General features: G+C 37.6%; 1 protein-coding gene across 1 annotated transcript; it reads right to left on the minus strand.

Annotated features, from left to right (window-relative positions):
- Window positions 1-21,665: 21,665 nt before the first annotated feature.
- LOC128640393 (pulmonary surfactant-associated protein D-like) lies at window positions 21,666-52,764 on the minus strand. The gene is made up of 5 exons (XM_053692884.1): window positions 52,722-52,764; window positions 32,874-32,996; window positions 27,366-27,473; window positions 25,912-25,995; window positions 21,666-22,048 (listed from the first exon to the last, which is right to left on the minus strand). Exons 1-5 carry the CDS (start codon window positions 52,762-52,764, stop codon window positions 21,666-21,668), a joined length of 741 nt encoding a protein of 246 aa, XP_053548859.1.
- Between the last annotated feature and the right edge of the window lie 19,325 nt (window positions 52,765-72,089).

The raw sequence follows: 72,089 nt of genomic DNA on the forward strand, positions 1-72,089 counted from the left end.
CCGTCCCTACAAATGTGGTTACAAGAAATCCAGAAAAACCTTATACTTGAAAGATATTACTATTTAATAACTAACACTCTAAACACTAATTCTGATATGCTGTTCATTTAGGAGTTCTGCCCTAACCACCTGATGACCATATTATCTTAATCATAGCTAAACGCCCATTCATCTATTACATTTAATTTGATATTTCTCACCTCAGATACTCTTCTTACACTTTAACAAACTTTATATTATTGTGACTTCCAGTTAATATGTGTTAATTATTTTGGTTTTCTCAAGATTTATTGTTCTTCATACTAATTTTTACTGGTAGACTTATATTGTATATGTTCACTTTGGTGGTTAAACCCACCTTGTAACTATGAGATGGATTACTTCAGGCCTAGTCTTTCAGATTACACTTGTTCAACCACCACAATGAAATATACCATCTTATCTAGCTAGGCCTAAATGGACTTGATTGAATTTAGCAATAGACTCTTTGTACTTGAGTTGAACTATTTGCCATAACAGGCTTCGGCATATATCTTATTTTGTATGTTCTGATGATATCTCTTGTAATAGATTTGTTAGTTATGATGCAAACTGTAATAAAAAGCATTAATTTAAAAAAAAAATTATAGTTAAAAATTAAAATCTTGAAAAATAAAATGATTAAAGAAAGATATTTGTGTAGAAATACATATGGATTGTTTAATAATATACTAACAGAATAAAAACACTGTTCATTTAATAGAATGCTTCTTACAATAACCAAAAATGCATAGCATAAATGTAATTATATTTTTCCTGAGGACTAAAATTACAGCTGCTATAACTACAGAAACTTATAATGAAATGATAATATGATTAGCATCTTATTATAAATTGAATGCAAATGTGGAGTGAAATAAATGATACCCCAAGAATATTGTTTTCAGGTTACACCCGCTACTACTTGCCTGTACAGGGAAAATCGACACTCTGATCAGGGGTTCCAAACTTGGTCCTTCAGAGGTTTTGGAACTACATTTCCCATGATGCTCAGCCAGCATTTTATCTAGCTGAGCATCATGGGAAATGTAGTTCCAAAACCTCTGGAGAGCCGAGTTTGGAAACCCCTGCGAGTCTATGTGTTCCATTCTTCAGCCTGATGTGAGGTTTCTGTCACTGCTTAATGCTCTGAACACCATATTAACATCAAATACATCACTTCCAGACTCAACTGTGGGTTTATATCCAGCTGTTTATCAGCAGCTCATTTGCTTGTACAGACTATGAATCCAGAGACCCCAAAAACAATTTGTTAACTTGTGGTCCCTCTGGAACATAGAGTACAGAGGTCACCAATGTAACGGTATGGCAAAAATAGGAAAGTAGCTCCAACATTTGGTTAAAATAACTTTATTTCATCAATCAAAACAACAATCTAAGTTTAAAATCAAGTAGCAGATGATTGAAAGGAGATATAGCTCCATAATAAATGTGTAATAAGTTTTAGCATTCATACCTCAATAACAGATTAATTCCACTGCCTCATTTTATAATATTTACTTAAAATGTGCCTGTTTAATTAACCTCTTGTATCACACTAAAAATGAACAAAAATCCTTCACTAACGTTTACGTTTAAATAAAAAAATAAAAAAAAAAATCACAAATTTAGAAATGACACTATTACTCCTGCTTATTTTTTGTCATTTCTACTGTATACATAAAGATCTTTTTACAAGTCTTATATTATTAGGTTTGAGAGTGTCTCTGATTCATAGACAGTTCAGTGATAATTTACCTTTAGATAACCCTTGGAAGAGAGACATCTCTTTATGGGTTTCTTTATTTTCTTTATACTAACTACTAATATGGGTAATGCAGCCGTTCATAAGTTTAAAATATTGATGGAAAAACCTCTATGAAACATCATATAAAGCTACTCCTTTGGTTCAGGTCCAGGGTATTGAATGAGCCAGATATCTTGTAAGCAGTGGTGACAGATACAAAACATTTTTTTGGTATTTTTGAGCTAGGAATAAGACAAACATACTGCATTCTTTAAATATAAAATGCTTTCCCTTTGTTTTACTTATATGTTTTTAATGGATATATATATATAGTTATATACATATGTGTGTGTGTGTGTATATGCGTGCATGTGTGCACATGTATATTAGGCACAATCAGCACTCCCTTAATATTTATTAGGTGATGTTTCCTTTTAAACAAATTACTCAAACATTCAACGCTATCTTTGTTTGTGAAGTGATCATTCTCACCATAATCTTTATTAAGGACTTTTTCTTTTTAATGTGCCATCATATATGAAGAGAATCAGAAACTATTTGCAACATTGGCAGATTCTTCTGTGATGTCATGAAACATTGTTTCCATTGTCACTAACCAATGAGGTAATAGTAAGAAACCCTATATATAGACAGCCCTCCTTATCTGTTTTTAGTCTTGAGAAAGGCCTCAGGCCGAAATGCGCTGGAACATAACAGTATTATAGGGTAAGCCTCTATCATAGGAGTCAGTATTTATTTTCATATACAGTATTGCACTATTTGTTTGTTTTGCTACAGGTTCATGTGGTTTACAATTTGAATTGCTTTTGAGTCTAATGACTTCCAGAGCTTCTTATTTTTATACATATATATATATTATTTTTTTCTATTACTTTTTTTTTTTCTATTTTTGAATTTTCTATATCTTCTAAAATTTTTCTTATTTTTCTATATTTTTCATTTATTTTTTATTTTTTAATCTTTTTCACCTTGGTCATTTTTTCTACACTTCACCATCGGATTCCACAACTCAACACTTTGACTAGAATCTTTTGCCTTTGGATCTGATCATCCCTATACTGGGACTATACTTCTTTACCTATGAACTTTACCCTGTACACTTAACTTGCATAATACCCCTCTTATTGAGGGTTAACACACCACATGCTACTACAATGTTATGAATTAATATCAGTTCTATTTGATGTCATTATATTTGTTTAGATTGTTTATATTATTGCACCTATAGGTTCTTTATTGTTAAGTTTTACTGTAATAAATGTTGAATTTTAATTTTAAGGTTTAAGACTACTTAACCACGTCTTTTTTTCTAGGTGCTCCTTGCTCTTTCCATTGTCTTTGTATTTTATATTTTCCTAGTGTTTAGGAGCTACGTGGCCAAATCTCTGAGCGCTGAGTCTTTGCGTTTCTTTGTTTTACTTATATGTTTTTCATGGATATATATATATATATTTATATACACGTGTGTGTGTGTGTACATGTATATTAGGCACAATCAGCACTCCCTTAATATTTATTAGGTGATGTTTCAACGCTATCTTGAAGTGATCATTCTCGCCATAATCTTTATCAAGGACTTTTTTTTTAATGTGCCATCATATATGAAGAGAACATTGCCAGTTCTTCTGTGATGTCACAAAACATTGTTTCCATTGTCATCCATAAATATCAGATTGTTCAGAGAATATCTTAAAGGGACATAAAACCCCAAAAATATATTTCATGATTTAGGTAGAGAATTACATTTTAAACGACTTTCCAATTTACTTCTATAATCCAATTTTCTTTGTTTTTTGTTATCCTTTGTTAAAAAGTAGAGATGTAAGCGGAGTGTGCAAGTGTCTGCAACACTATATGGAAGCAGTTTGGCAGAAATGTTATACATTAGGAAGAGCACTAGAGGGCAGCACTATTTCCTGTCAGGTAGTTCTCCAGACATGCGCACGCTACCTATCTAGGTATCTCTTCAACAAAGAATAACATGGGAATGAAGTAAAGATTATAATAGAAGTAAATTGGAAACTTTCTTTAAATTGTATTCTCTATCTGAATAATGAAAGAAAAAATTAGAATTTTATGTCCCTTTAAGGAAAGATTTGTATAAAGACAATTTGGATTAAGCAAGTTTCACCTTGGAGATTATAATAGCTTCTACAACCCGCAAGTAGTGTTTATTAAGGTATATTTCTACAAGTTCCATTAAAGGAACATTATACACTCGTTTTTTCTTTACATAAATGTTTTGTAGATTATCTATTTATATAGCCCATAAAGTTGTGTTTTTTTTTAATTATACTTTTGCTTATTTTTAAATAACATTGCTCTGATTTTGAGACTCCTAACCAAGCCCCAAAATTTTAGGAGAATACCGACGTATACCTACTCTAGCTTGCTCCTGTTTGTGTAAAGGGTCTTTTCATATCCAAAGGAAGGGGGAGTGGGGAGTGTCTGATATTTCCTACTTGCAGTGGGTGTTCCAGTAACCTTTTAAACAGAGCTACACTGTGAGCTTCTAAGTAAGTTTTTAAACGGTTTTATGCTGGATTTTTAGATCAGTATCTGTGCATATTATTCTTTATAGTAGTGTTTATTAGATACAGTTATATGAAAATTGGTGTATATTGTCCCTTTAAACATGTTGCCAAGAATCACAAAATAAACTGTTTATGGTTAATGGTCTGTTGTAATTCATTAATAGATAGAAATAGTCTTGTGGCACACTCGAGGGAATTCCTTAAAGGGACACTGAACCCAAATTTTTTCTTTCATGATTCAGATAGAGGGGTCAATTTATTAAAGTGGGGGGGCGGAGCCAGCCTAGGAACTGAATGGTCGCTTTTCATTTTAGTTCCGCTGACATAGCTTCTAATCTTATCTAAATGACCGTTCAGCCTAGCTTAGATTAATCTTTCAAGCATCCCTAACTCCTTAGATGGGGCCAGGAATCACTGGGATATCGAATTGCAGCTGCAATGAGTAGATAATAACTTTTTTTTTACTTGTGGGCCGACCGCAGATTGGAATCCCCAGACACAGCCATCTTTATTACCGCGTGGAAGCCCTTCTTTGCTGAAACGGATCTGGCAATTGTGTTTTTATAAAGATTGGGGACATTCACGCTGGTTGGAGGAGACGTGACTGAAGTTTGAATCAAGTTGAGGATTTGGCTGTGGGCTGGATTGAAAGCGTTCAGCACCTCTTACGTAGCCATTTTCAGAAACTAGAGGAGGATTTGGCCTTGGCTTTTTCTTTTACGAGCGGTGGTGTGCTTGAGAGATCTCAGAAATCTCTGCAGCTGCGCAAGGTTTTGCAAACTTTAACCGACAACTCGCTATCTGTTACACGCAAGTCGGATCTCCCAGCAGGAACCTATGGGGCTTACAGATGGCTTGATACGGCTCATCAGAGCAACAATATCATTCAAAGTCACATGCAAGCCGTTCCAACACACCATTTAGCGGAGGAAAGTAGAGCTGAGCAAGTGTGGTCTTGGTGTGTTTCCACTAAGAGAATTGTTGCATTTTTACCAAATCCTCAATGTCAGCAAAGAGACAACGGTAGATCGGCCTAGAAAGCCTGCCATATTGATCTTGGATGACATAGTCGGTGTACCGGGTCGATCTCTATTTGCTAAGTTGGGGGATGTAGTGGGGGAGATGCTAATCAAGAGAGAAATCCCTGCAAAGCGGAGCCTGTACAACATGGTAACGGCTTTTCTCCCACTGCATCTCAGACTATATGAGCCAGAAAATACCAGCCGACTCTTGCAAGCTAACTATTGTGAAAAATGGATAGGATGCCTCTCATCGAACATTAATTATTATGAGATGGGTTAAACATGGACGACACTGTGATTATATCTATATTAACTGACCCATAAGGTCCCATCACAGTTATGACGTGGGAAATATTGAGTTTGATAGTTATATGTTTGCAAATTGCCATTGCTATATTAAGTTATGTTGGGCGCCCCTTTTTGCTTATCTTTCATGCCCCAAAGCTAGCTATCTAAACACTGTGTTCTATAGATGAAGAGGGATAAGTATCTTTACATTGACGCCATTTTACTCAAGATCACAATTTGCAGTATATGTGCCATTCTATGTATTTTGTAGATACCATAAATTGCCACAAAACAGGTTATCCATTGAGGAAGCTGGGCTTCTTGTTATACTAGTCCAGTTAGGGGCTTCTGATCTACTTATATTCTTAAGAATTGAATTACATAAATCTATAGTTGCAACCCACTATAAGCGGATTACATTGTACTATTGATGTTTAGTGAGCTATAAGAATGTTAGCTATTTGCTATCTATTCGAAGTAACTACTTTCATATGAAACTTTTCTGTGTCCATAAGTTATCCCTGAGTCTGAGCTAGCATACCCTTTAAATTAAGTGATAGAGGCCCATACTATTCTGTTATTTGTGTTGGTCAGATGTCTTTTGTTATCTGTCATAATTTTAATCTATAGAGACCGTAACCTCTTTGTTCTACTAAATTAAATTTCAGTCATAACCTGTCAAATATGTGGAGAGTACCTCCTATAGTACAAATAACTATATAATGGTAGATATTAAACATTCATGAAGTGTTATCCCAAATAGATAATGTAATATATGACTGTATATATACCACAGTGTGTTTTAAAGCAAAAGCACATATCATTCTTCTACTTTATCCCCAACGGTTTTCCTGTTATAAGTGAGGTTTAGAAAGAATGCACTTTATTGTTCACTTTTTATGGACTTCCATATTTCAATTTTATCTACATCCCCTGTATTTTGTTACCCATTTTCATTTCATAACTATACTGCTGTTTCTGCTTATATGTTAATATGGCGATGACAGAAATGTTTACATTGCATGCACTGATTATGTTTCTCTAATATTAGGGTAATACTGATAACAGAAATGCATAGGAGCTTGAGATGAGGTCTGTCACACGGCCGCATTTGCGGCCGCTGTGCTGCAACTGTGACTGTATTCATTTCACTGCCCTTAGGGTGTATATATAGTAGCCGCTTGTGTCATAACGGTTTGTGTGTTTTATTCTCCTTAAGCCTTATAATGTGTGCTGTATGTTTTTCTTCACTAGTCGTTGGTTTACTACTGTGTTATGTACTGGGTATAGGGCCCATACCTAGCCAACTGGATTTAGCTATGATAGTAAGAGAACTTCGACACCTTTATTGCAGGCAGAAGACATACATAATTAGCTTCACTGCAGCACAGATCATATTATGACACCCCTATTATAGAGGTACCTGGTGATACGGCAACTACTGATACAGGGTGATGCGTAGCAGTGCAGTGCAGCGTAATATTTGTTCTGTTACTAAGTTGGGCTGGACCCATACAGTCATTCTCATCTTTGGTTTCCCTACCTCGTGCACTTGATGTTTATCTGGTTATTATATCCCCCTGAGCAGCTTTTAAACAAATAAGTAAACCTAAAAGATATTAAATGTTCACTTAAGGAATGGGTGATCTGATACACATGATATCCCAATTGTACTGTTGGAACCTTCCTACCTGACTCCAATCTATTAGTCTTGATATTTATCTACAGCGGGTGATGTGCCTCTATATTTCTATAAACCTTGATAGGCTTAAAATGGGTTGTGAATATGCCATCTTCAACCATGTTGTATAGCTCCACTAAGTCAGTAGCTACTAGCTACAGTTATTAATTCTCTATCCTATTTATGTTATTAAGAGTTTTGAGAAGGTTTGCAGTCTATGTACAATCCTTGCTTTCAATTGGTTTTCCCATAGTACTCAGTAAAATTTTAGATACCAAAATATGCAATATGCTTGTCACATCTATTAGCATTACACATATAGTTCACTGGTTATTATACTATATTTTTATGTTTGAGGTTTGCCTATCTACATATTGTTGTTGCCCTATACTTTAAAAGCCTCCCACATTATATATTTTATTAATCGTATTCAACCTACCACCCCCCCCCCCATAATAAGTCTCTTAGATCTAGGAGAACTAAATAAGAGGTTTTTCTTGCCTATACCGCACTTTCCATTACTCCCTTAGTATTTTTTTATTATTATTTCACATAACACCATAATATGGAATCCATCTATTTTACTCAGACCAGCAGGTCTGCTCAAATAGTAGTTTGATAGCTCTATTGCGGATTCTATTTATTACTAGGGGAGATTACATTATATTATATAGAATATATTGCATCCTACATATTATATTATACTTTGTATTTTTTTCTTTTAGATTTATGGATGGTTAATCTATTTCCTAGAGTTACAAAAAACTGAGGTTGATTTCACGTTACCCTGTTATATGTGCTCTATTACAGTCAGAATATCTTACAATGTTATATACCACAATGACCTTTCGTAATGTTACAATTTGTTTTACTCTGGCTGCATATGCAGCAATTGTGTTATGTTTTCATTTTATCTTCCTCAAATAAAAAAAAAAATAATATTTTTTTTTTATTAAAGTGTGGACGAACGTGATACTATGTAGCGTATCATGTCCACCGCACATCGATAAATGCTGACCGCATACGCTGTCGGCATTTATCATTGCACCAGCAGTTCTTGTGAACTGCTGGTGCAATGCCACCCCCTGCAGATTCGTATCCAATTGCCTGCTAGGAGGGGGTCTTGATTTCTGTCCACCGCCTCAGAGCAGGTGGACAGGTTATGGACAGCGGTATTTCTTCTAAATTGACTCCAGAGCATGCAATTTTAAGCAACTTTCTAATTTACTCCTATTGTCAATTTTTCTTCATTCTCTTGCTATCTTTATTTGAAAAGCAAGAATGTAAGTTTAGAAGCCGGACGATTTTTGGTTCACAACCTGGTTGTCCTTGCTGATTGGACAGCACCAATAAACAAGTGCTCTCCAGGGTCCTGAACCAAAAAATGTCTGGCTCCTTAGCTTGGATGCCTTCTTTTTCAAATAAAGATAGCAAGAGAACAAAGAAAAATTGATAATAGGAGTAAATTAGAAAGCTGCTTAAAATGTAATGCTCTATCTGAATCATGAAAGAAATTTGTTTGGGTTTAGTGACCCTTTAAGTTGGTGCAATAAACTAGAAGATTCATAAAGAGAGAGGCTTGTGTGGCTTGGCTTTCACCATTGAATGTAAATTGTGTTCAATATACCAGGCACAACTTGTAGCAAAAAGCCTTCTGCTGAAAAGTATTTTCTGGGGGCTAGTATGTTTCCAAAATGTTTAAAATAGTAGATAGTATCAGGCAGATAGTACTCACAATAAAATAGTACATAGTATCAGGCAGATAGTACTCACAATAAAATAGTACATAGTATCAGTCTGATAGTACTCACAATAAAATAGTACATAGTATCAGGCCGATAGTACTCACAATAAAATAATACATAGTATCAGGCAGATAGTATTCACAATAAAATAGTACATAGTATCAGGCAGATAGTACTCACAATAAAATAGTACATAGTATCAGGCAGATAGTACTCACAATAAAATAGTACATAGTATCAGGCAGATAGTACTCACAATAAAATAGTACATAGTATCAGGCAGCTAGTACTCACAATAAAATAGTACATAGTATCAGGCAGATAGTACTCACAATAAAATAGTACATAGTATCAGGCAGATAGTACTCACAATAAAATAGTACATAGTATCAGGCAGATAGTACTCACAATAAAATAGTACATAGTATCAGTCTGATAGTACTCACAATAAAATAGTACATAGTATCAGGCCGATAGTACTCACAATAAAATAATACATAGTATCAGGCAGATAGTACTCACAATAAAATAGTACATAGTATCAGGCAGCTAGTACTCACAATAAAATAGTACATAGTATCAGGCAGATAGTACTCACAATAAAATAGTAGATAGTATCAGGCAGATAGTACTCACAATAAAATAGTACATAGTATCAGGCAGATAGTACTCACAATAAAATAGTACATAGTATCAGTCTGATAGTACTCACAATAAAATAGTACATAGTATCAGGCAGATAGTACTCACAATAAAATAGTACATAGTATCAGGCAGCTAGTACTCACAATAAAATAGTACATAGTATCAGGCAGATAGTACTCACAATAAAATAGTAGATAGTATCAGGCAGATAGTACTCACAATAAAATAGTACATAGTATCAGGCAGATAGTACTCACAATAAAATAGTACATAGTATCAGGCAGCTAGTACTCACAATAAAATAGTACATAGTATCAGGCAGATAGTACTCACAATAAAATAGTACATAGTATCAGGCAGATAGTACTAACAATAAAATAGTACATAGTATCAGGCAGATTGTCCTAACAATAAAATAGTACATAGTATCAGGCAGATAGTACTAACAATAAAATAGTACATAGTATCAGGCAGATAGTACTAACAATAAAATAGTACATAGTATCAGGCAGATAGTACTCACAGTAAAATAGTACATAGTATCAGGCAGATAGTACTCACAATAAAATAGTACATAGTATCAGGCAGCTAGTACTCACAATAAAATAGTACATAGTATCAGGCAGATAGTACTCACAATAAAATAGTAGATAGTATCAGGCAGATAGTACTCACAATAAAATAGTACATAGTATCAGGCAGATAGTACTCACAATAAAATAGTACATAGTATCAGTCTGATAGTACTCACAATAAAATAGTACATAGTATCAGGCCGATAGTACTCACAATAAAATAATACATAGTATCAGGCAGATAGTATTCACAATAAAATAGTACATAGTATCAGGCAGATAGTACTCACAATAAAATAGTACATAGTATCAGGCAGATAGTACTCACAATAAAATAGTACATAGTATCAGGCAGATAGTACTCACAATAAAATAGTACATAGTATCAGGCAGCTAGTACTCACAATAAAATAGTACATAGTATCAGGCAGATAGTACTCACAATAAAATAGTACATAGTATCAGGCAGATAGTACTAACAATAAAATAGTACATAGTATCAGGCAGATTGTCCTAACAATAAAATAGTACATAGTATCAGGCAGATAGTACTAACAATAAAATAGTACATAGTATCAGGCAGATAGTACTAACAATAAAATAGTACATAGTATCAGGCAGATAGTACTCACAGTAAAATAGTACATAGTATCAGGCAGATAGTACTCACAATAAAATAGTACATAGTATCAGGCAGATAGTACTCACAATAAAATAGTACATAGTATCAGGCAGATAGTACTCACAATAAAATAGTACATAGTATCAGGCAGATTGTCCTAACAATAAAATAGTACATAGTATCAGGCAGATAGTACTCACAATAAAATAGTACATAGTATCAGGCAGATTGTCCTAACAATAAAATAGTACATAGTATCAGGCAGATAGTACTCACAATAAAATAGTACATAGTATCAGGCAGATTGTCCTAACAATAAAATAGTACATAGTATCAGGCAGATAGTACTCACAATAAAATAGTACATAGTATCAGGCAGATAGTACTCACAATAAAATAGTACATAGTATCAGGCAGATTGTCCTAACAATAAAATAGTACATTGTATCAGGCAGATAGTACTAATAATAAAATAGTACATAGTATCAGGCAGATAGTACTAACAATAAAATAGTACATAGTATCAGGCAGATAGTACTAACAATAAAATAGTACATAGTATCAGGCAGATAGTACTCACAATAAAATAGTACATAGTATTGGGCAGATAGTACTCACAATAAAATAGATGCAGTTTTTAGGATGTTCAGCATGTTCTCTACTTGTTTTAAAGAGGACCTGATACAATTGCTCTGCACATTGTAAAGAGTTATCCTTATTTGTGTTGCAATTAGACTATTGAATAGTATTAGTTGTCAAGTACAATTATCATATCACCTATATGTGCTATAAATTCGTACTTAACTAGTGATGTCGCGAATAGTTCATCGGCGAATAGTTCACGGCGAACATAGCATGTTCGCGTTCGCAGCAGCGGGCGAACATATGCGATGTTTGATCCGCCCACCTATTCGTCATTATTGAGTAAACTTTGACCCTGTATCTCACAGTCTGCAGACACATTACAGCCAATCAGAAGCAGACCCTCCCTCCCAGACCCTCCCAGCTCCTGGACAGCAGCCATTTTAGATTCATTCGGAAGCTGCATTGTTAGTGAAAGGAGGGACAGTGTAGCTGCTGGTGATTTAATAGGGAAATTTATAGCTAGGCTAGTGTATTCAGTGTCCACTACAGTCCTGAAGGACTCATCTGATCTCTGCTGTAAGGACAGCACCCCAAAAAGCCCTTTTTAGGGCTAGAACATCATTTTTTATTTTTTTTATTTTTTCCTGTGTAATCTAATATTGCAGTTGCCTGCCTGCCAAGCCACTTGCCCAGTGCCACCACTCATATCTGGTGTAACAGTAGTGTAAATTTAAAAAAAAAAACTTTTGACTGTGAAACATCAGTCTGCTAGTGTAATCTAATTGCAGTTGCCTGCCTGCCAGCGTGTGTGCCAGGCTCACAGCATATACTGTGCCCACCAGGGCTGCCATCAGGGGGTGACAGGGGTGACTCCTGTCAGGGGCCCAATGGGGCCCCATGAGGCAAGAACTAAAAAAAATTTTGGCAGCTACCAGTGGGTATTACAGCAGAGTGCTAAATGAGCATGGGAAATGTTATTACAAGTAGTAAAGTATTAGTATTTGAGAGGATTTTTGAGTGTGCACTAAACCACTATGTACAGTGTGAGACAGACTAGGCACTTTGTTTGTACAGTGTGTGCCTGAGTCAGTCAGCAGATCACTTTCATTTGCAGAGGAGGTATGACTTACTTAGCAAATGTTTTTTATTTCTTTGTGCAATTTCGGATTGTAACTTCAATGTGGTAGTAGTTGTATGGTGGGGCCAGGGGTCCATAAAAAACATTTTTTAACAATATGTAGCAGTGTATTTATGATTATTTCACAATGCTGTAGAAATTCTATATTTAAAGCCATGTAGAAATGTTTCCTCCTCAATACACAAATGGTAGGTGACCTTTTGGCAGATATTAGTTTTTTTTATTACTATATATATTTTCATTACATTCCCGTTTACTGCCCCTTTATGCAAGGACTTTCCAGATGCAAGGAGGCATTTTATCTAAGATTTTTACATCTGCATAAAATGTTACTCTCAGACTAAGATTGCTCAGTGTTTGAAATGAGACAGGTTAACTTAACACTGTTCAGTTTACACTACAGCTGACTTAATTTTGAAATACATACCAACAAGCCTAAATCCTGCATTTAACCAGATCTAATGGTATGAGTACCACAGCTTATGGTTCCACCAAGACCATATAGAGTACAGCATTTTCAAAATACATAAGTTCAGCTGAGAGATGGGAACATTTGTACACTATATTTGAAGTGGTGCTCTTGGTTTGGGAAAATGGGGTAAAAACAAACAAACATATGTCAACCTTTTTAAAGTACTTTTATTCATCTAGCCATCTACCCAGATCATTAATGTACAATTTTCAATTCACAGAATTATTTTTGTTTACACATTTACAAATATGATTCTTTAAAAAGTGTTATCTTAATTTCTGCAATTTTTTTATCATGCATGTCACACACTGTTGATTTAGGGGATGCAAGGTGCATAAATGTTTCCTCCAATGAGTGTTTCTGTGGGTGTATGTGTTTATGTCTTTGTGCTTTGGTTTGTGTCTATGAGTGTGTATGTATTTTTTTTTCTGTGGGTCTCTTTGTGCGGGTGGGTGTGTATGTCTTTGTGCATTTTCTGTGGATGTCTGTAAGGGTGTGTGCATATGCCTTTGAGCTTTTTCTATAGGTGTCTCTGCGAGTGTGTCTGTATGTTTGCCTTTGTGTGTTTTCTCTGGATGCCTCTGTGAGGGTGGGTGTGTATGTCTGTGTTTTCTGCGGATGTCTCTGTGAGGGTGTGTGTTTTCTGTGGGTGTCTCTGTGAGGGTGTGTGTATGTTTTTGTGTGTTTTCTGTGGATGTCTCAGTGAGAGTGTGTGTATGTATGTCTTTCTGTGTTTTATGTGGTTGTCTCTCTCTGTGTGTATGTCTTTGTGTGTTTTCTGTGTGTGTCTCTGTGTGTGTCTGTGTATGTCTTTATGTGTTTTCTGAGGCTGTCTCTGTCGGTGTTTCCTTGGGTGTATGTGCAAGTTTGAGTGTGTGTGTGTCTATTGTCTGTTCCTTTTTAGGACATTTTGACCTTAAGTTACTACTGATTATTCACATCTTTCTACAGACTTTGAGACTAATGAGACCTTTACAGAAGTCACCAATCCAAAATTTAACCTTTAAATTATTGTTTAGGCAGTTCAGGGCCCTTCATTCAGCCACTGCATGCTGTTGTCATCATTTAGTTGGCATCTTCCTTTACAAAAAGATAATCAGAACTCCATATTATGTTTTCTAAATCTCATTTTTTTACAAAACTGTAGTCTACCTCATTACTTGTCAGGTCAATGTAATCAAGTGCTGAGTGTCTGTTTGGGTGTCTGTGTCTGAGTGTGTTTGTGTGTTTCTTTACGTGTCTGCTAGAATGTCTATATCTGAATCCTTATGTGTGAGTGTGTGTGTGTGTTTCAGTGTATTAGTGTGTCTGTGTGTTTGTATGTTACTACCTTTACAACATTTCCAAGTTTAAATAGACACTTAAGAATAAAGTGCATATACGTTTTAGTCACCTGGTCAAAAATTGCAAATGTCAAAATGGGGGCCCTGATCAATGGTTAAGTCAGGGGCCCCAAAATTTCTAGTGGCGGCCCTGGTGCCCAATTGCCCAGTGCCACCACTCATATCTGGTGTAACAGTAGTGTAAATTTAAAAAAAAAAACTTTTTTTGACTGTGAAACATCAGTCTGCTAATGTAATCTAATTGCAGTTGCCTGCCAGCGTGTGTGCCAGGCTCACAGCGTATACTGTGCCCACTTGCCCAGTGCCACCACTCATATCTGGTGTAACAGTAGTGTAAATTTAAAAAAAAAAAACTTTTTTGACTGTGAAACATCAGTCTGCTAGTGTAATCTAATTGCAGTTGCCTGCCTGCCAGCATGTGTGCCAGGCCCACTTGCTCAGTGCCACCACTCATATCTGGTGTAACAGTAGTGTAAATTTAAAAAAAAAAAAACTTTTTTGACTGTGAAACATCAGTCTGCTAGTGTAATCTAATTGCAGTTGTCTGCCTGCCAGCGTGTGTGCCAGGATAACAGCGTATACTGTGCCCACTTGCCCAGTGCCGCCACTCATATCTGGTGTAACAGTAGTGTAAATTTAAAAAAAAAACCTTTTTTGACTGTGAAACATCAGTCTGCTAGTGTAATCTAATTGCAGTTGCCTGTCTGCCTGCCAGCGTGTGTGCCAGGCTCACAGCGTATACTGTGCCCACTTGCCCAGTGCCACCACTCATATCTGGTGTAACAGTAGTGTAAATTTAAAAAAAATAAACTTTTTTGACTGTGAAACATCAGTCTGCTAGTGTAATCTAATTAGTTGCCTGCCTGCCAGCATGTGTGCCAGGCTCACAGCGTATACTGTGCCCACTTGCCCAGTGCCACCACTCATATCTGGTGTAACAGAAGTGTAAATTTAAAAAAAAAAAACTTTTTTGACTGTGAAACATCAGTCTGCTAGTGTAATCTAATTGCAGTTGCCTGCCTGCCAGCGTGTGTGCCAGGCCCACTTGCCCAGTGCCACCACTCATATCTGGTGTAACAGTAGTGTAAATTTAAAAAAAAAACTTTTTTGACTGTGAAACATCAGTCTGCTAGTGTAATCTAATTGCAGTTGCCTGCCTGCCAGCGTGTGTGTCAGGCTCACAGCGTATACTGTGCCCAAAACAAAAAAGAACAAACAATGGCACTACTATGGTTGTTGCCCGTTTGAATATTAATACGTCACTCACAGAGGCTGGAAATATTCAAATAAATATCCAATGGGGCGGGTGCTGTACACTTAACAGGACTAATACATAAGAAAAGGTATCAGTCATGACTGAAAAGGTGTGTACATATATAGCACTCAACAACCGTTGGGGCTAAATTGTAGTAGATAGTACTAGCCAGAACTAATTGAAAATATTGTGTATGATTTCAATGTGTAAAACTTAACCTCTATTTCTATTAATTTAAAAAACACAATAACACAAACAAATCCTAAATATTAAAAACACAGTCACGGTTTGACGGGTATGTGGGCAAACAGCACAGGTGTAGTGACTGCCCCTAATGAATTGGAGCACCAATCACGATATTATCACGAGAACAAATAGGGACGACCTAAATAATTACTAGGAGGTGGTCTAGTCACCTGTGTAATGTGACAATAATGAGCAATATAGTCAGGGAAATGACTACAGTGTTCACCTCTACTATATAATACCAGCGCTATAAGGGGATATGAAAAGTTAGAATAATATATCATATATCCCTGATTCTAGTTTATCAGTAATGGGGTATTACTCTAGGTCAAATAGGTTTGAGCAGCTGAGATTTAACGTAATAGTAGTTCAACAATAAAAGATTATATAGGTGATCCAAGTGTATCACTATCCATAGTATGGACCCTAACACAATTAGTAACTTATATGGGTATCTTTATTGGTTTGGGCATTGGACTCTGTATTGAAAAGAAGATCAATACTTCACATGTGTATTAATAGTGTTTATTTTGGCACAGTATTGACCGTTGGTACACCATCAGTTGATTTATGAAGGTTTATTGTAATACTGAAATATATATGCCATACATGTACTGTAGAAATAGTCAATAGTTTCACCTATGTCACATCAGGTTAAGTTAGTCAATGTTGTTTATTTATTGGATTAGGTATTAAACCGGTGAATAGTCATTCCTATTATTGACTATTATGTCTAAATCTCCATGTAGATGTATATTGACTATTAACACTAGTTTCAACACCAGTTTATTTATTATAGAAATAGTCTTTATGATATTACTCTGGACCTAGTCTAATAGGTAATTTGTATAGGTATCTTTGTGGGTTTTAACATTAGACTCTATATTTCCCGGATAAGGTACTTGAAATGAAGATTAATAAGCTTCACATGTGTATTACTAGAGTATTTCTTTTGACACAATATTGACCATTAGTACACAATTAGTTGGCTTATAACGATTCCTTTATTTATTATAGTGATGGAATATATATGCCACTAATGTGGTATAGAGATAGTCAATAGTTTCACCTATATCACATCAGGTAAAGTTACTCAATGTTGTTTATTTATTGAATTAAGTATTAAACCAATGAATAGTTATTTTCTATTATTGACTAGGATAATCAAATATCCATGTAGCTATAAATTCACTTATTAACACTAGTTTCAACACGTTTTTGGTATAAACCTAGTCTTTAGGCTATTACTTTAAGGCAGAACTGATTTGAGTAGCAGAGATCCTAGAATAATTGTGCTACTGTGGTGCAGGATTGTCTGACTTATCTTGATATAATGCTATCTATATCAACCACCATAAGTACCTACTCAATAAGTTTGTATGGGTACCTTTATATGATTTAGATACTAAAATCTGTACACCATAATAATTGTATAGCAATTATCAATGTTTCACCTATATAGCCTAGAGTGAAGTTGGTCAGGGTTGTCACTCTGTAGATAAGATGTTAAAGTGATAATATGTAGTTATCTATCACTCGTTATAGAATGTAAAACCCCATGTTGCTTTATAGTTTTTCTATTGGAATATGTTCCTAAATAAAGTGCTATATAGCAGTGAATAATTTTATGGCAGTCTAAAAAACTCCATCCACAATATTACTTAGGGTAACTGTGTAGTTATTCTAGGTATAATATACCAGCATTATCCCTTTTGCCAAATTAAATTATTATGGTGGAAAAAACTCTTCACCTTGTATTTAGTACAATACGATATCCCTATTTGTTGAAATATATTGTTACTGGTATTAGATCGATTACTGTTCTGTGGAGCAGATGTAAAATAATTAAACACTCTGTGCTGAATAAGTTACTGAATTAATGGTGCTCATTCGGTAACCATATCAAGATGGGAAAGACATGATTGCCATCAATATATCTCGCCATCTCCCATCAAGCTTAATAAAGCATAATTTTCTTCTAAAGAGCCATTAAGTTACACTAAGTAAATTAGCCCAACAACCGTAACTGCAATTTAAAAACACTGTTTAGCACAACCGGAGCGAGACGCTAAGTCCCCGCTCCCCCTAACATGTTTCGCGGGAGGCTTTTTCAAAGGTGGGGTGGCCGGCTAAAATCGAGACTTTTATTGGTCAAAAAAGAATAACGTCACATGAATTTCACGTTAGTGATAGGTCAAAAAACAGGCGCTGTCTATTGGACCAAGTAGGGGGCGTGGCTGACCATACACTATCCCGTGTGAGTGACACTCTCCAGGGTTTCCATGACAACCCCTCGCTTTATGTTTACTATCTGTATTGGCGATTTCAGGTAAACGGCAGTCGTGTTTGAATGCAAAGGAGCAGTAATTAATATCAATGGCATACTGTAATATCAATCGTCGTAATCTTGGGTATGTCAGTATATAGATTTTGACATAGATATGTCCCGATTACATGTTTTCCGCAATAAGTATTAAAAAAAAAAACAACTAACCACCCACAATAAGTATTTTTTTAAAAAAAAACTAACCCGCCTGGAAGAAGACCTTCTCCGTCGGACTTCAGAACCCAGTGAGTACCTATTTGGGGCTTTAGTGTTAGTTTTTTATTTTTATTTTATTTTTTTGTTTTTATTAATTAGGGTTTTTTTGGGCAGTAAAAAAGAGCTGAATGTCCTTTTAAGGGCAATGTCCATACAAATGAACCTTTAGGGGCAATGGGCAGTTTAGGTTTATCAGTGTTAGTTTTTTTTTATTTTGAGGGGTTTGGTGGATGGGGGGTTTTAATGTTAGAGGGGGGATTAGTAATTTGTTAGGTAAAAGAGCTGTTTAACTTAGGGCAATGCCCTACAAAAGGCCCTTTTAAGGGCTATTGGTAGTTTAGATTAGATTAGGGTTTATTTTGGGGTGGCTTTTAAAAAAAAGAAAAAAAAAAAGGTTATTAGATTAGGAATATTTTGGCGAGATTACGAGTTTTTGTCAGTAAGGCTTGCGGGACTAATGAGCCTTTTGTTCCCACCGGGTTTATTTTATAGGTAAGTATTTAGTTTTAAATAGGATTAATTTATTTAATTATGTTAAATTAATTTTGTTTAATTTATATTATATTTAAATTAGGGGGTGGGTTAGATTTAGGGTTAATACATTTATTATAGTAGCGGTGACGTTGGGGTCGGAAGATTAGGGGTTAATAAATGTCGGTAGGTGTCGGCGACATTGAGGGGACAGATTAGGGGTTAATAAAATGTAACTAGTGTTTGCGAGGAGGGAGTGCAGTGGTTTAGGGGTAAATACATTTATTAAAGTGGCAGCGATGTCCGGTCGGCATATTGGGGGTTAATAATTGTAGGTAGGTGGCGGTGACGCTGGGGGCGGCAGATTAGGGGTTAATAAATATAATGTAGGTGTCGGCGATGTTAGGGGCAGCAGATTAGGGGTTCATAGGTATAATGTAGGTGGCGGAGATGTCCGGTCGGCAGATTAGGGGTTAAAAACTTTTATTTTAGTGTTTGCGATGTGGGGGGGGGGCTCGGTTTAGGGGTTTATAGGTAGTTTATGGGTGTTAGTGTACTTTGTAGCACTTTAGTTAAGAGTTTTATGTTCCAGTGTTAGCCCATAAAACTCTTAACTACTGACTTTTTTAAATGCGGTAGGAGTCTTGACAGGAGAGGGTCTACCGCTCACTTCTTCCAAGACTCGTAATACCAGCATTAAGCAAATCCCATTAAAAAGATAGGATACGCAATTGACGTAAGGGGATTTGCGGTAGCCTCGAGTTGCGGAAGAAAAGTGAGCGGTGAGCCTGTACCTGTCAGACTCATAATACCAGCGTTAGGAAAAAAGCAGCGTTTGGACCTCTCAACGCTGCTTTTTAAGGCTAACGCCAAACTCGTAATCTAGGCGTTTATTTTTTATTTTGGATAATGAAGTTTGTTTTTTCATTAATCTTATCTTTTTTTATTTTTTGTAATTTTAGTTATTGGAAAGGGGGAAATGGACAGGGGGATAAGGGAAAAGAAGGATAGGGACAGGTGGACAGGGGGATACGGGGAAAGGGACAGGGGGATGGATACAAGGGGAAAGGGACAGGGGGATAGGGACAGAGGGATTGAGACAGGGACAGATGAATATGGGGATAGATGAATAGAGGGATAGTAATGGATAGGTATATTTCTTTCATTACATTTTGGCCTGTTTACACAGGCTTTACCACTATGCACTATAAGTGCGAAGGAAGTTATGGAAGAGATGCACTTGTCCAACCTTAAATGTCATGCCTGACCAATTCTGTGTTTATGTGCATGATGTGTTTATGCTGCTGAGAGCCTGTGACCCCTTGGAGAAAGAGGACAGGAGTGGTCTGGGTCTAAAAGTGACTGGCTCAGTCAGTAAAATGTCACCCCTTGTCAAGTGCTGCCTGGGTCCTTTGGACCTACTTGGCCCCAAGGTTGAGCCAGCCCTGATTAGAGATGTGCATTTGTTTTGTTATGAATGTACATTCGTAATATAAAAACGGATATTCTATTATTCTATCATGTATGTGAAAGAGCAGCAGTTAAATGGTCATGACTCCCAAGATTTTTCTTTAAGTTACTTCATTTGTTTAATATCCTTTGTTGAAGGGGCAGCAATGCACTACTGGGAGCTAGCTAATCACATCAACTCAGCCAATGATAAAAGGCATATATGTACAGCGACCAACCATCAGCTTGCTCCCAGTAGTGTATTGTTGCACCTGAGCATACCTCTGTATGTTTTTCAGAAAAAGGATGCAAAGAGAATAAAGATAATAGATAATAAATTGGAAAGTTACTCTGAATCATGAAAAAATCATTTTGACTTTACTGTCCCTCTAAATATGTTTCCATATTATTTATTTATTTATTGCATGAAGAAAGTTCAGTAAAAGCTGTTTACATTTTAAACAAAACAAGAAGGAAACACAACTCCTGTAGAAACCACTTGGTTTTAGTGCTGGAAGCCCATATTTTCAGAAAACAAAGAATCAAAACAGTTTACCTTAAAATTTCTTCAGCTGACAATTTTAACAGCCAGTCAGCTTCACACTCTGCAGTTAGCAAACACTTCACAATGCAGACCGCAAGGTATGGTTCCCTTATTACCTGTATCACTGGTGGGCCGATTACAAAATGCGACCTTAGAGGGAACACTGATCAAGTCCCTTTAAAAAGTTGTGACTGCCCGTGTTTAGTGTTTTGTAATGCAGTTGTGTACCACTAAACCAAAGCTGACAAGGTTGTCTCTTTAATTATTTTTACTTTAACTTTTTTTTTTCATTTTTATTCATTTGTTTAGTAACGTATTTAAAAAATGTGTGTGATGTCGGTATCCCTGACAGTAGAAGTTGTTCTATGCAGCAGGAAGTTGACACTTGCCAGGTAGAAGCGGCTCCATTTAAATCAATCTCAATCTCCACATTCACTGCTCTGATAAGGGGTGGGCACAAATTCATTTGAATCTCAGAGCAGAAAACATTTTTGAGTATCCTGTTAACTCTTAGCAGACTGTTACAATTATTTAGACTAATTTACAACAAAAATGATAGGATATGTTTTCCACAGATATATTAAGAGCCTGAACAATTTAGGGATCCATTTGATTAAATGAGAGGGATTTATAGATCAATTAAAGACATGCAGATATTGTTTATTTGCTCAACAACTGATAACCATCACAATTGCTAGAATGGCTCTGCTTCCTCTGACATTTTATCTAAATTCACATATTGTCAGGTGTCGTTGATAACAAACACAGTCGTTCCATTTTCCATTGGCAAGTATTTCCGTGCAGTCTTCTGCATCGTTATTATTGTTGGGCTCATTTGGGCTCCAGTTGTAGTAGCTAATTGCTTCACCACTTGGGTACCTAAAAACACCTTCTGTTTGGATATCATTTATACCCAAAAATGCTAAATTACTAAATTGTGAAATGATCGATGCCACAGCTTGGTTCTCATCAACGGATCGTGGTGAGGCCAGTTGACCTCTACCCGTGATGCAAGTAAATGATGCATCATAATAGCTACTGTATTCTCTATAATTTGTAACAAAGAGCGTATCTCCCGCACTTGAACCTCTAGCGAACAGCAGGGCTAAAACAAAGAAAAACACAAAGTTTTGTCAAGATAAAAATGTTGTATGACAAATACTTTTGACAAATGTACATTTGATCAAAATTTTAAAAAATCTACTTGCATCATATTTAAAAAGCCCTTAGATAAAGTTTTCTAAAGCATTGTGATTGACCCCTCTGTATTTAGCCCCATGCAAAGTTAAAGAGTCATGAAACCCAAAAATGTTCTTTCATGATTGAGATAGAGCACACAATTATAAACAACTTTCTAATTTACTTCTATAATTTAATTTGCTGTGTTCTCTTGGTATCCTTTAGTAAACAGGATACCTAGGTATTCTCAAGAGCTGGGAACTAGCTGCTTATTGGTGGCAGCAAACATATACCTCTAGACATTGATTTATTGATGTGTTCAGCTAACTCCCAGTAGTGTATTGTTGCACTTACAATAAAGGATACCAAGATAATGAAACAAAATAATTGAAGAAACTAAAAAGTTATTTAGAAATTGTATGCTCTATATGAATCATGATACACATAGGTGCTGATCACAATACTTTAGAACATTTTATAAAAGGTCTTTTCTACAAAACTCACACCCATGAAATTCCTCTAAAAATGTCATAATACATTTTGATTATGAGGTCAACCGTAATCCTACTTTTAAAGGAATATGAAGGTCAAAACTGAAATGTACATATTTGCATTATAAATAGAAATATTTTTACAATGTACTTCCATTAGCAAAAATGCTTCTAGCAAAATGTATTTTTTTTTTATGGGCATACACACATATGCCATGAGTGCCCATGTACCAGTGTTCAACACCATGTCTGCAATCTGGTGGTGTGTATTGTGATGCCTCTATTTAAAATTGAAACACATCCATGCACATTTTAAATTTGACCTTTCTGTACCTTAAAGGGCCATTATACACTCATTTTTTCTTTGCATAAATGTTTTGTAGATGATCTATTTATAAAGCCCATAAAGTTTTTTGTTTTTTTTAAAAATGTATAATTTTGCTTATTTTTAACCCCTTAATGACCACAGCACTTTTCCATTTTCTGTCCGTTTGGGACCAAGGCTATTTTTACATTTTTGTGGTATTTGTGTTTAGCTGTAATTTTCCTCTTACTCATTTACTGTACCCACACATATTATATACCGTTTTTCTCGCCACTAAATGGACTATCTAAAGATACCATTATTTTCATCATATCTTATAATTTACTATAAAAAAAAATATAAAATATGAGGAAAAATTGAAAAAAACACACTTTTTCTAACTTTGACCCCCAAAATCTGTAACATATCTACAACCACCAAAAAACACCCATGCTAAATAGTTTCAAAATTTTGTCCTGAGTTTAGAAATACCCAATGTTTACATGTTCTTTGCTTTTTTTGCAAGTTATAGGGCCATAAATACAAGTAGCACTTTGCTATTTCCAAACCACTTTTTTCCAAAATTAGCGCTAGTTACATTAGAACACTAATATCTTTCAGGAATCCCTGAATATCCCTTGACATGTATATATATTTTTTTTAGTAGACATCCCAAAGTATTGATCTAGGACAATTTTGGTATATTTCATACCACCATTTCACCGCCAAATGCGATCAAATACAAAAAATCGTTCACTTTTTCACAAATTTTTTCACAAACTTTTGGTTTCTCACTGAAATTATTTACAAACAACTTGTGCAATTATGGCATAAATGGTTGTAAATTCTTCTCTGGGATCCCCTTTGTTCAGAAATAGCAGACATATATGGCTTTGGCGTTGCTTTTTGGTAATTAGAAGGCCGCTAAATGCCACTGCGCACCACAAGTGTATTATGCCCAGCAGTTAAGGGGTTAATTAGGGAGCTTTTAGGGAGCTTGTAGGGTTAATTTTAGCTTTAGTGTAGTATAGTAGACAACCCCAAGTATTGATCTAGGCACATTTTGGTATATTTCATGCCACCATTTCACCGCCAAATGCGATCAAATTGAAAAAAAAGTTAAATTTTTCACAATTTTAGGTTTCTCACTGAAATAATTTACAAACAGCTTGTGCAATTATGGCACAAATGGTTGTAAATACTTGTCTGGGATCCCCTTTGTTCAGAAATAGCAGACATATTTGACTTTGGCGTTGCTTTCTGGTAATTAGAAGGCCGCTAAATCCTGCTGCGCCTCACACGTGTATTCTGGCTAGCAGTGAAGGGGTTAATTAGGGAGTTTGTAGGGAGCTTGCAGGATTAATTTTAGCTTTAGTGTAGAGATCAGCCTCCCACCTGACACATCCCACCCCCTGATCCCTCCCAAACAGCTCCCTTCCCTCCCCCACCCCACAATTGTCCCCGCCATCTTAAGTACTGGCAGAAAGTCTGCCAGTACTAAAATAAAAGGGTTTTTTAAAAAATAAATATTTTTTTTTTAGCATATTTACATATGCTAGGGTGTAGGATCCCCCCCTTAGCCCCCAACCTCCCTGATCCCCCCCAAAACCGCTCTCTGACCATCCCCTCTGCCTCATTGGGGGCCATCTTGGGTACTGGCAGCTGTCTGCCAGTACCCAGTTTGCAAAAAAAAAGGGCTTTTTTTATATTTATTTGGCTTTTTTCTGTAGTGTAGCTCCCCCCCCCACACAGACAAACCCCCACCACCTTGCTGATCTTTTTTTTTTAAAAAAAATATTAGGGCATTTAAACATTTTTATTAACACATTTTCTGTAGTGTAGCGGTTCCCACCCGCTCCCTCCCCGTGCACGCGCCCGCCCCCGCCCTCCCGTGCACGCGCGCGCGTCCGTGCGCGCCCCCGCTCGTCCCCGCCCACGATCCCGCCCCCCCTGCACATAACCAGGGCCATCGATGGCCGCCACCCGCCTCCCGGTCCGGCTGCCACCCACCAACGCAGGGAACCACCAATCTCCGGTGCAGAGAGGGCCACAGAGTGGCTCTCTCTGCACCGGATGGCTTAAAAAAGTTATTGCAGGATGCCTCCATATCGAGGCATCACTGCAATAACCGGAAAGCAGCTGGAAGCGAGCAGGATCGCTTCCAGCTGCTTTCCAAACCGAGGACGTGCAGGGTACGTTCTCAGGCATTAACTGCCTTTTTTTTGAGGACGTACCCTGCACGTCCTCGGTCGTTAAGGGGTTAAATAACATTGCTCAGAATCCTAACCAAGCCCCAAAGTTTTATTTGAATACCGTCAGCTACCTTCTCCAGCTTGCTCCTGTTTGTGTAAAGGGTCTTTTCATATGCAAAAGAAGGGGAAGGGGGAGTGTCTTATTTCCCACTTGCAGTGGGCTTTCCAACTACCTTTTCAACAGATCTAAACTGAAAGCTTCTAAGTACGTTTTTAAACCATTTTATACTGGATTTTTATATCAGTATCTGTGCATCTTATTCTTTATAGTAGTGTCTATTACATGCAGTTATATGAAAATGAGTGTATACTGTCCCTTTAAGTAACTCCAAAGCAATGCCCTTCAGCCCTTTCATGGTATTTAAGGGATTCACAAGAATTTGCCTCCTAAAAGTAACATCGTTTGTGCTGTGATACTATTATGTCCATATTAACATTGTAATCACATAACATTATTATTGTGCTATCATGACAAATCCAATAATGGCATCTGGGAGATAATTGCAACTAGAACGTTACGGTTTCTGCAGTAGTAAAACCCACTGATTGCAGAAACAACACTTTTAACCTCTTAAGGACATATGACAGAATTTTTCCGTCATAAAACATTTGAGCAAACTGAAAGCTGTGTCCTTAAAGGGTTAAATACTAGATAGGATCACATGAACTCAACATCTGTCTGTCAGTTTCATTTTAAAATGGAAGGTATGATATGCTGTATAATAAATACTAATGCACTCACCTTTCTTCTGTATATCTTTCATTGTTTGCAACCTGTTCAGTCTTCTTTCTAGCAAAAATAATCGGAGGCTGAGATCTGTGAGTTCTGAATAGAATGAAACATTTAATAAATACATTTGTTTGCTGTTATTTATTCAGTAACTATTAACTTTGTACAAATTCTTCAATCTCATTTTAATAAATGTCCATGGTCGCGTTAACATCTTTTTCAGTTTTATGTGAAATTTAGCACATATTTGGGGTTCTGAAAAACACAATAACTGTGAAAGCCAGAGGATTTTTACACTAAGGTACATATCACCTAAAACTATTAAAAGGTACAGAGACAACCCATTAAAATAAGTAAATCTCAACACATTTTTATTTCAATTTAGTTTTCTAACTCTCTTTTGTTCTTTTATTTTACATCTTTGTCTCAAAAGTTTGTTTAATTTTCTTGGTCTTAGGGATTCCTTGTCCTCAGGCTTTGACTATTAAAAGGACAGTATACGATAAAAGTGTTTCCAATTACTTTTTTACCCGCTGCATGTATAAAAAGTATGAGATTTGCTTTTTAAAGGGACACTCAGGTTTTATAAAATGTTCATGATTTAGATACAGCATGTAATTTTAAACAACTTTCCAATTTACTTCCATTAAAAAAAAAATGTGCACAGTCTTTTATATTTACAATTTTTGAGTCACCAGATCCTACTGAGCATGTGCAAGAATTCACAGACTATACGTATATGCATTTGTGATTGGCTGATTGCTATCACATGGTACAAGGGGAGTGGAAATATATATAACTTTGAAATTTGTTATAAAAAAATCTACTACTCATTTGAAGTTCAGACTAAGTGCTATTGCATTGTCTTGTTATCTTGCATTTGTTGATTATGCAAATCTAATGTGTTGACTGGTCCTTTAAGGTTTATTTGTGTATATGAATTAGCTGATTTTGTGTTTTGAAGCCACAACCTAATAAAATGGGTTGAGTGTGTAGGTGTAATCAGATTTCATTACTTTATCACATTGTGTACACATACATACTTCTTTATCTTATATCTGTCCATACCAATCACTAATACTTGGAGAGAACAATGGAAAATTATAATTTTGTTACCTTATCTCTTCTATAACCCACTAAGAGTGTAATTTCTTCTACTGGTTATGTTTACACAGCTTGGCCTTAAAACCAAAAAAATTCAGGATAGGTGGGGATACCACAGGCTAAATTAACTATTTATAGTGACAATATAAGAATAATGTAAATACTTGTAAACAACTCCAGCAGGTAAAGTGGATCATTGGGAGCAAATTAAACGGGAGAAAATGTTTGAGTAAACTGTCCCTTTAAGCCAAATGCTTCATAGAATACCATTTAATGCATATATTCATTTTTACTATGCACAAAGTACAGGTTGAACCATTTATTAAACTAAGTTATTATTACATAAACAATATTATTAATACCTGCAGCTCCACTGTCACCGATCTCCCCTTTTCCACCTTGTGGTCCTGTTTCTCCTTTTGAACCTGGAGGTCCAGATATTCCTTGTAAGCCAACTGGTCCTTCAGACCCTAGGAACATAAAAATAAATTAATAGTTAAATAATGATAGCAAAATTGAGACATCTGTTATTTGTATCTAGAGTTGTTTTATTAAAATAGAAACAAAATAGTAAATATAGAGCATAGACAAAAGGATCGACAAATCCCCATAAGGTGCGCTAGTGCTGGGTATTAAGCTTCAGTCCGGAGACGCCGAGTTGTGGCAGCACTCTCAGAAAGTAATCACGAGTGGATTCCTGGATGCAGAAAAAGGAGAGAAAGAGAGGCGCCAACCATAAAACAGTATCGTGGAGCAGACCACAGGTGAATTAGCCCCCCCCCCCCGTAGTGCGAGATACTCACAAGTGGAATGGCACAAGCTCCGTGCCTGTACTAGCGGATCAGGACTATTCTGGGTCGCCCGACAGACACACAGGGGCCAGGTAACTTATAAAGTATCCCGAGGGGTGAGGTAATACTCAGAGTTTGTTTCATTTGATAAAACAGCAGCAACTTGTTTCCTAATTCAAGCAGCACCCAGGGATAAGTCCATTGGATAATATTGTTATTGGAAAATACTGCAATTGATCAGACATATCTACTAGCAAGTTCCTTTTGGTTGGAGCCTAACGGAGCAACCCGCTGCTGATTGGAGGTCATTGTCTGACGTGTACTTGCCCCTGTGTGTCTGTCGGGCGACCCAGAATAGTCCCTATCCGCTAGTACAGGCACAGAACTTGTGCCATTCCACTTGGAAGTATCTCGCACTACGGGGGGGGTCGCTCATTTACCTGTGGTCTGCTCCACGATACTGTTTTATGGTTGGCGCCTCTATTTCTCTCCTTTTTAAATATAGAGCAAGATTACAAGTGACACACTAAGCGTAGTGCAAGTCACAATATCAATATCATGACTGCTCTAACTTTAGTGCACTATTACAAGTTGAAAGCAAAGGCTAAAGGTGTTGAAACAAAATGTGCAAAAAACACAACATGAATACATTGACAAATACAGTTACAGTCTTGATAAAGGCCATTGCTTAAATGCATAGATTGTTGTTCCAAGCTGTTTGCTGCTTCTTAATAACCATCCCACCAGAAGAGCGACCACACAGGAACGTCTTAATTGTGGGTGAAAATACAGCTGAGGAACTGGTTACAGATGCCATTCTCACACATAGGAGATTGTTACCCCTGTTTCCCTGTAAGACAGGGCACATTCAATTGGATCGCCAAAGACCGGATCACTACGGATCATCTATAAGACTGACACAGAGAGTATCATGGTTTCAACCAATCCCTGACCCGCAGTCGTCATCTCACGTGATCCGGAAGTGTGCACAGACACACCAGAGACACCGCTCAGTCAGCATTTCTCTCTGAAAAGATGCCGCTCGGTCGGCACAATAAAGCACTTTTACCAAGGTTTGATTTTGATCTACAAATAATTTTTAATCCTATATCCACTGCAGTGCAATTTTACTTCAATCCTCTACCGGTATATCATATCAGATAATATTGTCCTTTTGCTCTCTACAGCAAAAAAGCTGAACTTTTTATTGAGATTTTTTATTGAGGCTTATTACTCTGTTTTATGGAATGTACAGTTACATGCATTAATTCATCATGTTTTATTCTCTGTTTATTGATATTCATGTTCGGTAAAAATTTTCACATTTAATATCTATCTCATTTGACATTATTTCTCCCCTTTTGGGACATCTTAATAAGCTATTGATTTAGTGCTCTCCCTTATTGTTGGTTCTTAGTTTTGTTTAACATTTGCTGAGGATCACTCTTACATTTTAGGGTGTAGCTACACTGAGAACCTCTAGGAGTATTTTTCTCTAACTTGTTTGTATTACATACATACATATATGAACTATCTGATAAAAAAATATTCATGTGTTAATATAAAAAAAAATAATTAAAAGGCTTCATAGGTAAATAGTATATAACAAGGTGGCAAACACATGTATATATATACATAGATTCAAAAATGGAAAAAGTGTTCAGATAATGACCCTTGAGTTCTCTAAAGGTATATACTGAGGACCCAAAATGGGGGTATGTGTCCCAATACAGTCCGTGTGTGAAAGGACAAACAGTCAAAAATTAGTAATGTAAATCAAGGACCTCATGGCAAAACCCTCCAACAGTTCCTTAAGTGTCGATGTGCTCCACTTCAGCCTAGATGTCAAAGGTGTAGGTAAATATGCGTAAGTCACTGAAGTAATGTGTCATCAGCCAAAGTCTCTTACCCTCCACTGGTCTGGTGGGGTGCCTGGGCACACTGCTGTACTTCCTCACGGACTGGCGATGAAACCTTTCTGGGGGGTGCACCCTGCGTGTCTTTCCTGGCGTGCAAAGAGGCTTGTTTGTAGTGAGAGCGCAATTCCGGGTGTGTCACCAGTGACGTAGCTAGGCACTCTGGTTTGGAGCAAGACGCGGAGGGGCGGAGAGTAAGCCCGGGATCCAAGGTAAATGCAGCAAACGAGCAGCATATCTTTAAAGTGGTATGCCCAACCGCTAATGAACAAAACAGCAACGGAGCAATAAGATGTGCTGACTCTGTACAATAGTGTGCTGAAAAGGAATATTTATTGGAAGTCCAATACTGGTGCTGAGTAGCAAGATCACAGTCAGGAACGCCTGGTGCGTTTCGAGCATGTGTAGATGCGGTTCTTCCGAAGAAGTGCATCTACGCATGCGTGTGTTTTATATGTGTGTGTTTTATATATATATATGTATATATATGCATACTGTATATACACATAAACACATATATACATATATATATATATATATATATTTACCCATACAGAAAACATTTTAATATTTGTAAAATGTAATAATGTTCTTACTGTGTTTTTACTGTAAATATTTTATGTAGTTTTTAATATATCTTTCTCTTTCTCTCTCTCTCTCTCTTGATCTTTTACAAAAAATCTTATATTTATATATACTGTGTGTATATATATATATATATATATATATATATATATATATACAATAAATATAACTTTTTCTTCTATGTGAAGAACATTGGAATGTAAAATATTCTTAATTTGTGAAGGATATAGCGTACCTGGTTAAACAGGATCAGGTTAGAGCAAGAGCGATAGGTATTACTGCCGTCACTATATTTAAGTCCAGCAGTAAGCGTGTGTTGGGTTTTACTCCCATGTAAAAAAATTCTTTCAACTATTAATACTCGTGCTATTCCGTCTGCATAAAAAGTTTACTTTCAGTGGTATTAGCACTCAAGCAAGAGCGCTAATCAGGACTGGGAATAAAAGGCAGCCCTGGAAAATTTGGAGACCAGCCCTATTTTTATGTTGTCAGTAAAATGCACACCATTTTTCTCAAAGGGGATTAATGGAATATGTTTTTTTCATAATTATTTTATATTAGTTTGTATTTAAAAAAAAAGTGCCAGACTGTGGTTATATAGGAAACTACAACCCAATTGCATCCATTAATCACCCCGTTAGTTTGTTGCTTTCCAGCCCCAGCTGCTGCAGTCCACCGGGAAATCTCCTTGTATCCTGGTTGGCCAATCCGGCCATGGCGCTAATTAACGCTCCACTTATAATCGAGCCCATAGAAGGGTGTTTAATAAGGCAGGGTAAATATGCCAAAAAAGGAACACATTGAAATCTTTATTTACCCTGAATAAAAGTTAAAAACTGAACAATCTGCAGCAATAAAAACACTTTTGTCAATATGTTAACATATTCTACAAAAAATAGTAATCGCCTTAAACAGTGCAGCCATCACATTAACTTTTTAAGTGCACAGTTTTACACAATTATACTTTTTTTGATTGATGATAACATTTTCAACCTTAAAAAACAGTATTTAACAAAAATAAGATAATCAAAATACAATTAAAAATTAATTCCTCGATACCTGGTTCAGCTTCCACTTATCAGAGTTCACATAAAGTGGAACTGTGATATGCAGAGAGCTAGGCAGTCCACGAAACTGTGAGATTATTTACCAAACAGAAAGGCTTGAATTGCTTGCTATGTATATCCCATATACTGTATTCTATGAAGCAAGTCTAATAAATAAATGTTATTTTATAGACAGTGTTCAGTCTAAGACGTATCATTTTTATGCTATGTAAAGAAGCACATACATATACGTTTTTAATTTGCTTATTTTTTGTTGTTGCATATTCCCTCTTATTTTATTAGTGTCCCTCTGTAGCTACTATTCTGTATATTTGCATTTAATACATGTAAAGGGGAAACATTCTTAAAGGTTGGTGGAGGAATATATATTTAACAACAAATTCTATTTTTTGGATCTCTTTATTGAAATAGACCAAGGTTTTCAAAGTGACACTGGAGGGTACTTTTTGGAGATTGAGTTTCTGCATTTTTTAGTGAATACTGTATGTGCTTAGCTGTATGAGCAGATATACTATGTAGCAGTGTATTTATTAGCAACCTAAACCATTAAGTTCCCTATGAAGACCTAGATTAGAAAGGAAGCGCACAAAAATAGCGCTATTGAGTGCTAAAATCGTTCAAGTTAAATAGTGTTCCTATTCTTGCGCTCATATTACAAGTTGAAAGTAACATGTTTTTGATTGAGTGAAAGCCTCAGGCACATTAACATCAGGAGGTCAGATAGTACCAGTGAGCTAAGTTCCTCTTCCTGTTAACTTCTATGGGGCTTGCTACAAAATGTTGTTCTGGCTTTTGCCTGATCCTCCGACCTGCACAAACTGCACTTTCAATAGATCAGTGGAGGGAAGTGTAGAGCTCAACTTACAACAGCTATTCAGGACATCAGGAGCAGAGGTGAATACTGAATTTTAGTTAAAAAAATGAATGTAAATGTTTCAAAGCTACAATAGTTACCTTAAAGTGCTCAGGAGAACATGGGGAGCTCGCTACGGTAAGTATTAACCCCTTAAAAAAATAAAGTAAACTAATGAATACTGATAAATTTTGTCAGTATTTTTTCATTTTCTTTAATTATCTATCGTTGGTGCATTAATTAGGATATTAATTCGTTAAAACAGAGGAAAATCCGATTTTTGTCACAAATTTTCATTCGTTCAAAAACAAATGCACATCCCAAATTTTTACTTGTAATACCAGATTGTGCGTTATTGTGAGTGTGGGCCTGTGACACTGATAGGGTACTCTGAATCAACAATAGTGCTCTACTTGTAATCTGGGTTTAAATGTTTTCACCTCCATAAATCTTGCTTCCTGTTTCTATATTGTGAACATGGTATCTTTATAACTTAATATAACTTCTTGGTGCATCAAACCCCCAAGCACTAAGTGTACAACAATTCTTATATGGACCTATATATTATGACCCAATAAAACGAGAATATAATATATAAGTTGAAGAAGGTTGATCACAAAAATTGTTTTGTTTCCATGTATTATAAAGCAATGCTTACCTATATCACCTGGCTTTCCTTTGGACCCATCTTTGCCTGGTAATCCTGCAGTCCAAGGAGGACATTTCAAATTAATGCAGCCGATTGTTTCTATGTCTTGGCATATCTTGTTACTACTTGTTTCTACCAATATAATACCCAGCAAAAAAACAAAAGTCTGAAACATCTTGCAGGAGCTTTATCCCTGTAGAGATAAGTAAATACTTAATTACTCTAAATTAAAATAGGTATTACTTATAGGCACAGAAAGAAATATCTGCAAAGCATTGAGCTTGAATACTAAGGGCAAGTGAGTTCATGTCAATTTGCTTTACACTAAAACAATCTCTCAAGCTAAGTTTTCATTAGTTACTAAAGATAATGTTTGCACTTTTTTGGGCTTCTTTAACCCTTTGAGTGCTAAGCACTTTCCCACATGGGTGCTAAGCTGATTGAAGTTTTTTTTTAATTTTCTTTTTTAACTTTTGTATTTTGTTTTCCAGATCCCCAAGACTTACACCGTTGGAAAGGTTAGGTAATTACCTTACCAACGTTGGGTCATGGGGGTCTGTAGCTGCTAAGAAGCCTGAAATACAGGCTTCTAAGCAAACTGTCCCCTTTCCCTATACTTTGTATAGTACATTTTTAATAAAGTTGCTTGGAGATATCATCATGTCATTGCGCGTGATGTCACCACGCAAAACGTGAAGCCTCGGCGATGCCTGTCACTATGCAGGCCCAATAACCGGGGTAGGAGTGGGTGAGAGCCCCCAGATCTCCCTCAAGGTGGGAGAGTGCTAGCGACGGCTCTGAGCCGTCGTTAGCACCAGAGTGGGAAACTCTGCGACGGCTCAGAGCCGTCGTTAGCACTAATGAGTTGTTTTTTTTTTGTATATTTATTTTAAAGGGATATAAAACCAAAAAATTATAAATGCCCACAGCATTTCTTTAAAAATAAATAATTTAATACAATGATCCAAAACATGTAAAACACACATTAATGAAACTAAGGGATTAAGCATCATAAAAACTCACATTGAAAGATTAAGCATCATAAAAACTCACATTGATAGATTAAGCATCATAAAAACTCACATTGACACATCATGCACTGAGCATGTAAATGTACCCTTACACATTGTTACCCAGATCTATACCAGAAACTTGCTAAAAGTCCCTCACAAAGAAGATGTGAACGAAAGATATTGGTGGTCTCATTATAGAAAGATTTTTATGGACATAATTTTTTTAAGTAAACATAAAAAACAAAAAAGTGATACCAGATAGCGTAATCTTGCAAATAATATTGACAGAAAAATAAAAAAGTTTAGGACTCACACTGTGCTTATGTAACAGGTTCGGGTGTCATCTTAAAGTGTGAGTCCTATACTTTTTTATTCTTCTGTCAATGTTATTTGAAAGATTACGCTGTGTGGGGCCCTCTTTTGTTCTTCATGTTCTCTGGAACTTGTGTACTATTACCAGAATGAATTAGTGTGGAGATGCCTGAGCTGGATATCTTGGAATCATTATGGTTATGGACTCACATGTCTTGTAATTGTATTTTATATATATCATTTGTTTTTTATTTGACTTTCAAGATATATTTTAGTCTGGTGCTACCTAAGAGATGTCCCTTATAGGTTATCTATTTTGTTTGTTTTTCTTAATAATTAATTTAAGATATGTTAATTATTTGAATACAGTATTATCCAAAAATACCTATGGGTAAAATGTCAGGTATCTATCTGCATTTTTGTGAATCACCTGCAAAAAATAACATAAAATGCTGGAGCCTAGACATGAGTAATTAGCTGCTATCTCCTCCTTGGAATTAAAGGGACAGTCTACAAAAAAATTGTTATTGTTTAAAAAGATAGATAATGCCTTTACTACCCATTCCCCAGCTTTGCACAACCAACATTGTTAGATTAATTTACTTTATAACATTTAAACCTCTAAATTTGCTTTTCACAACAGGAGACTGCTAGTTCATGTGGGCCATATAGATAACAATGTGTTCACGCCCCGGGAGTTAGCACAACACATTTACTAAATGCAAGTCAATAAATTATAGTCATGTGATCAGGGGGCTGTCAGAAGATGCTTAGATACAAGGTAATCACTGAGGTAAAACATAGATTAATATAACTGTGTTGGTTGTGCAAAACTGGGGAATGGGTAATAAAGGGATTATCTATCTTTTAAAACAATAAAAATTATATTGTAGACTGTCCCTTAAAATTAAGTAATAACAAGAAGACTCATACACACTGTTGATCCAGTCAGCACAGGAAAGAAGTAAACCTTGTCAGATATTCTCCACCCACACAAACAGCTTTTTACATATGCTGTGATTAGCTGAACTAGGATATATGGGGAATATATGACACAATACCACAAAATAATCTTTCACAGCACAAAAGAAGCTACTTTATGGTTATGTTTTTTAATATGAGATAGGTATTTGGCTATTGAGGAATAAATCTCTTATAATGTTTCCTGGTTGTAGTATATCATTCCTCCTCCCAAAACCTAAACTATTGGATCATTTCTAAATAGACTGTCATGCATGTATACTGTTTCATCAAGTAAGGCTTTGTATACAGTGTTATGCTTCCTTGAATAACTGCAGAATTATTGTCTTCTCTAGAGGACACCTAAGGGAAGAATCTAGGTCTCATACAATTCTACTCACTTTTTAGGAGTCGTCTTATCCTCTGTGTTTTTACCTGTACGTCCTGCCTTTATAAATAGCTGACACCACCCACAGCTCTCTAAAGCCTATTGGGGAGAAACCTAATTAACTGACACTTTTTTTTAAAACTTCAGATAACTCTTTCTCCCTCAAACAGGAAGATACAGATTTTAAAAAGGATATGTTACTCGGCATAAAACAGGAATATATCTATATCACTTTTTATTACCAACTCACTAGGGTATCTGATCTGTGCAGTACCGTTGAACTTTGTTTCTTACATGTATCTTGCATTGTTTGTTTGTTTTTAACAGCTAATTAATATAGTTAATGCTAAGTTTACATTGTGTTTGCTTTAATTTTTTGTTCTTTATCATAATTTTGGGATTTCACCATGAACTTGCAAAATTGAGTAATAAACTTACTTGAACTGAGTAGTAAAATAAAGTGAATGTGTTTGCACATACCAGATTTACAAACCCTTGCAAATCAAAGGACAATCGTCTGGATTGGTCGCTTAAATTTTACCAATAATGGGATGTGGCTACTGCGTAAATTTTGACGTAACAAATATTTTTATATAGAAATGTCCATGCAATATATTCTGGTCGGCATTTTTTTTTACATATATGATGCATCACTTTAAAGTGATTAAACATTTGGGACAAACAAAGTGGAACGAAGTTAAACTTATTCCAACATTCGCCTAGATCAGGGGTTTCCAAAACTGTCCTCCGGCCTCCCTAAAAGGCCAGATTGTCAGGATATATGAGCTGGAGCACAGGTGAAGTAAACAGCTAATTAGTAAATATGGTTATTAACTGGCTCTCATCCTGAGAGTCCTGAAACTCTGACCTGTTAGGGAGGCCTGAGGACAAGTTTAAAACCAATTACTTAGATTATGCGGAGTGAAAATTATTAGTGCTATTGTGCGCTAACATCGCTCAAGCACATTCAATTTTGCTTCTATTTTTGTGATCATATTACAAGTCCAACGTAATTTTGTAGTTCTCAAGAGATACAGGGTGTGCTAACTTCTGCATATGAGATAGAGTGGGTATGGCAAACAGTGGGAGATTGATTATCTGCATCCTACCCTCATTGGATAAAGGGGCTCCATTTCCCTTCATGACAAGTTAATTTTTGTCAAAAAAGTGGAAGGATAGGTCCCTGTGAAGGAACCCGGCTACCCTGACTGGGTAGCTCCACCAAAGGATCCTTCCTGTACCTGGAACCAGCCACTATGTAGTGGAGCAAAGTGATTTTAGATGAGCCCACCCAAATAACTAGAAAGACTAGCATTCAGGTGAAAACAAGAAGTACCTCTTTATTAGGAAAACAAACAGTTTATATATACAATCTCATCAAGATCAGAGCCTTTTCAGTACCCTAAATCTCCCGCCATTCCCTCACCTCCAGACAGGCTTGCGCCATCCATAGAGTCTATTGTCCCATAGTTTCCAGCGGTAAAAGGATGGTGGTTCCGTGGTGATTCCATGGGGAGCGGCGGAACTTCCGGGGTTTAGTTGGGAAGCCCTCGGTCCCCAGCTGCTACAGTCCATAAAGCGACATGATTCATGGCTGGGGACCGGAGCTATGGGTGATTAAACATACACCGGGAAGGCCACTGTGGAGTGGGGGTTGTAGAGGGGGGGATGGTCCAGAACCCCCGGTTCCCAAGGGAGCTCCCTTCTGGAAATCACCTCACCTCTTGCCCTCCCCAAGGGGTACCAATCCCCAAAAGAGTGGAGCTCTGGGACAACGGGCCGCTGGAGTGACCTGGGGTAAGTGATACCAGGGATGCGGACAATGTGGCTGACCAACAGTTCCAAGGGCCCGGTCAGCCAGAGAGGGACTAGGCGGTCAGGGACCAGCTCTTTCATGATGATGGGTAAACCATAAAACAAAGTAAATCAAAGGTCTGGGAGATCGGGGTTGCTCTCAAAAGCCCAAATCCGCTTTGAAACAGGAGGGGGTGAGGTAGTAGGGGGTGGAGGTTTAACCCCTGCAGCCCGGTATCTGTGACAGTCCCAATTTCCAAAAGCTCTCCAGCAGAACTCACTGAATTCTCTTAGAAAAGAGTCAGAACCTGGACATCCCAGTTGGCTTTAAAGTGCCTCTCATAGATAGTAATTAAGTTCTCTGTAATAAAGTAATGTTAAAAGGGGAGTAAAAGGAACTGATATAAAGTATATGTTTAAACAAACTACAAATAAAAAATGCAATATTTACACCAGTTTAATTTTTTTGTGAGTTAAAGAAGTACAATTTGAATTTTGAACAACTTTCACCAGCATACATCTGGTGAGATAAATCAGTGACAACAGTTGTCAAATTCTTAGTGAATATGTGGGATATTTGCAGACACACTCAAGGGATGTTCCTTGACATCCTAATAAACAATTCTGTAAACCCACTCAATGAAACCATAAAGTTAAATTCACATAGAAAAAAAGTGCATATCAGTTTGTAAAAGAAACAGAAGTATACAAACCTTGTTAACCTGTTAAAAATATGCAGAAACATATAAAGTACAATGGAATTCTGCATTAATCACTATCCTAAATGCATTAATATATATAAAAAAAAGTGTAAATAAATTAGAAAGTAGAAAGAGAGCCAGATTACAATTTCTCTTGTTAAGTGTATCCAGTCCACGGATCATCCATTACTTATGGAATATATTCTCCTTCCCAACAGGAAGCTGCAAGAGTCCACCCACAGCAAAGCTGCTATATAGCTCCTCCCCTAACTGCCATATTCAGTCATTCTCTTGCAAGCCTCAACATAGATAGGAGGTTGTGAGAGTCTGTGGTGCTTTCTACTTAGTTTATTCTTCAATCAAAAGTTTGTTATTTTTAAATGGCACCGGAGTGTGCTGTTTATCTCAGGCAGTATTTGGAAGAAGAATCTGCCTGCGTTTTTCTATGATCTTAGCAGACGTAACTAAGATCCATTTGCTGTTCTCACACATTCTGAGGAGTGAGGTACTTCAGAGGGGGAATGGCGTGCAGGTTTTCCTGCAGATAAGGTATGTGCAGTAAAATATTTTTCTAGGAATGGAATTGACTAAGAAAATACTGCTGATACCGAAGTAATGTAAGTAAAGCCTTAAATGCAGCGATAGCGACTGGTATCAGGCTTATTAATAGAGATACATACTCTTGTAAAAATGTGTTTTAAAACGTTTGCTGGCATGTTTAATCGTTTTTTAACATATGTTTGGTGATAAAACTTATTGGGGCCTAAGTTTTTTCCACATGGCTGGCTTAAATTTTGCATAGAAACAGTTTCCTGAGGCTTTCCACTGTTATAGTATAAAAGTTACAGTTGGTGCAGTTAAAATTACAAACAGTGACATTCAGCTTCCCTCAGCAGTCCCCTGCATGCTATAGGACATCTCTGAAGGGCTCAAAAGGGCTTCAAAAGTAGGAGCTGTTATGACTGTTTAAAACATATTTTTCGATTTGTTAATCTGTTTTTTGTATTAAGGGGTTAATCATCCATTTGCAAGTGGGTGCAATGCTCTGCTAACTTGTTACATACACTGTAAAAATTTTGTTAGTTTAACTGCCTTTTTTCACTGTTATTTCAAATTTTTGCAAAATTTGTTTCTCTTAAAGGCACAGTAACGTTTTATATATTTGCTTGTTAACTTGATTTAAAGTGTTTTCCAAGCTTACTAGTCTCATTATTAGTCTGTTCTAACATGTCTGACATAGAGGAAGCTCTGTGTTCATTATGTTTTAAAACCATGGTGGAACCCCATCTTAGAATGTGTACCAGATGTACTGATTTCATGTTAAACAATAAAGATCATTTTTTGTCTTTAAAAACATTATCACCAGAGGATTCTGTCGTGGGGGTAGTTATGCCGACTAACTCTCCCCACGTGTCAGACCTTTTGACTCCCGCTTTAGGGACTCACGCTCAAATGGCGCCAAGTACATCAAGGGCACCCATAGCGTTTCTTTACCAGGGGATTCTGTCGAGGGGAAAGTTATGCCGACTAACTCTCCCCACGTGTCAGACCCTTCGACTCCCGCTTCAGGGACTCACGCTCAAATGGCGCCAAGTACATCAAGGGCGCCCATAGCGTTTATTTTACAAGACATGGCAAAGGTGGTGAATAATATTCTGGCAGCAGTATTAGTCAGACTACCTGAAATTAAAGGAAAGCAGTTAGCTCTGGGGGTAGATACAGAGCATACAGACGCTTTAAGAACCATGTATGATACTACCTCACAATATGCTTAGTCTGTGGGTGATTTTTTTTTTTTTTTTGACTCAGGGAAGATGATTTAACCTGATTCTGATATTTCTACATTTAAAATTTATGCTTGAGAACCTCCACTTGTTGCTCAGGGAGGCTTTGGCTGCTCTGAATGAATGTGTACAATCGCAGGGCCAGAGAAATTGTGTAGACTGGATAAATAATATGCAGTGCCGGTGTGTACTGATGTTTTTCCAATACCTAAAGAGGTTTACTAAAAAAATTTTAATAAGGAATGGGATAGACCAGGTGTGCCGTTCTCTTCCCCTCCTATTTTTTAGAAGAATGTTTTCTAATAGTTACCACCACACGGGACTTCTGGCAGACAGTTCCTAAGGTGGAGAGAAGAGTTTCTACTCTAGCTAAGCGTACCACTACCTCTGACGAGGACAGTTGTGCTTTTTAGATCCAATGGATAAAAAATGTTTATTCAACAGGGTTTTATCCTGCAGCCCCTTGCATACATTGCTTCTGTCACTGCTGCTGTGGCGTTCTGGGTTGAGTCTCTTGATGAGGCTTTACAGTTAAGCGACTCCATTGGATGAATATATTTGACAAGCTTATGCTAGCCAATTCCTTTGTTTTCTGATGCCTTGTTCATTTGACTAGACTAACGCTAAGAATTCTGTTTTTTACTATACTGGCGCGCAGAGCGCTATGGCTTATATCATGGTCAGCTGTCGTGACTTTAATAAATAAGCTACTTAACTTCCCTTCAAGGGGCAGACCCTATTCGGGCCTGGTTTGAAGGAGATTATTGCTTATATCACTGGAGGAAAAGGTCATGCCCTTCCTCAGGATAGGTCTAAATCAAGGGGAAAAAAAAAAAAAAAAAAAGTCTAATTTTCGTACCTTTTAAAAACTTCAGGGCAGGTGTGGCATCCTCTTCCTCTAAGGCAAAACAAGAGGGAATTTTTGCTCAGTCCAAGGCGGTCTGGAGACAATCGGACCTGGAACAAAGATAAGCAGGCCAAGGAGCCTGCTGCTGCCTCTAAGGCAGCATGAAGGAACGGACCCCTATCCGGTAACGGATCCTATAGGGGGCAGACTTTCATTCTTTGCCCAGGCGTGGGCAAGAGATGCCCAGGATCCCTAGGCATTGGAATTTATATCCCAGAGATATCTTCTGGATTTCAAAGATTCCCCCCCCAAAAAAGGGGAGATTTCGCCTTTCACAATTATCTGCAAACCAGATAAAGAAGGAGGCATTCTTACATTGTGTACGAGATCCATCCAGTTCCAAGAGAGGAACAGGGACAGAGTTTTTACTCAAATCTGTTTGTGGTTCCCAAGGAGAGGGAACCTTCAGACCTATTTTGGATCTAAAGATCTTAAACAAATTCCTCAGAATTCCGTCATTTAAGATGGAAACTATTCGTACCATCTTAACTATGATCCAGGAGAGTCAATAGAGGACTACAATGGATTTGAAGGATGCTTATCCTCACATTGTGATGCATAAAGATCACCATCGTTTTTCAGGTTTGCCTTTCTAGTCAGGCATTACCAGTTTGTAGCTCTTTCCTTTGGGATATCTACAGCCCCAAGAATCTTTATGGAGGTTCTGGGGTCGCTTTGGCGGTCCTTAGACCGCGGGGCATAGAAGTGGCCCCTTATTTAGACGACATCCTGATACAGGCGTCAAACATCCAAATTGCCCAGTCTCATACGGACGTAGTACTGGCATTTCTGAGATCACATGGGTGGAAAGTGAACAAGGAAAGAGTTCTCTATCCCCAATCTCAAGGGTTTCCCTCCTAGGGACTCTGATAGATTCTGTAGAAATGAAAATTTACCTGACGGAGTCCAGGTTGTCAAAGTTTCTAAATTTCTGCCGTGTTTTTTTTTTTTTTTTTTTTTTTTCATCCCATCCGCGCCCTTCGGTGGCTCAGTACATGAATGAAATCGGCTTAATGGTAGCGGAAAGGGACATAGTACCGTTTGCACGTCTACATTTCAGACCGCTGCAACTATGCATGCTCAGTCAGAGGAACGGGGATTACACAGATTTGTCCCCCTGTTAAACCTGGACCAAGAGACCAGAGATTCTCTTCTCTGGTGACTATGTCGGGTCCATCTGTCCAAGGGTATGACCTTCTGCAGGTCAGATGGGACAATTGTTACAATAGATGCCAGCCTTTTAGGTTGGGATGCAGTCTGGAACTCCCTGAAGGCTCAGGGATAGTGGACTTAGGAGGAGACCCTCCTTCTAATAAATATTCTGGAACTGGGAGTGATATTCCATGCTCTTCAGACTTGGCCTCAGTTAGCAACTCTTAGGTACATCATACTCAGTCGGACAATATACACGACTGTGGCTTACATCAGCCATCAAGGGGGAACAGAAGTTCCCTAGCGATGTTAGAAGTCTTACAATAATTCACTGGACAGAGACTCACTCTTGTCTATCAGCTATCCATATCCCAGGTGTTGAGAACTGGGAGGTGGATTTTCTAAGTCGTCAGACTTTTCTTCCGGGGGAGTGGGATTTCCTCCGGAGGTCAAGACCAAGCAGGAGAGGGCTTTGGTGTTTTTGACAGCGCCTGCGTAGCCACGCAGGACCTGGTATGCAGATCTGGTGGACATGTCATCCTTTCCATCACGGTCTCTGCTTCAGAGACAGGTCCCTCTACCTCAGGGTCCTTTCAACCATCTAAATAGAATCAATCTGAGATGGACTGCCTGGAGACTGAACGCTTGATGTTATCAAAGCATGGCTTCTCCGAGTCAGTCATTGATACCTTAATACAGACATGAAAGCCTGTCTCTAGGAAAATTGAACATAGATATGGTGTAAATATCTGATTGTTATGAATCCAAGGGTTACTCATGGAGTAAAGTCTGGATTCCCAGGATATTATCTTTTCTCCAAGATGTTTTTGAGAAAAGGGTTGTCAGCTAATTCCTTAAAAGGGGACAGATTTTTACTCTGTCTATTTTTTTGCACTAGCGTCTGGCAGGTATTCTAGATGTTCAGGCATTTGGTCAGGCTTTGGTTAGATCCAAGCCTGTGTTTAAAACTGTTGCTCCGCCATGGAGCTTAAACCTGATTCTTAAGGTTCTTCAAGAAGTTCCGTTTGAACCTTTTTTGTTCCATAGATATCAATCTTTATCTTGGAAAGTTCCTTTTGGGTAGCTAATTCCTCGACTCGTAGAGTCTCCAAGTTATCTGTGTTACAATGTGATTCTCCTTATCTGGTCCTTCGTACGGATAAGGTAGTCCTGCGTACCAACCTGGGTTTTTTCCTAAGGTGGTATCTAACAAGTACATCACTCAAGAGATAGTTGTTCCATGCTTGTATCCTAATCCTTCCTCAAAGAAGGAACGTCTATTACACAATATTGGACGTGGTTTGTGCTTTAAAGTTTTACTTACAAGCTACTACAGTTTTCATCAAACGTTCACCTTGTTTGTTGTCTATTCTGGACAGAGGAGAGGTCAAAAGACTTCAGCAGCCTCTCTGTCTTTTTGGTTAAAAAGCATAATTCATTTAGCTTATGAGACTGCTGGACAGCAGCCTCCTGAAGGGATTACAGCTCATTCTACTAGAGCTGTGGTTTTCACTTGGGCCTTTTTTAAATGTGGCTTCTGTTGAACAGATTTACAAGACGGAGTCTTGGTCTGCGCTTCATACTTTTCAAATTTAACAAATTTGATACCTTGCTTCTTCGGAGGCTATTTTTGGGAGAAAGGGTTTTTTACAGGCAGTGGTAACTTCCGTTTAAGTACCTGCCTTGTCCCTCCCATCATCCGTGTACTTTAGCTTTGGTATTGGTATTCCATAAGTAATGGATGATCCGTGGACTGGATACACTTAACAAGAGAAAACATAATTTATGCTTACCTGATAAATTTATTTCTCTTGTAGTGTATCCAGTCCACGGCCCGCCCTGTCACTTTAAGGCAGGTAATTTTTTCATTTGAACTACAGTCACCACTGCACCCTATGGTTTTTCCTTTCTCTGCATGTTTTCGGTCGAATGACTGAATATGGCAGTTAGGGGAGGAGCTATATAGCAGCTTTGCTGTGGGTGGACTCTTGCAGCTTCCTGTTGGGAAGGAGAATATATTCCATAAGTAATGGATGATCCGTGGACTGAATACACTACAAGAGAAATAAATTTATCAGGTAAGCATAAATTATGTTTTTTTTTTACGCTTGAGTGCTAACTGCACTCAAAGTAAAAATTAGCATGACTGAGTTAGCATGTGCGTTACAAGTTGAAAGTAAAAAGGTAGCGTGCAAGTGAATGATTTAGACTTCAGGACTTTGGACTCAGACGTGCTAACTCCTTCTCCCCGTTGACTTCTATGGGGCATGCTGAAGAAATCTTTATTAATTATCCTTTGCCTCTAACTTGACACTGCGCTAGTCCAACTGTGCTAAAGCCGAAGGTGCCTTAGGAATACTTGACCTTCCTATGTCTTTAAGAACAAAATCCAATGTGTTCTAAATTGGTTCCATTTTTACATAATTAATGGATTTGCTACCATTCCTAAACCATTTATTTAGCTATGCTACATTATACAAAGGAGCTGCTTAAATAAAAATAAAATATAGCTACTTTACATTGGTACGCAATACATTGACAAAGCCTATTGTTTTCATTTTGTAGGTAATGTTCTTTTCAGTGGTACTGTTTAATCTAAAGGTGAATATTTTATTTAAGTTGGCTTCCTGGCCCTTTGCTAATTAAAGCTTATGTTTATTGACTGACTGTGATTAAACTCTAATTATTTGAGCAAACTCATGCAGAACATTACTTAGCACCATGTGACAAATGCTTTTTTAATTTGTAGAGTGGGATCAAAGCCACTTAAATGTATCAATGTATGCTCATTGTAATAGAATCTACATAATAAGATGTATAATTGTTTCAATGTGCCTTTTTTTATAAGAGAATATGCTACATAAATACAGCATCTTAATGGATACTATTGACAGCACAAAAAAAAAAACAACTTTAACTTTCAATATGGCAGTGTTGTGTCAGGGTGGTACAGGCTACAAGGTAAGTACAAAAATAGAATCACAATAAGGCTACGTGCTCCATCAAACAAGCAATTAAACACATCGGTGAATGCAATATAAATTAAACAGTGATATATGATTTACAAAATACATTCACCAAGAATGCAGCGAGAAGCTAGTAATAGATACTATTAACAACTAAGTATGGCTTCTGGCATGCCTTCTTTTGTAACTATTGATAGTTATAAATACTATTAACATACATACCATTGGGAATATGACTTAGAATATGCCTACTTTTGTTCCAATTTAGTAACTATTAAAGGACCAGTAAATACAGTGAATTTCCATGTTTGTTATTTCCTCTCCTCCTGTATCATGTGGCAGCCATCAGCCAATCAGAAATGCATATACGTATATTCTGTGAATTCTTGCACATGCTCAGTAGGAGCTAGTGACTCAAAAAGTGTAAATATAAAAAAGACTGTGCACATTTATTAATTGAAGCCAACTGGAAAGTTGTTTAAAATTGTATGTTCTATCTGAATTATGAAAGTTTAATTTTGACTTGAGGGTCCCTTTAATAAAATTACTATTTAGAAATATTTTTAAATTGAAATGCACATCAATGCTTTTCACTTTATGTGAAACTTTGAATGCTTAGGGGCCTATTTATCAAGCAGTCAATGCTGCTTATTCCACACAAGCCTTCAGGCTCACCGGAATCAGGAGTTAAGAAGCAGCAGCCATAAGACTGCTGCTCCTTAACTCGCAGGGCCGGCCTCAGGGCAAGGTGAGCGAGGTAGCTGCCTAGGTCCCCGCGGTCAGGGGGGCCCCGCCACACCAGTTCAACTAAAAAAAATGTAATTTATTTTTTTCCTGACATTTTTTTTTTTAATTATTTTTTTGACATTTTTTTTTTTGCTGCAATTTTTAGCTCGGGAAAACAGGAGTGTGAGGAGCGGCCAATAGGAGGCACAGGTGACAGGCACTTACGCATCATCATGGCATCGATCTGAATGATTGGAGGATATACACTTTTATTCTCGAATCATTCAGCTAATAGGGTGGTGACTGGGGCTGAGAGGGGAGGAGGCGGGAGCAGTGAGGTTATGTCACGACCCACGTCACTTGAGTCAGACCAGTCAGTCAGTGCAGGCGAGAGAGAGTGGGAGTTGGTTGCACTGCGCAGCAGACAGCAGTCAGAGAGACATAGAGTGGGAGTGTGTGGGACCGGAGGAGTGAGTAGTCACAGGCTGGCCTGGGCCTGGGAATTTTCGCAGCAGATTGCTAAGCACTAAGCAGAGGAGTGACTTTGAGCCAACACAGACTGTCAGTAATAGACAGTAGTACAGATTAAGTAGAAGACTGTCTTCAACTACTCTCAGACTCTATCTAATCGTATAAGCTTTTGCTTTTCCCATTTTCCATAGCTAGTACTAGTGACTGTCTACTAATACTACTAGTACACACGACGGCCTCCCTTATGCCTCAGCCTGTACATAAAAAATAAATTACACAATATCTCTAAACACTGACTCTGGCCTGCCACCATCCATGGCCTAAATTGATAGTTATTAAATATAATAATTCTAGCTTAGTTACATAGAAACATAGATATTGACGGCAGATAAGAGCCATAGGCCCAGCAAGTCTGCCCGACCTTACATAACAGTATAAACTTATCTTGTTCGTAGGATAGCCTTATGCTTGTCCCATGCATTTTTAAAGTCCCCCACAGTGTTTGTTGCTACTACCTCTTGAGGAAGTTTATTCCATAAATCAATCACTCTTTCTCTAAAGAAGTGCTTCCTCAAATTACTCCTGAATCTACTACCCTTTAGCTTGAGCTCATGACCCCTTGTTCTTGAATTTTCCATTTTATGTAAAATACCCACAGCCTCAGTTTTACTAAGCCCTTTAACGTACTTGAAAGTTGCTATCATATCACCTCTTTCCCTTCTCTCCTCTAAGCTATACATATTTAGGTCATTGAGCCTATCCTGGTAAGTTTTATTTTTTAGACCATGTACCATTTTGGTAGCCCTCCTTTGCACAGATTCAAGTTTGTTAATATCCTTCTGAAGATATGGCCTCCAGAACTGCACACAATACTCAAGATGAGGCCTAACTAATGATCTATAAAGTGGCATAAGAACCTTACTATTTCTGCTGCAAATACCTCTACCAATACATCCAAGCATTCTGCTAGCCTTACTCGCTGCATTACTACATTGTTTACTAAGTTTTACTCAGGTAATTAACTTAACTATCTATTTGTAACACCTAAAATATATATATATTCATTTTTTCTCCCCTTTTATTACTATTATTAAAATAAAAATGGGGGGGGGGGGGGGGGGGTACTTTGAAATCAAACTCTGAGCCTCAGGAACCAAATTTGAAACTAACTGTCTTCCTGTGTTAACCAAAAATATAATTAATTCAAAATATTCAATATTGATAAAAAAAAATTTGGATGATTTTTATTTTTCTATATTCCCTGTACATTGATATAAGTAAGTCAGAGTGCTCTAAAGTAGACATGTGCATGGCGAAAAAATTCAGTTCGGTTCGGATCGATTCGGATTTTTTCTAATTTCGGCTCGGAGCGATTCGAATTCGGAAAAATTTGAATCAATTTGGTTCGGATTTGTTTCGGATTCATTCGGATTTGAATAAATTCGGTTCGGATTTGTTTCGGATTCATTCGGATTCGAATAAATTCGGCTGGATTCGGTTCGATTCGGTTCGGAAATTCGGAATTTCGGTAAGTGTTAGGTGGGATTAGACTAGTATTATGTACTGTACATTAGGTGTAACCCATAGCAGAGTGATATAACCTAATATACTGTACAATACTATTGTAATCCATGGCCATCCGAATCTACCGAATAAATCCGAATAAATCCGAAGTTATTCGGATTTATTCGGTAGATTCGGCACTATTTTAATTCAGAGATTCGGTTCGATCCGAATATCTGAATTTTCCGAATTTTCCGAATTTCCGAATCGAACCGAACCGAATCGCACATGTCTACTCTAAAGGTATTGTATCACATTTGCTGTCTATTTGGCTATTGTGGGTTAATAATTGTTTCTTAATAGAATTGGAAAAAATATATATTTTAAAGTCAATTTTGCCAGACACAGAAACATTTGATCCAATGTAGGCATTGCAATGTAATCTCTTGTCAAATAAAACTCTTATTGAGAGGGAGCTGCTTAATGACTTGATTAACAGAGAGTCTGGTATTAAAGGGATAGTACACTTTTTTTTTTTTTAATATATTAATGCATTTTCAATTACTTTTTTTTTACAGCAATTGCAGAGTATAAAATGTATGATAAATAGCATTTTCAGGTTTAGTTGTGTATATGAAGTAGTTTGTTTTGTGCTTTTAAACTACAGCCTATTACAATGGGTTAAAGGGACAGTCAACACCAGAATTTTCGTTGTTTAAAAAGATAGATAATCCCTTTATTACCCATTCCCCAGTTTTGCAAAACCAACACTTTTATATTAATACACTTTTTATTTCTGTGACTAACTTGTATCTAAGCATCTTCTGACCGCCCCTAATCACATGACTTTTAGTTATTATCTATTGACTTGCATTTTAGCCAATTAGTGCAGTGTCTGCCACTAGCCACGAGCGTGATCACAATGCTATCTATATGGCCTACATGAGCTTGCTCTCCCCTGCTGTGAAAAGTAAATAAAATAGAGGCGGCCTTCAAAGGCTTAGACATTATCATATGAGCCTTCCCAGGTTTGCTTTCAACTAAGAATACCAAGAGAACAAAGCAAAATTGTTGATAAAAGTAAATTGGAAACTTGTTTAAAATTACATGCCCTATTTGAAAAATGAAAGTTTTTTTTGGACTTGACTGTCCCTTTAAGGCTTGAGCTTGGAGGTAATATCAGATCTCATGATGTTATCACTTTGAGTAAACACACTTTCTTCCTTATCTTATATTTGTCTGGAAAAATAAAAGTCAATACATAGAGAAAACAAAATTGAAAATCAGCAGGATAGTCCTATTTCCTAAGAAGTTATTAATTCACCTGAAAAGCAACAGTCTTTTCACATGTTTAATATATTGCTTTGCTTTTCACAGAAATTAATTCATTCTTAGGAACTAGAACTTGAGTTTTTGTGTTTATATAACAAAGGTCATGGAATGGATTTTGTTTTGCCTAGCCTCACTGTAGGTGTCTTTAAGTGAGGTAGCTATAGGCTAGATATTTTATTATGTTTATTGTTTAAACCTAAAAAAAAAAATCCACAGTGACTCAGTATGTATCTCATTAGCTTACTTACTTTTAGATTCCCCCCCCCCCGTGTGACATGTTATAGCCATGTGGTGTCCAAATATACTGTTATGTTGAGTACACACATTCGGCTAGATTACGAGTTTTGCGGTATGAGTGAAAAAGCAGCGTTAAGGCTCATAAAGCTGCTTTTTCACTACCGCTGGTATTACGAGTCTTGCCGGTTTTGGGGCACCGCACACTTTTTTGGATAAAGTCTTTGCATAAATTCTTTTTTCAATGGGACTTCCATAGCGCCGATATTACAATTTTTTTGGGAGGCCAAAAAGTGAGCAGTACAGCCTATCCCGCAAGATTCGTAATTTGGATAAAGCAATTTGCATAAAGTCTTTTTTCAATGGGACTTCCATAGCGCCGATATTACAATTTTTTTGGGAGGCCAAAAAGTGAGCAGTACAGCCTATCCCGCAAGATTCGTAATGCAATCTAAAGTCAGTAGTTATGAGTTTTACGCTACAAAGCCGTAGCATAAAACTCATAACTAAAGTGTTAAAAAGTACACTAACACCCAAAAACGACCTATTAACCCCTAAACCGAGGCCCTCCCGCATTGCAAACACTAAAATACAATGATTAATCCCTAATCTGCTGCTCCCGACATCGCTGCTACTATAATAAACATATTAACCCCTAAACCGACGCACTCCCGCCTCACAAACACTAGTTAAATATTATTAACACCTTATCTGCTGTCCCTAACATCGCCTCAACCTACATTACAGTTATTAACCCCTAATCTGCCGCCCCCAACTTCGTCGCCACTATACTAAAGTTATTAACCCCTAACCTAACCCTAACACCCCCTAACTTAAATATAATTAAAAGAAATCTAAATAAAAATTACTATCATTACCTAAATAATTCCTATTTAAAACTAAATACTTACCTATAAAATAAACCCTAAGCTAGCAACAATATAACTTTATAACAGTTACATTGTATCTAGCTTAGGGTTTATTTTTTATTTTACAGCTAAGTTTGTATTTATTTTAACTAGGTAGAATAGTTACTAAATAGTTATTAGCTATTTACTAACTAACTAGCTAAATTAAATACAAATTTACCTGTAAAATAAAACCTAACCTGAGTTACACTAACACCTAACCTTACACTACAATTAAATAAACTACCTAAATTAAATACAATTATCTAAATTTAAAAAACCCCACTAAATTGCACAAAATAAAAAAAGAAATTACACCTATTCTAATAGCTCTATCACCCCCCCCCCAAAATAAAAAAACCCTAGCCTACAATAAACTACCAATAGCCCTTAAAAGGGCCTTTTGTGGGGCACTGCCCCAAAGAAATCAGCTCTTTTACCTGTAAAAAAAATACAAACACCCACCAACAATAAAACCCACCACCCACACAACCAACCCCCCAAATAAAATCCTAACAAAAAAAAACTAAGCTCCCCATTGCCCTGAAAAGGGCATTTGGATGGGCATTGCCCTTAAAAGGGCATTTAGCTCTTTTTAAATTGCCCAAACCCTAATTTAAAACTAAAACCCACCCAATAAACCCTTAAAAAAAACTTACACTAACCCCCGAAGATCCACTTACAGTTTTGAAGACCGGACATCCATCCTAAATGAAGCGAGGAGAAGTCCTCAGCAAAGCGGCAAGAAGTCCTCAATGAAGCCGAGAGAAGTCTTCATCCAAGCCGGCAGAAGTGGTCCTCCAGACGGGCAGAAGTCTTCACCCAGACGGCATCTTCTATCTTCATCCATCCGGCACGGAGCAGGTCCATCTTCAAGACATCCGGCGCGAAGCATCCTCTTCAATCGAAGTTTTCTTCCCGAATGAAGGTTCCTTTAAGTGACGTCATCCAAGATGGAGTCCCTTGAATTCTGTTTGGCTGATAGAATTCTATCAGCCAATCGTAATTAAAGGTGAAAAAATCCTATTGGCAGATGCAATCAGCCAATAGGGTTGAGCTTCATCCTATTGGCTGATCCAATCAGCCAATAGAATTAAGCTTGCATTCTATTGGCTGATTGGAACAACCAAAAGAATGCAAGCTCAATCCTATTGGCTGATTGGATCAGTTAACTAGTTATATTGTAGCTAGCTTAGGGTTTATTTTAAAGGTATTTAGTTTTAAATAGGAATTATTTAGGTAATGATAGTAATTTTTATTTAGATTTCTTTTAATTATATTTAAGTTAGGAGGTGTTAGGGTTAGACTTAGGTTTAGGGGTTTATAACTTTAGTATAGTGGCGGCGATGTTCGGGGCGGCAGATTAGGGGTTAATAAATGTAGGTAAGTGGCGGCGATCTTAGGGGCGGCAGATTAGGGGTTAATTAGTATAATGTAGGTGTCGACAATGTCAGTGGGAGACAGATTAGGGGTTAATAAGTGTAAGATTAGGGGTGTTTAGACTCGGGGTTCATGTTAGGATGTTAGATGTAAACATAACTTCTGTTTCCCCATAGGAATCAATGGGGCTGCATTATGGAGCTTTACACTGTTTTTTTGCAGGTGTTAGGCTTTTTTTCAGCCAGGTCTTAAGCAGCACTGGTATTGGAGTGCGGTATAGAGCTCAATTTTGCTCTACGCTCACTTCTTGCCTGATAACGCCGGGTTTATGAAAACCTGTAATACCAGCACTGTAGGGAAGTGAGAGGTGACAATAACTTGCAAGTTAGTACCGCACCCCTCATAACGCAAAACTCATAATCTAGCCGATTGTTTTTTATGAATAACCACCATAATAAATTTTTGTCCTCAATAAGCATGGAGAAAAATAAGCTATAAAGCAGCAAGCCTGGGTCAGTGTCTAAATGCAGAAAACAATATTGTGTAAATATCACCTAATCTATTGTAGACAGTGCAGCCTGTATAAAATGTATAGCTTATTTTTCAAATAGAACTGTATTATTTGTGTTTATATAAAAAAATAAATGTCATAGGGGGGCGTGTCCTAACAGCGGCTCTGTGAAGTTGCATCTTTCCAGAGCTCCAGGAGAGGAGACTATAATCCGTTGGTTATCTCTCCATAACCACAGCATCCAAAGCTAAAATGATTGATTTTGTGTCCCAAATCATAACTTTATTCACTCCAGCTGTATTAATGACCCTAGGGCCAGAAAAGGACAACTGAGGCCTGTAACAGTTGTGACTGTACAGGCAGTGTCCCCCCCCAGCCTGTCAGGGTTTCTAACCAGAACATAGTATACCTAAAAAAAAAGGTAGCACCGTGAATTACCTACAAGTCTTATCACAGGACTAAACTGCAGAATAACATAGAAAAAGCAGAAAAAGGCCAATGGCAAACTTTACAGCCGACACGTGGGCTGAACACCTCTACATCATGCAAGATCCAATTCTCCTTCGCCTGGAGGCAATATTCCAACCATTAATCGAAAAGGGACCTTCGGAGCTGGAATTACAACTTCTAATGAGTAAAATAACGCTTATATCTCTGAGTGCTCCAATATCATTAGAACCCATAATCTCAAGTAACAGCCTACCCCTCGGGCCCAGGGATGCCGTATCACGCAATGAGCAGTTGAGTGGGGATCTTCACCAGCCGACCAGCCATGCATCAGTCAATTTTGGCGGATCACACAGAACGACACTTACCTGCTATCAGAGAATAAAAACTGGAAATTTCTTCAAGCGACATCTCATCCATTAAAAACGGACATGCCAGTAAAATACGTCACTGCTCTCTGCCATATGTCGGTAACGGGCCTGAAGACACATGGGACTAAGTTGAATGATGCCAGTGCTACTTCCACAACCCTGAGATCCTCACGGAATAGTAAGAGCACCTGTACAACAAAACCAAAGGCCAGGGTCAGAGCGACTACTCCGGGGCCTTGGTTGCGGGCCTTGGGGGGTTGTAGACTCAGGGTCATTAAAGCCTCCATTTTTTGGCGGTCCTTCAGACTTTATTTTAGACCACAAACCACCAGATGAAAATTCCAACATGCTACAAGTCTAATTAAAACCCTATGGCTGAATAAATGAGATATATACACGTGCCATAAAGCTACAGATAAGCATTTAAAGGCACAAGTTTAATGTCACAAAGCCCAGATTTATACTTTATTATGACTTCTAATCAAAAACTAAGACAGCATGCATTATTAAATTCCTTTTCTTTTTGAATGTTGTTTATGTTCCACACAGGTATCTTAGCAAGCTGCAGTATATTAGAAATTCACTTGATCTCCAACTTATTTATACCTTCACATTTAGCTAGGTTTATCTCACTAAATTTTTTTACTTATACATGTGGGAAGTTATTGAATGTTGAAGCTACCTGAATGTAATCGTTTGCTGCCTGACATGGTGATGTTAGTGTTCTTTGCTTTGTTTTCTTTTATTTTGTACCTATGTATAATTATTCACTCTTTGGTGGGACACTGAACCCTCAGCTTCCATACACTCTACTTGCAATAATGTAGGGGATAACTATTTACTGGGGACACTAAGCTCAATGTGAAGTTTGTTTGTGTTTTCAAATATGTTTTCTTATCCTAGGGGTTTTGTGGGGGTCCTCAGGTATGAAATATATATTTTTTATTTTTTTATTTTTCTTCTCTTCTTTAAAAAAAATAGAAGGGTTCAATGGATATTGTTATTATAGTGTCATTAGAGTATGCAGTAATAGTGGGCTAGCGGCTAAAGCTGTAGGGAAAACAAAAAACTATAAAGCATTTAGCAACGCTTATCAATATTTATGTTATCTGAATACCTTTCACTGCTCACTAAAAAGGGCTCAAGTACACCTATTTTTTTTATAGAATCTGTCGATATACTCTTATTTATTTAACATCAATGCCCAAGATCATTGAACTAGCACACTGTTACGCAGGTAGTATAATCATAGATAAAGAGAGAAGCGCTCAACCTGGGAACAAACAATAGCATAATAGCTTGTTCTATGGCCAGTTACCACCCAAGAAGCAGCCTCTTTTTGATCAACATGTGCCTTTCACAGAGAAGAACTTTCCTGAAGCATATCAGTCTGATCCTGACTTAACAGTACAGTCCGGCCTCGAAATACAAGGCAATCCCTCTCTAAACGAGAGAAACAGCAATACCCCAGACGTACGTTTCAGCCTATTGTGGGCTTCATCAGTGAGGTGCAGGCAGCTATATCCCTCTAGGCACACTGAGCTAAAGGTCCACGTCTGGATTCCTGCATCACACTTATGGAGGCTATAATGTATAATCATAGACCTGCCCCTAAAGGCATTGAAATATACTGGAAAATATTTAATTCCCCCCTAAATTTACCTTGATTTGGTTAGATAGACCACTAGATATTCTTAAGTTTAAATTGTAAAGCAATATAGCTTTCACAAGAGGCCAGTACTGGTTGATGGGTCCTCCAATGCTAAAGATAATACTAATCTAGTACAATTTTGTTTTAGGACACATCTGTTTGTTTTTGTGTATTATGTTATCCCCTGAATATTGTTAATCTGCAATAATAGGTCCAAGAGTGACTACATAATAGATAGGGGTAGAAAATAAAGAGGAAGGACTTTTCTTTTATTTTAGGTACACTTCAATATGCCAAAGACGATATTAATACTGTAAGCCTTGTTTGTTAAATATGATGTATAATATTATCACTTGAGGCCTTGCATGTACCTCATACAATTTTAACTGTATTTTATTTTCCTCAATAAAAATCTATTAAAAAAAAAAAAAAGAACTGACTTTTCTGTTCCTCTCGTTGGATTGGGAGAAGGCATTTGCTAGACTAAATCGGGACTATATGCATGCTACCTTGACAAAATTTGAAATCCCAGGCCCTTTTCATGACGCGATATCAAAATTTATATTCTACCCCTGAAGCATATGTCAGACTGGCAGGATATCAATCCAAATCAATAAAAATAAAAAAAATAAAAAAAAAATGTCATAATATACAATATGAAGGCAGCATGGGAATGGATTTTTTTGCCTAGCCTCACAAGGTGTCTGTAAATGAGGCAGCTATAGGCTAGCTATTATTTTATTATGTTTTAGCCTAAATAATTTTCACTCTGACTTAGCATCTCATTTGCTTACTTTTAAATTTTGGCCTGTGTGACACGTTATAGCCTCGTGGTGTCCAAATACTATTGTTAACCGTGGTAAAAGGTTATGTTGAGGACACACATTTATTTGGATGGTTTATTTTTTTTGCAATAACCACCATAATAAATTTGTGTCCTTAATATAATCAGGGAGAAAAATAAGCTAGCCAGCCTGGGTCAGTGTCTAAATGCAGAAAACAATATTGTGTAAATATCACCAAATCTATTACAGTGCAGCCTGTACAAAATGGCTGAGCTGACTAGCTTATTTTTCTCCCTGCTTATGTTGATGACGCAAATTTATTTTGGTGGTAATTTTTTATTAGCTTGGTCAGTGTCTAAATGCAGAAACAATAGTGTGGAAATATCACCTGATCTGCAGCCTGTACAAAGTGGCTGACTAGTTTTTCTTATCTCCATGCGAAGTCTGTTTGCAAGGGCTGTTACTGAAATCTGTCCATGTGTAATGCACTTGTCAGTCCTTGAGAGGGGATACAGAAAACAGAGTTAGCGCTAAAAGCACGGATCTGATGAGTGAATAATATTTATATGTGCAAATATAAACCTATATAGGTGAGTATATAAATTAAAATAAGTTACTAAATATACAAAAGACAAATAGCAGGTGAATGTAAACTATGAATGTATACAACTTAATAAAACAATATAAAACTTAAAATGGACGTCTCCCTTAACACATAAAAATGCTCCCTATTGCAATGGGAATTGCGAATAAAAAAATGCCTATGGCAGCAATAATGGCATTATGAAAATGCCTGCAAAAAAGGGGGATAAAAACAATAAAGCCAAGGCCAATGGCTCTTAGGATAGACGGATGGAACAGAAAGTCAAGTTAAAAAAGATATTTTAAATCTTCTGATGTTATTACATCTGATATCCTGTGTAAATTTTTATAGGAGAGTATTACCTTGGGAGATCGGTCTTACGGCTTACATCCACTTTGGCATTACCGGCCGTGACCTGGATGCAGCTTTTTGTATTAGGCTCACGTGACTCCTCTGACGTCACTCAGGTCAGATGTAAAATCGCTCAATGTAGCAATAGTAAAGCGATAATGTTGCAATGACAATAGCCAAGTGACAAATGATGTAAGTGGATTGCTAGCAATTAAAAGACACAATGTGTCCCCCCTGTTAATTTAGTGTTTATTTGTTTGTAATTTAGTTAATTGTATTTAATTAATGTAATTTATTTAATTTTAGTGTAATGTTAGGTTTAACTGTTAGACAGGTTAGGTTTTATTTCACAGTTAAATTTGTATTTATTTTTACTAGGTAGTTAGTAAATAGTTAATAACTATTTACTAACTAATCAACCTAGTTAAAATAAATACAAAATTAACTGTGAAATAAAAATAAAACCTAAGCTAGCTACAATGTAACTATTAGTTATATTGTAGGTAGCTTAGGTTTTATTTTGCGGGTAAGTATTTATTTAGTTTTAAATAGGAATAATTTAGGTATTAATGGTCATTTTTATTGGGAATTTGTTTAATTAGGTTCAAGTTAGTGGGTGTTAGGGTTACTTTAGGGTTAGGGTTAGACTTAGGGTTAGGTTTAAGGGTTAATAACTTTAGTATAGTGGCGGCGACATTGGGGGCAGCAGATTAGGGCTTAATAAGTGTAATTAGCTGGCAGCGATTTGGGGGGCAGCAGATTAGGGGTTAATAACAGTAATGTAGGTTGTGGCGATGTAAGGGACAGCAGATTAGGGGTTAATAATATTTAACTAGTGTTTGCGATGCAGGAGTGCGGCGGTTTATGGGGTTAATATGTTTATTATAGTGGCGGCGATGTCCGGAGCGGCAGATTAGGGGTTAATAATTTTATTTTAATGTTTGCGGTGCAGGAGCGCCTCGGTTTAGGGGTTAATAGGTAGTTTATGGGTGTTAGTGTACTTTGTAACACTTTAGTTATGAGTTTTATGGTACAGCTTTGTAACGTAAAACTCATAACTACTGACTTTCAGGTGGCGGTACAGATCTTGAAGTTATAGGCTTTACCGCTCACATTTTGGCTGGACAGGCAAACTCATAGTACCGGCGCTATGGAAGTCCCATTGAAAGGTGCGGTAGTTACGTTGCGTTACGGCCAGATATACCTACAAGACTCGTAATACCAGTGGTAGTGAATAAAAGCCCTAACGCTGCTTTTTCACTCATAACGCAAAACTTGTAATCTTCACGATAGTTTTTCTCCAATTGTTTTAATTGTATGCCCTTTGGGGGCGTGGTCTTGTGCAGGGATGGGGCAGGGATATGGGCGGGGCTAGGGACGGGAAGACAGGGGGCCCCATTTTGTAATCTCGCTTTGGGCCCCACAATGGCTAGGGCCAGCCCTGTTAACTCGTCCGCCACCTCTGAGGCATCAGACAGCAATCACCTGATATGATCGGAATGATTGACAACCCCTGCTAGCGGACGATTGCCCGCGAATGTGCAGGGGGCGGCATTGCACAAGCATTTCACTAGAAATGCTTGTGTAATGATAAATGCCGACAGCATATGCTGTCGGCATTTATCGATGTGGGGCAGACATGATCCTCTACAGCGGATCATGTCCATCCGCACATTGATAAATCGGCCCCTATAAGTAAAACCTATCACTGTTTTTAGTGTGAGCTTTTACTGTGCATGTTTACATAAAGCATATCTACATATGCTTCATACACCAGCATTTCAAGCAATGTGTCTGTTTAGAGAACTGACTGCGGTTTGTATCTTGTAAATTTCGTCCTCACTAACACAATACTAGGTACTACAGGCTCTCTGCGCATACATAATATTTAAAATGCTGGTGTATGAAGCATATTTTAGATATGCTTCATATGCACAGTAAAAGCTCTCACTTAAAACAGTGATATGTTTAATTAGAAGCATTTTTATTAATACATGTATATTGAAAAAAATACTTAAATTGTAAAGTAAATCACAATGAAGATCATTACAGTTTGGTGGGAATGTCCCTTTAATACTAAGCCAAGTTAATTATTTACATGTTATTTCTGTGAACAATGTTGTCCCAGTGTTAAAAGAGCCTTTTATTTGCATCTGATATAAGAAATAAAGCTGTTCCAAAAAAATATCAGTGACATTTAACCAAATGTCAATAATGTGCTTACAGACGGACAGGAATATTGGTTTAACTAAATTCATTGAATGAGAAAAGTTGATATCATCTATGATTGGTGGCAAGATTGGAAACTAGTTATGAAAACCATTAGCAAATTTTACTACAGCAACTTTATTTTCAATTATAAATATTATTGTCTTTTAACATCTCGCTTCCCTACTGATGTCGGATTTACTGGCCTTTAAAAGGTTTTTTTTTTAAAAATCAACATTATTTTTACTGTTACTATTTTCCAATAGCCAAATCTATCTACCATTTGCCTTATTTGGATGAGCACTGTCATTGAGTTAGTAGAAATTGTATTGTTTTGCAGTTGTTGTTGGAAAAGAAAATTAGGGACAGGTATGTAGTAGGGTTGGCCTTGAGAAGGCAGCAGGGTGCATTTCAATGCCTGGAAATTAGAAAATGCTCAATTTTCCAGAGATAAATTACATAAAAGGGGGCCCAAATAAATAATTAAAATACATTGCAAAGTAGTTTCATGGTGCATAACTAAACATTTCATAGAAAAATCTCAAGCAGTTTACTACTCCCTTTAACTGAATGAGATATAATTTTCTGTGCATTTGATAATACTTTTAGAGTATAAAAGTCAAAAGGACATTGCATTTGTATTATTAGTGAAACATTTCCCCAGAATGGGACATGATCTTTTTTCCTCTGTGTGTACGTGAGTTAAATATTGATAAAAGGAGGATTTATTTATGTATTTATTTTAAAGCACGTACGTTATTCACCTTGACATTTATTTAAAATTAAAGAGGCATAAAAGTATAACAAGAAAATGTTTTAAAGTGCTAGATTATTTTATTATTGCACTTTTGATTGCATATAAATGTGTTGAACCCCTGCAAAGGGTTAAACACATAGTTAAAGTCAGCCCCAGACAATCAATGCTTTACTGGGACCTAGCTGATGATAAACATTCTCCAGCTTACAGGGAAATAATAATGCAGACTTCACAGGGACTGAAATCTTATATCTCTAAGAAAAAGGGCAGAAGACCCAAAAGAGATGAGAGCTGAGTCCAATCAAATAAAGCTCTCTAGGATATAGAATCTCACAGGGGAGGTCACCTAGCACTGATGTAAAGTCTGGTATTTTAGGGCTAGTTTGACCTTCTAAGGTGGTACCAGACTGATATACAGGGCCATCTTTAACATAGGGCAAAAGGAGCAGCTGCCCAGGGCCCTGTCTTTGTTGAGGGGGCCAAGAGTCCTAAAAAAAAAATAAAAAAACTTTTTTTTGTTCATGCCAGACTGCTGATGTCATGTGACATGGGACACACACACAGTCAGTCCTAATACTGTCAGAGTCAAAACTTCTCTGCTTATATTAATATGTGAGAAACTGTTCCAGACCGTGACGGTTTTAGATGTGCACTGTGCAGCACTAAATGCTAAGCCCTAACTCGGCATCCAGCCAATCCCACTGCATCAGAAAAGGTCCTGCTGGGGTTACCACTGTTACCAGGTAACTGCTCTGGTGGTGGGGATTGTTCAGGGTAGGGCTGACAGTAGGCACATACAGCAGAAAGCTGAAGAGACAGGCATGTGAGGATTTGAGCATCTGTGCAGCTGCACACACTGCTCTCTTCAGTCTTGAGGCTGTGTGACTCGTCTCACACTGTATCCATGCATCCAGTCTGCTGGTCCCCTTAGCCCTGCTCTTTCTGCTGTGGCCCTAAGATAAACTAACTGAAGTTTGTTTGGGGAACAGTGCTTTGTAGAAAGGTGTCAGTGGGAAGAATAAGTGAGTGCACACACGCCTCCCCCATGCAGCATTGTCTAGTGCAGGGTGAGAGAGAACTTGTTCCTAGCAAAGAAGTGACATGTGCTGCTGTGGCTGATGCTTCACATATTAATGTAATGTTTATTTTTATAGTTTTTTTTTTCTCTCTTTCTCAGATTTTACAGCTTCCCATAGTAGTTATGCTGTTCCAGTCAGTAAACTTATATTTGTCTGCCCCTCCATGCTTCCTCCTCAGTCTTTACCTTGCTTTGCTCCTTTTGGCTGCCCTAAAAAATTTTAACCAGCTAACCTCTCACCAGAATCACATTCAAAAGCATATTAAATTAATCCACAGTGGAGGAAGTTATATATTTATTTACTTATTAGTACTGCTTAGGTCCAGTTAAACATATTGCATTTTTTTTTAAAATGATTAGTCCAGCAGTACTTCAGAAGAGTTACCTTCTTTAAAAATCACTATTGGGGTAAAAGTGGCTCCTCCCTGGTGGTAACTCGCCATAGTTCTCTGGTATGTCTTCCTGCTTCTGCCTCCCTGACTGCTGTTAAATGCCCCTTTAATTTCTGCTAGAATTCTCTGGTAACAATTTAATCTGTCTCCATTTTGTCTACCTGTAATTATCTTATCAGATACTTTGTATAACTTTAATGCATCCTGCCACCACCCCCCCCACCCCCACACACCTAATTTGCAAGTGTGTAACTCCTGTCTGGCTTGCTAGACTTCTTTTAACCAGCTGCATAGAATCATTTCATTACACTCACTACTACATACAGCAGCGTACAGGCTCAGTTGAGCCGTGGCTCTCTGATTCTAAGTGGCTCTTTATTAGAAGTGGCAGAGTTACTCACTGGAGGTGGAAACTGCAGTCCCAAAATCAGGTAAACTTACTAACTATACACCTGTACAATGCTCTCCATGTCTTTTCTGCTCTTTCTGTCTGCCCTTAACCAAATACTAACTGCATGTCCTTATAACAACAGCACCCACACTATCCATATCTCACCTTCCCTTCTTTCATCCCCTATGCTGTCCTCTTATCAACTACTTTGTCTCCTTAGAAACACTTCCCCCTCTAACTCTCCTATGTCTTATCATACATGCTCCTACATGTCTCACTCTCACCTTCTGTCACTCTCACTGCTACTACTGCTTGCTGCTGGTGACGTCTCTCCTAACCCTGGCCCTGAAGCAATCACCACAATTTTACACTCTCGCTCCCACTACAAAAACTCTAGGTCATGCAATACCAACAATCTCATCTCCATTAACCCACATTGCTTATCCCCTCTCTTTCCTTGTGCCCTCTGGAATGCTCGCTCTGTCTGTAACAAACTTATAACTTTTCACGACTTGTTTGTTTCCAACGCTTTCAACCTTTTAGAAATTACTGAAACCTGGCTATCTTCCTCTGACACTGTTTCCATTGCTGCTCTCACACATGGTGGTCTTCACTTTAGCCACACACCTAGGCCTGGTAAGAGACATTGTGGTGGTGTTGGCATCTTACTCTATCACTCCTGCACCTATCAGTAGCTATCTCCATTTCCATCTCTCTCCTTTTCTTCCTTTGAAGTCCACTGCTTTTGCCTGTTCTCCCCCCTCTCTCTCAGAGTGTCAGTTATATATCATCCCCCTGGACCAACCTCCCAATTCCTTGACAACTTTTCTGCCTGGCTTCCTTACTTTCTCTCTACAAATACACCTACTCTAACTCTGGGGGACTTCAACATCCCCATTGACAACCCATCTGCCCCTGCTGCCTCTAAACTTCTTTCACTCACTAACTCCTTCAGCCTCTCACAATCCACCCTATTCCCTACCCACCATGATGGACACTATATTGATCTGGTATTCTATCTCAGCTCTCTCTCTATCTGATGTTGCCTGTCGCTCATTTCCCATCTCAGACCACCATCTGATCACCTTTAATCTTAATATACAGGCTAAACCTACTTCTCCCCCTCACCCCCACACCTATAGAAATCTGCACACTGTGAACCCTCCCCAACTCTCCAAACTTATTCAAATACACCTCACCCACACTTCCACAATATTCTGCCCTGACCTTTCTATAATCCACTATAACAATACTCTCTCCTCTGCACTTGACACTCTTGCTCCGCCCCAACTTTGCAAAGCCCCATGTCATCAGCTCCAGCCCTGGCACTCCCAGCAAACACGCCACCTAAAAAAATGCTCCCACACTGCTAAACGTGCCTGGAGGAAATCCCTCTCTGAACCTGATTTTATGCACTATAAGTTAATTCTTTACTCTTACACCTTTGCCCTTCACATAGCTAAGGAAGGCTACTTCTCTCCTCTTATACCCACTCACTCCTCAAACCCTAAAAGACTATTCTCCATTTTAAACTCTCTCCTCTACCCGCCTGCACCACCCCCCTTATCTGCATTCAGTGCTCAAGACCTGGCTGACTACTTTTTCAATAAAACACTTACCATCCAAAGAAACATCCCAACACAAGCCTGCAATCTCCTAACTTTGCTCCTAGTCTCCCCCTCTGCCACTCTCTGCACTCTCTGCACCCTCCCAACCACTGAGAGTAAAGTGGCTTCCCTTTTGTCTTCTTCATACCTCACTACCTGCCCACTTGACCCTAATCCTTCACATCTAATACTTTCTCTGTCTCCCACCCTCACTCTGGCTCTTACTCACATGTTCAACCAATCCCTTTCTACCGGCTCATTCCCTGCCTTCTTTAAACATGCAAAGGTCACCCCCATCCTCAAAAAACCCTCCCTTGACCCTAACTCTCCTGCAAACTACCGCCCCATATCACTGCTCCAGCTACCTTCAAAAATCCTTGAAAAACTAGTTTTCAATCGCCTAACCCACTTCCTGTCCTCCAACTCATTGCTCGACCCCCTGCAATCTAGCTTCTGTCCCCAACACTCAACTGAGACTGCCCTCACCAAGGTTACCAACGATCTCCTTTCTGCTAAGAACAAAGGCTACTACTCTATACTCATCTTACTTGACCTCTCTGCTGCCTTTGACACTGTTGATGTCATACTCTGCAAGGGAGCAGGTTCAGGAGTAAGGAGCTGTTGTGCAGAGGTGTTGGGTTTTGGGGTTAATGTTGTGTTTTGTCTACGTGAGTCTTTCCTTTTAGGCATAATTAAACAGGTACAACGTTTTAGGAAATAAAGGAGATGGTTTTATTTATAGGATAAAGCGATGTAGAGATATGCAATTAGATAAGACAAAGTCTATAGGTTGTAGTATTAGGCAGGAATACAGTTCTTTGTAATAACAGGCAGGAATGCAGAGCTTTGTAATAACAAACAGGATATTTGCATATGCTGTAGACTGGAACAGTGTAATAACACTCAGGAATGCAGATCTTTGTAATAACAAACAGAATACTTGCATATGCTGTAGACTGGAACTGTGTAATAACACGCAGGAATGCAGTGCCTTGTAATAACAAACAGGATATTTGCATATGCTTTAGACTGGAACTGTGTAATAACACACAGAATACTTGCATATGCTGTAGACTGGAACTGTGTAATAACACGCAGGAATGCAGAGCCTTGTAATAACAAACAGGATAATTGCATATGCTGTAGAACTGGTACTTTAAGGAAACTTGCATAAACTGCAAACTGGTACTTTGTAGAAACAAACAGGAAACTTGCATAGACTGCAAATTGGAACTTTGTAGAAACAAAGAGGATATTTGCATAGACTGCAATTTGTAACTTTGTAGAAACAAACAGGATATTTGCATAAACTGCCATTTGGAACTTTGTAGAAACAAACAGGATATTTGCATAGACTGCAATTGGAACTTTGTAGTATCAGGAAACAAGCAAGCAAAAGTACCTGAGTCAGTCCTTAGGAAAGAGAGTTTTAGGCAAGATCAGTTGCCAGGAAATCAGTCCCAAAATGAAACACAGTTCGGAATAAAGCTTGGTACGTTGTCTATTAATCTTCTGCATACCCTGGGGAGCCTTGGTGTCTGCGGCCGGGATACCTGGGCTTCTTAACCCCTGACCTATAGACATGATAGGCAACATTTATGTTGATAGCAGACCATATGATTAGGTGGGAATTGCTATCATCCCTTAGTAGATATGTACATATGCCCTTCTATGATAGCTCTAGATGCTTGCTCATTAGTAAAGCTGCATATCATTATGTGCAACCCTGTAACTATGTACTTAACATATTATTGCAGGCTGGTCCTGCAGTCTATACAGTCTCCCTTCTCATAGATCCAGAGCTGAGCTTTATAGGGTGTGTCAGACCTATACAGTTAGATCTTTTTCCTTTGATATTTTGGGTATGACACTGTCCCAATGCGCATTGGTTCTTTGTTATGCATTTATTGTTAACCCATATAGACTTCTTTTCATATAGCTGAGATGCTGAGTCATCCTGAGGCATGCTTACTCTATATTATAAGAACGCAGCCTGATTTACTAGACTCACTATACCCAAGTTACCACCTCCTCCCCCCCCCCCCCTACATAATATATCTCCTTGTTTAGGAGAGTTATCCGCGCGGTCTCTCTTTTATTTGTACCGCATCTTCACTACCTTCTTTATGAGTATATCTCTTAGTACAATATTACAGCACTCATTTTCCCATGGATAAATTGTCTTCAATGACAGTTAGAAGGGATTAAGTCTGGTTTTGCTTGTATGTTTTTCTTTTGATATAGTCCCTAACAATGTGTTCATATAAAATAATAATCTTAAAATTTTGAGGTAAACAGAATAAGATCCATGAGTGATCTCCTATATAGCAGGCAGCCTCCTATCATGGTAAAACTCTCACTTAGCCAGGGGTCCAAGAGTGGCCCTTTTAAATAAGAGGGGAGGCTTGAACCATCATTGGCTCGACTGTATTGTGCTTCTACAAACCTTTTTTCAACATTACTTACCCTATTGTTTTGTTAGTTGATATTACTGATGACGCTTTGTAACCTCTCTGCTGTATGATGAAACTTATACTGTGTTATTTGCGATGGCACTTGTGGAATGTTTTACATATCTTGTTTGTATGCCAAACTTTACCTCAATAAAAATATTAAAAAAAAAAAAAAAATGAAACACAGTGCCAAGGGATTATCCAGAAGAGTAGTCAGTAATTGAAGCAGAAATCAGGAACCAGGAAATCCAACAAATCTGTATTTCACACAGGATACAGGAGCAGAGAGTCTTTCAGAGTATCACTCTTAATGTCAAGGCACAGAATTGCAAACAAACCTTCCAGATAAAGCAGGCTGCTGATTAAATGATTTGTTTCAGCTGGCAAGCAGGTGGAGCCAGAGAGCCAAAGTTGCAGCAAACAGAAAAACACAATATTCTTTTCCTGTGATCAAGCCATCTGGTGGCATAGTGGAAAAACAACAGGCTGGGAAAGAACAGCAGCAGAAATAGAGACAGGTACTAGGTTCAATTACAGGCTGAACCATGACAGTTGACCACCCCTTTCTCCTATGAACTCTCAGCTCTCTTGGGCTCTGTGACACTGCCCTCTCCTGGATTCACTCTTATCTCTCTAACAGATCCTTCTCAGTCTCTTTTTCTGGTGATTCCTCCTCTCTATTGCCTCTGTCTGTTGGAGTACCTCAAGACTCTGTCCTGGGTCCTCTACTCTTCTCTATTTACACTTCTTCACTGGGTAAACTTATCAACAGCTATGGCTTTAACTATCACCTCTTGTCATATCACCTGTACCTTTAATTCAGATTCTCCTCCCATTGCCATTACCCCATTAAAGGAGCAGCTCAAACATTCACTAACTGCTTGAAAATCCGTAAGTTTCTCATGTTCTAACTTCAATTACTTTAAAACTTATTTGTTCTATCTGAGATTCCAAGCTTTACCAATCCTTTTTCCGCTCATCAAGCTACCTCTGCCAAAGTCTGACTCCTCTCCACATACCGTGGATAAAGTTTCACACTATTGAATTCTCAGTGTTGTTTCCTAACCAGAGTTATTCTATTTTGCTCTCGCTGCTAATCGTGACGTCATCTGAAGTTGCCTTCACTCTCTGGCTTACACAGCAGCGTCTCCCTCTCTTCAAGCTCTGCTGAAATTCAGTTTGCACTATTAACCGCAGTAACTTCTTTCTTCATCCTGAACAAAGTCTGGAGATCTGGCAACCTTTGAACATATAAACCGCAAGTATACTCCTAAATGGGAGATTGAAGCTTGTAACTTGTTTCAATGTGAATATTGATTTACCAACAGACTGTGTAGCTCTATACATACACTGATTAACCATTTCATGCCTGAACTGATGTACTCGTGTTTAATGAGAGTAAACTATCTCATTCATTTCTATGCTGAAATACTCTCTAACCTATTGCAGTAATTATACCTCTCTAACAACTATAACTTCAAGTTTATTAAACCACATCTAAGAGGAGCAAATCTTCAATAAATCTATACTGACTTAATCTCAGGTTGTTTATATCTGTATGAGTTATCACATTAACCATCTTTAACATATGTGATCAAAACCTCATACACAGACCAATATCTGCTATTCAAAAACTAAATCAGCTCTCTAATTCATATTGAGTTGATAGCTTGAATAGCTACATTTACTACATTTAGAAATAAAAACTCTTTTAGTAGAGAATTAGTCTAGCTAGAATGATATTCTGGTTAAGGTTATTGGACTTCTATGCTGGTGATACCCAGATCTACCTTTCTACCCCGGCACTCTATCCTTCTGTCAATTCTCACATCAGCGACTGCTTATCAGGCATTTCCTCCTGGATGGCCTCTCACCACCTAAAAATAAGCATATCCAAGACCAAACTACTTCTAATTCCCCCTCTAATTCTACTCCAGTTTCTAATTTTTCCATCACTGTTGGCGGCATCACTATCTCCCCATCACCTCAAGTCCACTGCCTTGGAGTCACACTTGACTCAAATCTGTCCTTCATTGCCCACATCCAATTACTCTCTTCATCCTGCCACAACCACCTATGCAATATCTCCAAAATTCGTCTGTTTCTCACTGGTGAAACCACCAAACAGCTAATCCACTCCCTGGTAATTTCCCGACTTGACTACTGTTATAACCTACTAACTGGCCTCCCCCTCTCCCGTCTCTCTCCCCTTCAATCCATCCTAAATGCATCTGCCAAGCTAATCCACCTCTTTCGATGCTCTGTTTCTGCTGCACCTCTCTGTGAGTCCCTTCACTTTCTCCCCATTCACAGCAGAGTTAAATTCAAAATTCTCACCGCTACCTGACCTCACTCATCAACAAATATACTGCAGCCCACCCCCAAAGATCCAACAATGACCTGCTCCTCTACCATCACCTCCTCTCATGCTAGACTACAGGACTTCTCTCGTGCGGCACCAACCCTCTGGAATGCACTTCCTCAAGCTGTCAGACTTTCACCTAACCTCTCCTCCTTTAAACGTTCCCTAAAGACCTTTTTGTTCAGGGAAGCTTATCCCCTGACTCATTAACAAATTAACTTCACTTACCTAACAGTTGCCCTCATCTATCTCCTCACTAATATCATTCTCACCTTTTCAGTTCCCACCTCCTGTTTCCCAACCTCCTACCCCACAGGAATAGGGCCCTTAATTCCCCCTGTATTTGCCTGTAAAATTTTGTCTTTTATTGTATTGTTTCTCCGTTGTACCTTTATCCTTGTACCCATGGGCAGCGCTATGGAATCTGTTGGTGCTTTATAAATAAAGAATAATAATATTACACTCTACTGAGCTGTAGTTTGTTTCTGGTACAGCTTTTCTGTTTCAGGGCCTGATTTTTTTAAGAACTTACATTGTAATGTAGGATTCTCTGCTTCACACCCAGTATCCTTCATAGGGAGATAAACATTATTCAAGCTAAAATTTGATTTTATAAAATTATTTGAGGGACATCCCCATACTGAGGAGACTTCTTGGATCATCTTGCTATCTAGTCCTCATCATGTACAATAACGCTTATATCTTCATTTTTCTAAGATCACCCAATTGGTTCACAGAGGTTCCTGGTACAAAAAAGGATGACGATGAGAGAATAGTGAAAAAGAGGATTTAGGTTATTCAGGTATATTACAATACAAAAATGCAGACACTTAGTTATTGAATTATTTGAAGGATTCCCACAATATAACTTTGTCTTATTATTTAGGTTAGGATACTAGTGAAACTTATGCATTAAGGTGCTTTAGTGGATTAACTATCAATTCAGTTAAAGGGACACAAACCCCATTTTTTTTTTCTTTCATGATTAAGATAGAGCATGCAATTTTAAGCAACTTTCTAATTTACTCCTACTATCAATTTTTCTTTGTTCTCTTTCTATCTTTGTTTAAAAAGCATAATTTTAAAGCTTAGGAGCCAGCCCATTTTAGGTTTAGTACCATGGATAGCACTTGCTTATTGGTGGCTACATTTGCAAACCAATAAGCAAGCATAACCCAAATTCTCAACTAAAAATGGGCCAGCTCTTAAGCTTTACATTCCTGCTTTTAAAATAAAAATAGCAAGAGAATGAAGAAAAATTGATAGTAGGAGTAAATTAGAAAGTTGCTTAAAATTGCATGCTCTATCTGAATAATTGAAGACAAAAAATATGGGTTTAGTGTCCCTTTAAGGACATTTTAAAAATGAATGTTTGTTCTATCCTATGCATGCAAGGTTAAAAGATGGCAAGGTTTATGACAATTTCAAACATTATAAAATATATAACTATTATTAGTGTTGATTAATCCCTTAGAAAAGCTTTTTAAATAATGCATCTTAATCCCCATATACTTTAATGCAGTGACGTGCGGTGAGGTCAGAGGCTGGTGAGGCACTGGTATGATATATCAGATAAATAAATATAAATATATATATATATATATATATATATATATATATATATATATATATATGGGTTAAACACATAGTAGAAGTACTGCACTGCTGGTCCTGAGTTGAAACTGCTGCTAATACAATCAACAGCGCCAGTTACACAGCTGAATCATGCTACTAGTGCTGATGATTGTATCAGTGTCAGTTTCTCACGACCAGTGGTGTTGTGAGAGGCCTAATTGGTGCTTCTACTATGTGTTTAACCCATTTGCACCAGGTTAAAAACATAGTGGTTTAGGGTCTTAAAATTACATGCTTTAATGAATTAGAGTATGTATTTTTTTTTTTTACTATAATGTCTATTTAATTATACTGTCTATTCATTTTCTGCTGAGTATCTGGGGGGTGCAGCCAAAATAAATATATATATATATATATATATATATATATATATATATATATATATATATATATATATATATATATATATATATATATATATATATATATATATATATGTATAGATGTGTCAGCTGGTGAATATTGGTGGTCTATTCTGGGAGCCCCCATTTAAAAGTTATTTTAGCACAACAGGACTCAAATGTCACAGATTCTTATTTTATAGACTAGAGAGTTGGAATGGCACCACAACCCATAGAAAATAAACACTGATGCCTAGTACAATGCCCTGGCCAAAGATCTTGAAATGGGAGAGGTGCAGGACTTAAAGCCACACCGACCAATATCCATACACACACTAAACCTATATATTTGGTGGAAGAATATTACTATGATGTACCAGTTAATTAAAAACAATTACTAGCCAGAAAGCTCCATATATACACTCATAAACTCACACACTCTCACTAGTATAATTATGTCACTTTCCAAATATAAAAAATACTATTGCTATTTGTTTAAAAAATTTAGATGAACAAGTAAGGTCCACTAATTTTATTCCTACTCTAAGTAGAGGTACCACACAGCTACATAAAATGAAGATACAAAAAAAGGAAAGCAGAAAAGTTAAATTATTTTATTCATTCTAAATAAAAAAATGTTTAAATAGTTTAATTCACAATTGATTTCTTATTAAAGGGATATGCACTCCAAAAGTATTCTTTCATGATTTAGATAGAGACTATACTTTGAAACAACTTCCAGTTTACTTCTATTATGAAATTTGCGTCATTCTCTTGGTATACTTTGTTGAAAAAGCAGCAATGCACTACAGTGAGCTAGCTGAACACATTAGGTGAGCCAATGACAAGAAGCAAAGACGTGATGCCACCAATCAGCAGCTAGCTTCCAATAGTGCATTGCTGCTCCTGAGCCTATCTAAGTATGCTTTTTTTTAAAAGGATACCAAGAGAATGAAGAAAAAAAATATTACAAGTATATTTAAAAGTTGTTGACATTTATTTTTATATTTACATGAATTGTTATTATAATTTATTTGTATAGCGCTGAAAAGTATGCTCTATATGAATCATGAAAGAAAAAATGTGTTTTATGTCCCTTTAATATTTGTCACACACTTATCCACACACATGCACCAATACACATATGCAACCATATAAACACATACACACACATGGTCACCCATATAAAAAAAACACACACACATATATGCACATATATAAACACACACTTATCCACACACGTGCACCAATACACATATGCAACCATATAAACACACACACATATATGCACATATATAAACACACACTTATCCACACACATGCACCAATACACATATGCAACCATATAAACACATACACACACGGTCACCCATATAAAAAAACACACGCATGCACCCATACCCCATATATAGCTAGATATGTGACTGTGTAGTGTTTTCGTTTTTTAGAAGAAAAAATGCTCAAAAACAGTGTAAACTTTTTTTCTATCTCTTTGCAAAAACTAAAACCAGGCTCAAGTCAGGCAGGCAGGGGGAAAAATAAAGAAATTGTGATAAAACCTTAAAAAAAACCTCAGCGGTAGTTCCGCCCTTGCCTAAGGTTATGCTAAAGTTTTCCAGAATTCCTCTGCCAGACCATTCGTCCCACTGTCCCTCTTCACTGCATCTTCCTGAACATTATATGCTCTGCAATGTTCTAGTAATGACACAGTGCCACATAAAAAAGTACTCACTGTCCCACCGGCTATCTAGCACCCAATTCTCAGTTGTAGAGTATTGTACTACTATAGCAATGACCTAGAAGCACAGCAGCACTGTTCATCACCATAGTCCATAACATTATAGTATTATAGTAATGATAATAACCAGAGTATCCTGGCTGGCTCCTTACCTTTCCTGCTGTCCAGACTCATGAGCAGTTTGACACAGTCTGCAGCAGCTGCCCCAGACTATACAGAGGGACCGGAAGAGTATACAAGGGACCGGCTAGTGTGACAGAACGGATTGCCTCTGGTCAGACAGGCTCTGCACAATTTTGACACCATCACAACGGAGCTCCTGACTACCACAGACACACTCTGCTTCTGTTCACCCACAGTACCCGACTTGCACAGCCTCTTGATGGATTTCCTCATTTCTGACATCCATGTCCGAAATTAGGAAATTTACCAAGTGGCAGAGCAAGCCGGGTACTGTGGATGAACAGAAGCAGAGTGTGTCTGCTGCAGTCAGGAGCTCAGTTGTGATGGTGAGTCTGACTCTGCTCTGTCTGGGAGCCATGTGCTAAATGAGGAAATCCATCAAGAAGTTGAGCAAGCTGGGCACGGTGGCTGAACAGAGGCAGAGCGTGTCTGCTGCAGTCAGGAGCTCCGTTGTGATCTGGTGTCAAAATAGTGCACATTCACAATTGTGGTTCAGCTTATTCCGGCTCCTACCGTTATCTTCTATTTGGGCTCAGGAGTAGTGACTGACAGATGCTGCAGCAGACACAGAGAACTTAGTTTTCACTCCTCACAGAAGTACAACTCCTCCTCACAGACTCACCCACTCTGAGCCTCTGTCGGCTCTTTCACGCCCGGCATCCAGCCAAGACCTACTAGCTACTCTGAGAGAGTGGGGCACTGATTGGCTGTGCTCTTGCCGAGGCTGCTTATTGACATAGCCTCTATTGAGCAGTATGGGCAGCACAAACTTAAAGACTTAATCGTCAAGTGCCACTGGGTTGCAGTGTCTAGCAGCTCATTTGCTCAATGCACTCTATTTCGCAAAGAA

Source organism: Bombina bombina, chromosome 9 (assembly GCF_027579735.1).
Source record: "Bombina bombina isolate aBomBom1 chromosome 9, aBomBom1.pri, whole genome shotgun sequence".
Classification (NCBI taxonomy): Eukaryota; Metazoa; Chordata; class Amphibia; order Anura; family Bombinatoridae; genus Bombina; species Bombina bombina.

Coding starts and splice junctions, on each gene's coding strand:
- LOC128640393 (XM_053692884.1), bottom strand. CDS start 52,764: ATGTCGCTTGAAGAAATTTCCAGTTTTTATTCTCTGATAGCAG. Junction 25,996..27,365: donor CGGTGACAGTGGAGCTGCAG/GTATTAATAATA, acceptor CATTCTATTCAG/AACTCACAGATCTCAGCCTC. Junction 22,049..25,911: donor GAAAGATATACAGAAGAAAG/GTGAGTGCATTA, acceptor TCTTTGTTTTAG/CCCTGCTGTTCGCTAGAGGT.